We start from the raw sequence: 72,089 nt of genomic DNA, 5'->3' as shown, positions 1-72,089 counted from the left end.
GTTTTTACATCACAGTTTGTGATTAATGCATCGCACACAGTTTCGTCAAAGGGTCTCTGATCGTAGTGTCGCATTAGCAGCATCGTGCGGTAGTGATTGTAAGGGATGTCACTTTCATCTAATTTGATTACAGAATTTACCTCTGCCACCTTTGGTGATGGTGTGTCAAGTCCATGTATTTCTTCAATAGGAGGTAAATTTTTGACATCTTCAGCTGTAATACCATTTTCCTTCATACATTTCTTTGCCTCTTGCATATCTTCAGGACTGATATATAAGATACCCCTCTTCTTTGGAGTGGGTTTAGGCGGTGGTTCGGGAAGAGTCCAATCATCATACTTTTTCAATATGTTATTCGATAATTCCTCAGCTTGTTCAACAGTTCGTTCCCTGAAAACACAACCAGCACAACTATCTAGGAAGTCCCTAGAGGCATCAGTTAGTCCATTATAGAAGATATCAAGTATTTCATTTTTTTTCTTAAGAAGATGATCAGGCAAAGCATTCAGCAATTTGAGAAGCCTCCCCCAAGCTTGTGGGAGACTCTCTTCTTCAATTTGCACAAAGTTAAATATTTCCTGTGAGGCAGCTTGTTTTTTTTATGAGCAGGAAAATATTTTCAGAGAAGTAGTAAATCATATCCTAGGGACTACGCACACAACCAGAAGCAAGAGTATTGTACCATATCTTAGCATCACCCTTCAATGAGAACGGAAATAACTTGAGAATATAATAGTAGCAAATTTTCTCATCATGAGCAAATAGGGTGGCTATATCATTCAACTTAGTAAGATGTGCCACAACAGTTTCAGTTTCATCACTACAAAAAAATACACTTCCGTGATGATACATGTTTCTCACAGTAGAATCAAGATAGTCATACCTGTGCATCCATGACGATTTTATGATAGAATCAAGATAGTCATACCTGTGCTGTCGTAGAAGTGTTACATGACATTACCAAAATTATCATCACGGAAGTGTCCACTTCCATGACGATAAATCGTGCGTCACAGAAGTGCTTTCGTCAAGGGTGACCGACACGTGGCATCCATCATAACGGGTCGCTGTTAAGCTATCGGGTTCCGGTTTGGATCCGATAACCCGTTAACAGCCCGGACCAATGGGGATTTTCCACGTGTAAAATTCTCAATGGCCAGAGGAACCACGTGTCATCTCACTGTTGGTACAGATGTCATCCACTCATTGGACAGAAGGTGCCTATGATTCGTCGACACGTAGCACGGCCCAACAGAGGCCCTTTCCAGTAAAAGGCCGGCCAGTTTGACTTGGTCAAAAGGTAGCGGGTCGGCCCACGGAAAGCCTGTTAATGGCATGTTCGCATGGGCCATCCAATATGATTCCAGCCCATTGTAACTTCCAGCCCATGTATGGCCCATGACGTCTTTCAGCCCATAGGATGCCCTTTGTAACTCTGGGCCCATTAAAGGCCCGAGATGAAACTGGCCCATAATGAACAGTGTATCGCTTTATACCCATTAACGGCCCATTATTCCGTCCGCCATTTCCAGCCAGTGTTAACTTTCGGCCTTCTAAGGGCACATTTATTCTTGGGCTCATTTCTAGAATTCGTTAGTTATGGTCCATTACTGGCATGTTCCGTTTGTGGGCCAAATTCAGCCTGTGGTTACAGTCGGCCCATTTGTGGCCCGCTAACCCGTTGGGCTGTTTTCATAGCGTTATTAATACGGCCTATTAACGGCCCGTTATGGTCCATGAATAGTACGGCCCATGTTTGGCGAAATGATTATACGGCCCATAGAAGGCCCATTGATCCTACGGCCCATAGAAGGCCCATGGATCATACGACCCGTAGAAGGCCCATGGATCCTACGGCTCGTAGAAGGCCTGTGGATCCTACGGCCTATAGGAGGCCCATGGTTACAATAGATCGTGTGTTGCCATGGTTATTGTGGCCTAGTTACCAAAAATAGGTTATTGTGGCCACTAGAAAAACGCGGAAAAAGAACTTCAGTGACTACAAGCAAACAACTAAATAAGACAATAAGGAAGTAAATAAGCAAGCAACCAATGCTAGGCTATTACGGCTATTACACATATTACATCCACTAGGCATCAAAGTTCGCCACCAGTGCATATATAGGGAACAAAGCAGCATATTACATACACTGACTGTCTAAATTGGCCACCAGTGCAAATAAACGCGGCAGCAAAACAAGTCCATAACTAAAACAACTTCAGAAGAGCTCAAGAAACGTTATCCTGGGTATCCACCATGCTGGCAATAAGCTTAGCAAGCTTATTAGCTTTGTCCTGTTTGGCGCTAAAATCCTCCAACGCTTGTTGTTGCACCAGAAACTATGCATCTGAATGCTCCAGGGACTTCCGCAGTCCTTCCGCTTCTTCTCTCAGCACAACTGATCGATGTCTTTCAGCTTGTAGTTGAGACTCAAGAAACCGAACTGATTCACACAGTGAGTTTGAATAGCTTGTGCCAGCGGTAGTGGCCAGTAACTCGAACACTAAACCAAGACAGGACTTTGGGGTTGTCTCTCTGTCTTCAAGATAGTTTTCCTTAGCTTCTTTATCAGCTTTGTTGGAGACCAACAAGGATGTCTCACTATCCTGAACCTTATCTGCATTACTTCCTTTACCATTGCTTAATAAGGCGCTCTTCCCCAATATTCTGTCAGCATTCTAAAAGAAGAAACAAGCAGACACATAACAGATTTAGCATGTCACTACTGCAGGATGATGCTAACGCGACACTACGATCAGAGACCCTTTGACGAAATTGTGTGCGATGCATTAATCACAAACGGGGATGTAAAAAACCATCAAAAAAGGTGCAAAACGTTTGCGATGAATGATACATCAAACACAGTTCAGATTTTAGTTGCGTGTGCGATCCAGGGCACACGGTTGACCCGTTCGAACTGTTTGCGATGAGGCAGAACAACCGAAACGGGCAGCCAGATCAATGTGTATGTGATATACGGCATATAGTTCGCTCCGATGAACTATTTGCTATTAGGGAGTACAACAGAAATGGTTAGCCAGATTAAGGTGTGTGTGATATAGGGCATACGATTCACTCGGACGAACTATTTTCAATTAGCGAACACAACAGAAACGGTTCAACTTAACAAGATGTGTGTGATACATGGCAAACAACCGACTCAACGGCGAGCAACCACGTGGTCAACCTTCTGCCATCAATAAATTTTGACCTTGTTTCTCGTCACATTGCAGATTACAACGCAATAAGTAATTGCAATTCTGTTCACACCTATCAAACTAATATGTGTTCACACTTAGCAACGGGCTATAAAAACTACCCACTCGAAAATGACTTCACAGTTCCTCTCCTCATCACCCACAAAACTGGTCTTTCCTGTCAAGTCGTTCTGCCATGACCGGTAGAAGGAGTTTAGGGTGGACATATAGCCAGGCAACAAAGACCAAGGCCGCGGAAGCACTAGAGAGGTCCCGCCGTGAAGCCACAGCCGCAACAGAGATGTCCCGACGCGCCGCGGAGCCCTCGAACGAGCTCTCACGGGCATGTGAGGGCTCTCACAAGAGCATTCACGGCGTCGGCCATCGCGACGAATCGGCGTTCCTGAAGTCCTTCGTCGGTGATGACGACATTCTCGCTGGCGTCACTACGCAGCAGGAGCTGGTCGACGGCTGATGAAGCTGCTCAAGATCAGCGATGCCTCGGTTGACAAGGCAACTGGCCTCGTCGAGCAACTCATGGGTGACAATGCGAAGCTCCTCAAGGCACTCGCCGAGAAGGAGGAGGAGGCCGCCGGCTGGAAGATGCTGCATCAGCAGAGCAGTGCCTCAGGGATGATGCTGACATTGGTCGTCGAGGAACTGATGGGTGACTTGAGGAAGCTCCGGATCGAGCGCGAGCAGGATGTGGAGGAATTCGTGGCTGCTTTCAAGCAAAGTCGTGAGGAATTGAAGGAGCTGGAGGATGTCGCCGCTCGGCGATCTATCGACGCGTAGAGACAGTAGCGACCCAGATCGTTGTGTACAATTTCCTTCTTCTCTTGCCCCCGTGTTTTCCGGGCTTTGCCGCATGTGGCATTTTAAATTATCTGGAATATGTAAGACAATTATTATCTGCGCCATTGTAAATTTGTCATCGTATTATCCATTGTCATTTTATTTGTGGTCGTATTATTCGTTGCCCTATGTGGCAATTTAAATTAGGGCGGAATACGAGTTGAAAACACGAACAAAGCAAATGCTGCCATGGGATCACAAGCAAACACCCTCTGTCTAGGTGCTTTACTTAACCCATTAATGGAGAAGTTGTGAGCGAGGCGGCCGGCAGCTGGTGCATGGAGGTCAAAGAGCTCACTTCTCGGTGAGCATGGGTGGTCTTGCTGCTCGCATGTGTCCCGTCGAGCCTGCGACTGCGAGGTAGACAGGATGCACGCATCTCGTCGAGCCTGCGCGGCGGACTGCTCGCACGCGTCCCGTCGAGCCTGCACAGCGGACTTCTCGCGCTCATCCTATCTAATCAAATATCTGCACGCACGCCACCGAGCATGGTTAAATTTCGACGTGGTTAATATAATACAACCGTTTGCGATATTAACGTGTCTGCTTTTTGTTTCAAAAACAACTTCGTTGGCTACTAATGTGAGCGCCTCTTCTCAAACTGGACGATTTTTTTTACCACGGCATATATGTCCCATGTCATGAAACCATGCCAAGTTTCATGTTTTTCGGGTGAGTTTTGATTTACTGGGATTTAAAAACTGAGACTCTCAATGTTTCAGGACGACGACAAGTTTGTAATTCATTCCCATTCCTTAAATGAGACCTAAACATGCACCCAATAACACATGTACGATTTCCCACCCATTTTGCTTCACTGGAGCATGTGCTTGTAGTTCAAATTTGAATTATGGACTACATTAAATGCGTAGAAAACTTAGTAATTATTAATATATATACAATGGCCAAACAAACCCTGAACAGTTTCAAATTTCAGCCTGACACTCCTGTTATTCTATGTTGCCTGTAGAAAAAAAAATTCAAGGCGAGAATTCGCCCACAAGAGGGGCATGTTTCCCTACCGGAACCATGAGGATTGCGACAGGCTCCGGTTTGTAAGAGGCTTGTAATATAGCTTCGCCCAAATTGGACAATTATATGTACCATGTAGTGACACCATGCCAAGTTTCATGATTTCCTGGTGAGTTTGGATTTACAGAGATTTAAAAACCGAGATTCGTAATGTTTGTGGCCAAGCCAGGACAGCGAGATGGTTGAATTCGTTCCCATTCGTTCCATGGGACCTAAACATGCACCCCAAGGAAACATGTACGTTTTTTCTAGCCATTCTGGTGCATTGGAGCATGTATTTGTAGTTCGGATATGAATTATGGACATTAAATGCCTAGAAAACTCAATTAATGAATAAAAAAGGTCAAACGAACCCTGAATAATTTCAAAGTTCAACGCGAATCTCCCATTGTTCCGTGTCGCTTGTAGAAGAAAATACGAGGCTAGAAGAGGGAGTGATTGTCTTTTGGCCCACAAGGGGACACGTTTCCCTATCAAAACCACGAGGGTTCTTGCGACAGGCTCCGGTTTGTAAGAGGTTTGTAATAAAGCTTGGCCCAAATTGGCAATGTTTTTACCACGACATATATGTGCCATGACATGACACCATGCCACCTTTCATGACTTTCTGGTTAGTTTTGGATTTATGGGGACTTAAAAACCGAGATTCGAAATGTTTGAGGACGAGCCAGGACACCGGTACGGTTGTAATTTGTTCCCATTCCTGGCATGGGACCTAAACATGCACCCAAGCACAGATGTATAATTTGTGTAGCCATTTTGGTGAACTGGAGCATGTATTTGTAGTTCAGATTTGAATTATGGACATTAAATGCCTAGGAAACTCAATTAGAGTATAAAAAGGCCAAACGAACCTTGAATAAGTTTAAATTTCAGCACGGATATCCTGTCGTTCCATGTTGCCCGTAGAAGAAAATACAAGGCGAAAAGAGGCAGTGATTACGTTTCGCCCACAAGGGGGACACGTTTCCCTATCAGAACCACGAGGCTTCTTTGAGAGAAGCTCCGGTTTGTAAGAGGCTTGTAATAAAACTTGCGCCACAATGGACGAAAAAATTCCTCGACATATAAGTGCCATGTCGTGACACCATGCCAGGTTTCACGATTTTCGGCTTAGTTTTGGATTTACGGGGATTTAAAAACCGAGATTCTTCTCACGAAATGTTTTCAAATAGCACACGGTTCACTCATGAAAGCCGATATTAAATGAAAACTTCATGGAAACCATATTTTAAAGTTTCATAAAAATCTGAAGAAAAAAATGTGGGATGTTAAGAAGGTGATGTTTTATTGCGGCACAAAATATGAAGTTGAAAAACATTACGAGATGTGAGCTATGAAAAAGACAAATTCAGCCCTAAATAGTGACATTACTATTCGGCACTATTCAACGCTGATTTTGTCTTTTTCATAGCTCACATCTCGTAATGTGTTTCAACTTCAAATTTTTTGTGGCAATAAAACATCATCCTCTTAACATCCTGCATTTTTTCAAAAAAATTTGAAACTTCAAAACATCTTTTTCTCGTGGTTTTCACCGGTTACCACCAAATGTTGGCTTCCGTATGATATTCTCCCCCTGCTGCGTGCACGATCTAAGTGGTGTGTTCTGATTGGCCAGAACCCAAACCCCACGGATCGTACGTGTGCACCGTTGGATGCTCCCAGATCAAACGGCAACCCTGCGCCCTTTCGACAGCACATGCGGTACATGGGTAAGCACTGTGCGCATGCGTCGTCCTAGCTCACCTTCCTTCTCTACTAGGTTTTCAAAACAGGCTACCGTTTCTCGCCACTCCTCTCATCGGTTTCCCGCCTCTTCTCCCATCGTTTTCCCGCTACCAGTGTCAACGCTCATTGAAGGCTAGCCTAGTCGAATAGAACGCAGAAGTTAAGCGTGCTCGGGCTAGTGTAGTCCAAGGATGGGTGACCCGGTGGGAAGTTGCATATCTCAAGCTTCATTTAAATGCCATGACACGGTCATTATAGAGATATATTATATCTCTATAGTGACCTATCATGGCAATTATGTAAACCTTGGGATCCTTGTTTTGCTAATTTGTAGACTATGTTTTTACGGGTTATTTTTTGCTCTAAAAAATTAAAGAATGATTGACTTGACCTGTCATGGCGATTATATAAACCGACTATGTTTTTATGGGTTATTTTTCCTCTAAAAAATTAAACAATGATTGACTTGACCTGTCATGGCGATTATATAAACCTTTTTGAGGTTGCATGCAGGGTATAGGGGGCAGGGTGTTCTTCACGAGCATGTCTCCCTTGTGCGGCTTATAGACGCGGCACATATCTGTGCACTCCCCGAGGTATATATACTATCCTTTACCTACAATTAGGGGGGCCCACACAATCTATCCCTTTGACCCAACAACGAGAAGGGTTTGACCATGATGGTTTCCTATGGATACTAGTAAGGTACACGTGCATTGCATGCATGAGATTTGTTAACCAAATTATGAATAAATACCACACTATAGCATGTAAGCTTTGAGTCATATATGCATGATGTAGATGTTCATTTAATTCTTATAGTTCATCTCATCCAAAATCAATTAGTTTTATAAAAAAATCTATTTTAAGATTCATGGAATTGTGCATTGTAAAGGTCTAAACAAAAAATGACAATTCATTTAGAAAAAAAATGTTTGGGCAATTAAGATATGGAAGATTCTAGAGAACAAAGGAGAAGTGCTTGTGTTTTGAGGTTTGTACATTATGCTTAAGTTCAACCATGGAGTCTTCTAGATTGTACATGTGGCAGAATCTGGTGGAATGTAGATGATATCCAACGGCCAGTAGTGTTCGGATTGGCCATCTCTGTACCGTCGGATTGGCTTCATCCAATGACCAACTTTCAAAGTTATTCGCACACTATATAGGTGTATAGATGTATAGATATATATATATATATGTGTGTGTGTGTGTGTGTCCCATGCTAGAGCAAATAAAGTTTGAGCGCATGCATGGGACGACCCCCCCCCCCCCCCCGCCGTTGCCTCGAAGTTGGGAAACTGATATTGTACGTATTGAACCAGGCTTGGAGTCGGGTACGGTGTTCGGTTTGTAATGTAGTTGGTTGCCCATCGAAGTTGTGCATTTGGGATTTAAACACATCACACACCACCGTACCCATACATATTTTCGGGCCGCGTGCAGCGTATACGGGGTCTTCTGATCGACCACGTCTCCCTTGTGCGGTTTTTTGTGACGACAGGCATATCTGTGGGCTCCCCGAGTGTATATATATATCATCCCTTTGACCGATAATGAGGGGTATGTGTTGGCCATGAATGGATTCCTCCTAGTTCGTGTTAGGGCCGGTCACCGTCACATGTCGCTCAACCAAAGCTCGAGCTCATGCGTTGTCGGGATTCCCTCCCACATGCTCGGATTGCTGGGTTCGACCTACATCAAACGCTATGTATCTCATCCTTAACTACCTTGCCTTCATTGTTGTTGTCTGTATCGAGAGGTAGGCACCACATCTAAATTGTACATTATTCTATATTGAAAACACACACCACCCCTTCCCAACGTACATCATTTTGGGCCGCATGCAAGAGGTGTTGGTTTTGTGGTCCCTCTCGTGCGATTTTTATGATGGTTCAATCTATTGGCCCAAGCGGTTTATCGACAACAACAACTATCGTTTGACCAAATGATAGATTCATTGGTCCGTCTTATGGTAGGTCATGGAGACATGCATGTATGACAAAAGTATCGATCATTACGTGCATCCGCCCCGCTGACACGAACTGGGAGGTGGTGGGCCAAGCATCCTAGCTAGGTACGACATTATGTCATTATATATATACATATATATATATATCCAAGGGTGCTTTCGGGTTTGCGAGGCAGGTGCCACTAGATTTATGCATTGTGTATTTAAAGTTTTAAACATCCCCAATATTCCTACATATATTTGGCCACCTCCAGGTGGTTCTTGACTTCTGGCCCCTCTCATCGATCTTCGACGACGCGCCCAACCATGGGCCTGCGCAGTCAAAGTTGTGCATTGGAATTTTGAACATCACAGACCACCCTTTTCACTCATATATATTTGGGCCACATGCTGGTGTGGCTGTCTTCTGACCCTCTCTAACGTTATTTTTTGCTGCAAAGACTCTGATGACGCTTAACGGACACGGGTATAATATCTTAACCGTGTGTGATACAAGTACGTTGTGAATCACCACGCCTGCACAAGCGCGAGCAAAGGTGGAGGTACTGGCTCAACCGTGTGCGATGCAAGTGCGCTGTAAAATCACCACGACCGCGCAAGCGCGAGCAAAGGGTGGAGGTACTGGCTTAACCGTGTGCGATGCAAGTGCGCTGTAAAACCACCACATGTGCAAGCAAAAGGCGGGTAAGTTTATTAGGAAATTAGGACGAACCGTGTGCGATAGGCCAGCTAGCTAGAAATATAAAAACAAACTACCCACCTTAAGCGTTGCAAAAATCGACGGTTCCGCGCCACTTTTCCTTATTATCGTACACGCATATTGTTATTGGACCGTGCGCGATCTTGGGCACTCCCGCCCCGCATAAATTCCTTTACCCAAATTTTAGTAGCCGTCATACTTCAACCGTCGCCCACACTCCTCTAGCACAGACCTTATAGTAAAATTGCAGTAGCCGAGGCATTTGAACCGTCGCCCTCCCTCGTCCACCACCATCTCCACCCACCATTACTAAAATTTTCAGTAGTCGTGGTGTATCCTCAAACACCAACCCCCCCCTCCACAGTCCCCCACCCGCCCCCTCCCCCCCTCGAACCCTAGCTCACGGCCGTCGGCACCGCCGCCAACCCCTGCTAGTCTGCCCGTTCCTCCTAGCTTAGATAATAAAGTTCAGGTTACCCAGCGATTCCCATACTGTTGCCCCACTCCCCTGAGTTTTTAGATGAGGCCTGCGGTGTCCCTCCCCGCTAGATCCACATCCCCTGCTCCAGAATGTCGCAGCCTAAGCTCGACCACGTATCCCGGGGAGCCCGACGAGCGTTCTGCCAAGAAGAGGTTTATCATGGCCTCTCCGGCAGACGTTGGCGAGGTGGCCGCCGTTCGCCCCGACCTGTCGATCCCGGAGAAACACGTCACTGCGGAAGCCGACGAAGACGTTGACTACATTGCCATGCCGAAGGCTTCATGTCAGCGGGCTAGCGTATTACTGTATCTCAGGAAAGGTGGCTATGACATCAAGCTCGTCCACAGCGACGGCTTCACGCGGGCCATGTCACAGGTTAAGTGGTCCATCCCCAACCCCTCTGGTTCAACCGTTGTCGATCTCTTCGATGGCCCTGCCGCTGATCTCCTCCGCCAAGCGGTCAAGGATTTGCGAGCTTTATACGCCATCAAGCTAACACATTCTACGGCGGCGGCTTGGGATCCTCAATTGCCAAGCCAGATCTCATCGACCACGACCACAACCACAAGGAGGGCACCCACGAAGGTTCTTCCAAGGTGAAACAGCCCATCTGTGACATCAGAGAGCGCACCATGGGTCTGTGCTCTTCCAACTAGAAGGATCCCGTCCATGAAATGTGGCTATGTGAGGCAGCATTCTATCAGCAAATCATACCTTTTCTAGCTTGCCAACCCGTACCCTTTGTTGTAGTAGCATTTGTCGTGCGGTGCTTTAACTGTGTCGTGTTTAATTATTTCAGTTATGCAAAAATGTATTGTTCAATAGGGCTATGTGATGTTTAAGTATGAATCGTCCACCTCAGTTTCAGGAATGGCTATATTTGGTTATTTATAGTGAGTAGATGCCTTGTTTATCTATATTTGGTGGTTAGGTAGTTGGAGTGAGCATTTTTTCAGCTATCGAGCAGATGCCTTGTTTATATGTATTTGGTTCTTAGTTTGGTTGCAATGAGCATTTGTCCAGTTATCAAGCAGATGCCTTGTTTATCTGTATTTGGTTGTTAGGTTGCTTTTTTAGCATTTGTCCAGTTATCAAGCAGATGCCTTGTTTATCTGTATTTGGTTGTTAGGTTGCTTTTTTTAGCATTTGTCTAGTTATCAAGCAGATGCCTTGTTTATCTTTATCTTCTTGTTAGGTTGGTTGCAGTGAGCATTTGTCCAGTTTTCAAGCATATGCCCTATTTAGCTGTATTTGCTTGTTAGGTTGGTTGCAGTGAGACTCTGTCCAGTTTTCAATGGATATATTTGGTTGTTATACTGGTCATTTATGCCTTGTTTATTTCAGTCATTCACAATGTGTTGTTCATTATGTGCAAGTCGGAACTGTGCCGCTCGACTACATCAATACCAGTTTGAACGGCTATATTTGGTTCCAGTTATTCCTGGTGTAGTTAACACATGCCCTTTATTTCAGTTTTACACATTTATCAAGTGTGATGTTTAAGCATTACCTACGCTCTATTCATTTTCATCAATACCAGTTTGAATTTCATTATTTGATGGCTGTTAAGCCTACTGTCGGTAACATTGCCTTCCATTTTATATCTGCTTTAACAGCATGCTGAAACCGACACATTCAAGCTATGATTTGGAGATGATGTTGTTTACCTTTGCAATATTTGTTTGATGTTAAGGTTGTTGTACTTATCATGCCTTTCCACTACTTATGCAGGACAACAACGGGGGTGGCCACCATTTTCCGCCGAGGTTAGCTTCATCCCTCGGCTTGTACTCCCCCCGTCATTCCATAATGTAGTGCATATAGATCCAGGCCTGGACACTTGTTAGCTTCCAATATTGACTTGTTGCTTGTAGGTACATATGCCCTTGGCAAGGATCCACGCATCGACCCTTTTTGCGTATGGGGCAATGAGATATTCATTAACAAGCATCAAGTGAGGAAACTGATAAGGATTATTAGCAAAAAGATACGAATGGTGGCAAGCAAATTATTTTTTTATGCTCTATCCAACACAACAGTGAGCTGTAGGATGGTAACTACAAACTCTGCAGCCTTCTCTTTTGCTGCCCATAATGAGTTGTTAGACAACAATGTCTGAATCTTTTTCGTTCCCAGTGGTTTCCGAAGCAGTTCACTCAAGATTACCTTGCAAAGTACATGATTGGTGGACATGCAATGAAGGTTAAAGTATTTCATCCAGACTACAATGAGCATCGAGAAGTCGTAATGAAGACAGTGAAGGATGGACGGGCTGCCATCACAAGGGGTTGGCCTAGAGTCGTGCGCGCATTACGCATGGAGGAGGGCACAATATGGGCATTCCGCATCACCTTCTCCAGCAACCAGAATGTCTTTCGCCTCTTTCTTTACAGTCTTTAGTACAACTGTGGTTCATCATTCTTTATTTGGTTCTTCTGTAGTTCTTCAGTATATGTACCTATGCATCAAATTATGTATTCGTGGTTGAACCTATATTTGTAATAAACATGGTTGGATATGAAATAAGTGATTGCCTACTTTCAAATTCAAAACATGTGATTTTTAAATTAGGTATTACACTGCACACGGTTTGCGAAAGTGAACATTTATAGGATCCACTACATGTGCGATCAATCTCCACTTCACACACTACATCCTCTTGAAAACTGTTTGCGTTAGGCCACCTTGCGCAAACGTTTACCACATAAAAGCTGTGTGTGATGGACAGGCTTTGCCACACAGTTTCTTCTACGCACCGTCTGTGATGCATTCAATAACGCAAACGATAAAATTGTTAATATCATGTACAATGGCAACGCTATTACAAACGATTTAATGGGAAAATTGTGTGTGATGTACCTGTGAACGGAAACGCTTTCCTTGGAGCGACTGTGTGGGATGTACATACAAACGGAAACGTTTAGCGGGGACTGACTGTGTAGGATGTACTTGCGACCGGAAAAACTTTCGCATGTATAATTGTATTTTTTTTATATCTACTATACGTATTTCCGTATTTGAGCGCTCGCCGATCGCACACGACCTCATTTTGCCGAGCGTGTGTGCCAGGAGGGCATATCCCCGACAATTTCTGGGTCGTGTGGGAAGGACCCCCTATCGCCGTCACTCACTAGGCGACGGTTCCAAATGCCGTCGCGGAAAGGGGTTTAAAACCATTTGTATAGCACCGACGCGTACTAGTGTATACTAGTATATGAAACTCATTTCGGTGAACCAGTTCATTAGTAAGGTGGACAAGATTAAACTACCAAGTCTTCTATTGCCAAGTAGTACATTATAAAAGCATCAAACAAACATATATATATATATATGTCCTATGGTCACTGCATTGTCTTGCCAAATCAAAATAGAGACACGGCTCAAATCATATCAGTTCAAGAGAAAGCAGCACTAAAGAATACAAAGCGTGGGAAACTACACGGCACAACAAGATTCCGGATGGGTACCACGAGTCTACATGTACAACAACAATATTGGCTCTATTGTGATGCTAGTAATGTGCATGATATGAGAAGTCAACTGTATACACAATTGAAATTGAAATCAACAGAGTTTTTTATAAGAGCAAACCTATTAAAGAAACATGCATAAACATACCTGTTGTGCCATTGGAGTTTCGATTGGATCCTTCAATTTAAAAATAAGTTTGTATGAGTAAATACAGTGGTACAAGAGCAAAGCAGTATGCACCATAGCAATGGGATCTTAAATGAGAATAGTTGTTCTTCAGGTTTAAGCACTTGTTCTACATGAACAGAGTACAGTAAGACGCAAGCATATACTCCCTCCGTTCCAAAATACTTGACTTCCATTTGTCCAAAAATGAATGTACCTATATACTAAAACATGTCTAGATACATTTATATTTTGACAAATGGAAGGCATGTATTGTGGAACGGAGGGAGTAGTACTTAAAATAAAAAATGAGCTCATAGACCTTACCACATTCTTGGTTCAGGACTAGTACAGAACAAGGCGTTCCCAGTGATCGTCCAGTAAATGTGTCTCAGGAGAACGTAAAGGAATTTGATGAGTTCTTTGCCAGTGAAGTACGTTTTCTTCAGGTAATTCCGATACTACCACCAAGCATTCTTGAAGATAGCAGAGGTATTAGCACATGTTACCTCATCCTGAGTTTCCAATCGGTCCTTCTCTATAGAGAAAAATGGGAAATTTTGCTGTATTATAACCATCATGGAGGTAGAATGTATGGGACAAAGCAAAGTAATTGCCATGAATAACATTACTTACACATAACTCCTGGATAAACACCTGCAACTGGCATTTTCCTTCATCTTCAGTATAATATTTCCATGATGGGAAGATACGCACATAGGATTTAACAACATCAAAAGCGATAGATGCTAAACTACGAATGGATGGTTGTGGTTCCTCCACAGGAATAGGTGTACTAACTGGTGGAGTTGGGGTTCGCCGTGGTACTACTAGCGCTTTGGGCACTGGAGTTGCCTTACTAACTACTCTTGTTTGGGAGCTCTATGGTGGAGACGGTGTTGTGTCAACAGGAACTGGGTTACTATCTGCTGGGATTGGGGTTAGATTGGGTGAAGCTGGTTCACTGTCCATCGCAGTAGGGGTACAATCTGCGAGAGCCTGGGTTATGTGTGGTAGGGCTAGTTCTCATGCATGTACAACCGGGGTGCTATCTCCACCAAGAGGTAGCACTGTTTTATTTGAAGACCGTGTTTTTACTCCGCTAGATACTGCCATCACCCTCTCCAATTCAAATGGCTGATAAACAGGAAACATAGTTGAATGTACATTGTATGAGAGACAGATGCAATAGATAGTGTGGAAAAAGAGGCATGAAATAGTTGACATGTATATTGTTTAACTAAAACGGATAACATGACATAATTTCCCATATATGATGTCTATCTAAACTGGATGGCATAGCATGACATAATTCAAAGATATGATGACTAACTAAGCAGGATGGCATGAGATAATTATATGATGTCTTTAGTAAACAGGTTCTCATGACATAATTCACATACATGTTATCTAAGTAATCAGGATCGCATGATTTAATTGACATATGTGATTTATATGCTAAGCAGAGGGCATTCGCATATATGATGTCTGAACTAAGAACATGGTGTTGAATATTGTGTATATGATGTCTAAACTATGCAATGCAAGACACCATATGCATGATATGAGCAGTATAACCGTGCCAAGTTAGAGCATACACCTCGGTGGGGGAATAAGACTGGTCATCTGTCTCTGAATCCATCTCTGAGGAGCTATCTGGGCCCAGCAAGAGATCTGCTTCGACAGGTAGTACTGTCTGCTCTAAAGGCCTTGTTTTCACTCCAGATTTTTTCCTCACCCACTCAAATGGCTGATTCACAGGAAGACCAATTTAATGTACAAACATTGTCGACAAATGGAAATGTAATGAAGAAAAGGATGGGCAAGATATTATTCAAATATATGATGCCTGGTTAAACAAGATGGCATTGCATATTTCCCATATATTATGGCTGGCTAAAAGAGATGAGACTGCATAATTCCCATATATGATATAGAAACTAAACAGGTGGCATTACAGAACATGTCTAAACTAAGCAGATGACATATATGATGTCGAAAGTAGGCACTACAAGGCAACATATGCATGATATGACTAACATCATCACGCCAAGTTAGAGCAAACACCTTGGGGGGTAAATAGGAGTGGTCAGCTGCGTCTGAATTCGCCTCAGAACAGATATCTTCCTCTGGAATACAATCTGGAGAGGGGGAGGGTTTGCCATTGAACCCGCCATGGAGCGATGTCTGCATGACATTGTATTGCCGCGCAAAACTCTTCTCTTTTCCTCTACATGTTCAGCATGACTCTGTACAATATCTGACATGCATACGAAAAAATATAGTGAGATTATGTAAGGAGAGCATGCAGAAATCTAGACTGATGGTAACAACCAGTGGATGGATCTAAAAATAATGATAGCAGGCTGATGACTACTTTAATTTAATAAAAAGACAGATGATGATTGCTTTACTATTTGTTTCCCACCCAAGATGAACAACATAGGCATACCCTAGGTGAACCAGATATTAGACAGAGATACTATTCATTGCTGCCTCGATATGTGCCCCAGAACTAATTTTAAAACTCAAGGTTGAACATTTATTTGGACCGGACTTGGAGTCTAAGAGGTGAACGGGAAGATAAAGTATCAGGTAATATTAAGCAACGCGTGACATAAGCAGAAACAAAAGAGTGCGACCTCTCTTGTGGACCCGTGTATTCCTCAGGTTCATCTATTGAGTCGATGATGGTGACACCGTTGCGGTGGGTGCCGGTGGCAGGGAAGGAGATCTGAGGAGGCGAAAGACGGTCAGGAGTCGTGATGTCTGGTTTGGTGGATGCTTTTGTCGATGGAGCAGCTCAGGTGAGGTGGACGACCTCGCGGCAGGAGCAGGACAAACCACACAAAGTTTTCTTCGACACCTACCTGTAACTGAAGTAATTCTGTAAGGGCTCCTTTGGCTTGCAGGATTCTAAAAATGCAGGGATAGGAAAAACACCGGAATAGGATAGGAATGCACGTGGGAAACAGAGCATTTGTAAACACAGGATTTCTGTCAAATTGGGTGTTTGGTTCAGAGGAATTGGAAGAGCAGAGGAATGCAAAGAAACATGGCCAAATTAAAGTGAAACCATATGAAAGAGTGTACAGTTAGAATGTTATTCTGCCACTAATGCACATGGTCTTGTTTTCATGCATAGGACTTTGAAAAGTAGGTCCAGGTGGATGTTTTGCTCCATTCCTTTCAACAAAATGCATGAATAATTGAATAGTATAGTGCCATAGGAAAAATTTCTATTGCTATGTTTTTCCTTCAGTTTTTCCTTTGAACCAAAATAGCCCTAATGGATCAACCTGAATGTAGAGTAATAAGTGATGCGACAAGTGCACAACCTCTTTGCCGTAGCCATGTCGACCTCGGCATCATTGGGTTGGCCGCTGAAGAAGTTGAGGAAGAGGTGGCAGTCGGAGGTGTGGAGGAAGATCTGAGGAATCTGTAGACGGCGTCCAGGGCACTGCTCTGTTGTGATGGATGGTTTCGTCGTTGTTGCAGCTCCGGCGAGCCGTCAGGCGTCAAGGCTGAACCAGTACAAGACAGACATCGTTAATCTCAAGTGGGATTCTAATAGCATCTCCAGTAGATGATGTAAAATACATTACCAAAAAGTGATAGATGTAAAATTTACATCACCAAAAAACATCTGACTACAACAGATGAGGTAAAAACTGTTAACTCTGAACTTAACTGTCGTAACTGAAATTTACTTTGGAATCTGAATGTTACTGTCGAAACTGAACGCAATGGTAGCAGAGAGGCACTTCACATGTAGTTTTGGGACGGTCTGCAGTTCATCTTCAACACCCCCTGAGCCGCCAGCCACCACTGGCCGAACCGCCGACACCCGCCGCCCGTGGCCGGTAGCGCTCCCGCGCCACCTCGCCGCCCCGCCCACCCCGAAACCACTCCCCATCGCCGGTCCGCCGCCGCCCCGGCCAGCCCTCTAGCCCCCCCTGAGCGGAGCTTTTTCTCTGGCGATCCCCACGCCACTGCCCCACCACCGCGCCCCCCCACCACCGGCAACCGCCGCCCCCACCCTGAACCCTAAGATAGATAGTGGGGTACCTCTCCAGCGAGCCCCCCTCCCCGCTGCGACTGGTTCTTCCTTAACTCCGGCGAGCCCCCCCCCCCTAAAAATTGACTGAAGTGTAGCTAAATCAAAGCAGAGCAGCAGCGCGAGCGAGGGGGAGAGCAGAGCAGCAGCGCGAGCGAGCGAGCGAGAGCCGGAGCAACAGCAGCAGCAGCACGAGCGAGCGAGCGAGAGCCAAAGCAGCAGCAGCAGATCCGGCTGGTATGGACGCTGCCGAAGGGGCCTCGCACTGGGGGAGAGCCACCATGGAGATGTCGCCCGCGACGCCGGCTTCAAGGTAGCCGCGCCATGGGGGTGCGGGATGGAGCACCGCCGGTGCCGGGAGGTCGAGTTAAGGAGAAGGTGCGATGCGATGAGTGTACAACATCTTTGGTGGCGCCGAGTAGGCCTCGGCTTCGTCTGAGGAGTCGGTGAGGATGCTACGGTTCCGGTGGAGCAGGTTAAGGCGGCGCTGTGGGGATGGAGCAGTCGCGATTGACGAGGCGATCGTCGGAGCAGCTCCTTGGAGGTGGAGGACGGGGCAGCTGAACCGGCGGGACGACGAGATGGACGACGGATCCTCATCCGGGGAGGTGGATGAGGGACGTCGAGCTGTTGCGGTGGACGACGCCGTCGAGGAAGAGGCTCCGGCTGGGCAGCGATGAGGTGGCGAACGGAGGAGGGTGGGGTTTCGCGGCTGGAGCTAAGAGGTTATGGCGGCCTGAGATTTTGAATGGCGAAAAGGAGGCGATGGGAGGGGGAACCATGACTTAGGGACGCGCTTGTCCAAAATGTAGGGTGTGTTACAAAAGTACCCACATCAATTTGAACTAGCGGCTCTTTCGGCTCAGGGTTAGAAGGGGGATTTCGCCTGTCGGATTTGGCAGCTGGAGGGAGTTTTCACGTGCGTTGTAATTTCGGGATAGCAAGGCGTGGGTTGTGAAGGCATGAGTTTTGGGAGCACGATATCTGAATTTTCGGGATATAGCAAGGCGCGGGTTGAATTTTAGGGACAAGCCTAACGTGTAATATTGTATTTGTACATACCAAATCAATTCGCACTTCCCTCAACGAAAAAAACAAAAAAATATAACTATTCAAACCACACAAAGAGAGAGCCTTGTCCCGTTTTACTATACAAATGATATTCAAAGCTATGAATCCATGTTGTGTCCAATTAATTTTTCGTTGGCTGTATAATGCATGTAACCTACTCATACCAACATTTTAGTGCATTCCAAATGTCTATACTACCGCTGCAATTCAAACTAAATTTGAATTCGTTTCTCTATTCGAATAAGAATCTACAATCATGATTGTTGCCAACTTAAACCATCATTCGTGTATTACCTTAACAACACACCACATGATTACTATAGAGATAGATATGAACTATGTGTACTATATGAACTCGAATTCAATTTTTTGAATACACTTGATGTTGATTCCAAAAAATAGTACATTTGATGTACTAACTAGATATTCATAATCTAAACCATGTTCCATACGTACACCATGTTTATCACACAAATATAGTGCCCCACGCCCTACATTATGACAAGTATTTAGCCCCGAGCTGCAAAAGCCACACATTATCACAAATTATAATTTATATGTAGTATAACTGATGCGGAGCATCCTATGGTCATCCCCATGGACCTACAATCGTCTCACCAAGTGCCAAGCGGACCTATGACACGAGTTAGAGCTAGAGCTCTAGAGACCGAGGTGACTTCTTTCCTTAGTGATATCACATATGATCCACTCGAGACATGGCTACTACCTAAGTCTGGAATGTTGTGCATGATTAGGTACCAAGAGGACCCTCCCGAAGATGCACGTGAAGACGGACAAGTCCCCAAGTTCATGGATGAAGAGAACCAACGGAAGGAGTCAAGAGCGGCTTCCAGGCCCCGGACATCCGGCCATGACCCCGGACATCCGGCCCCTGGAGCATCGTCCACAACAGCCGCCCAGCCGCCAAGCACCTACAGGCCCCGGACATCCGGCCCTAGCCCGGACATCCAGCCCCCCAGAAATCCGACCCGAAGCCCGCAAATCTGGCACCCTCTATCCAGAGAGCACAGAGGCCGACCCCGCCAAACCGGACATCTGGCCCGTCCCGAGCCCCCGTACATCCAGCCCATCGCCCGGACATCCGGACTCTGCCTATCCAGAGAGTGTCAAGGCTAGCCCCGACCGCCCGGACATCCGGTGCCAGCCCGGTCATCCGGCACCTCGTGAAGGCCTGGACATCCGGCCCGACGCCCGGACATCTGGCCTCCCCTGTCTGCGCACAGTGTAAGGGCCCGAGGCCCATGTACCCCTTCGCCCACCTAGACTATATATACTCCTCCTCCCTGTTTCTAGGGTTAGCGTTGTGATAGCTCATATGTGAGATAGAGCCTCACTCATCCATCCAGATCTGCTCCTCCGAGAGAGACCGTCACCTCTTCGGAGAAGATCCACTTGGATTCAAGACCCCTTACGGGAAGACCTTCAAGACCTCCTCACAGAGAAGAACCAGTTACCCTATGTATCGTACTTTGTTGGATTCGGATCGTGTATCTCTTTGTGTTTCAAGGATCTAGCATGTGTGACTTATTCTTGTTGGTTTGAGTGTTTCTCTTGTGTTTCCCCTCATGATTTCCCCTCGTGTTCTTCGTGTTCATCACGGGATCCGCTCCTTTCGTGAAAGATCGGCCCTCTAGGGTTCCACCCTACATCAATAACATGTTCATAACCACACCATGCGTATCACCGTTATATATATTCACGCATTCGTCTATTTAAAACACTATGATAAATTCTTCAGATATCCGAATTCATTTTTTATAATGAATTATGATCTCTATTCATCTTTTACACCCACACAATCCTCTTATCTTTGTAGCTAGCGCTAACTTTCCCTCGTGCATGCACACGCCCGCCTCCCTCTCACCCTCCCTCAGCATTCTCCAGCTCCATCGCGCAAATTCGTCTTTTCACTTTAGGTCGTTCACCCACGGTGTGTGTAGGCCCCCCAACTCCTTCTTTACGGCACACACCGATCGATATGCCTCTCTAGGCAGTTGTGCCTACCACAAACACAAGCTTTCCCTCTTCTCTTCTCACCATCCATGCCTCACTCCCGCCCCTCTTTTCATTGATCTCGTACTCGCACACTCCTCCCCCTCGATATAGTATGCCTCTCGCACCACCTCCTAGCTGCATCCCTCTCTCTATATCCTTCTCTCCGGGCCTTATTTGCTTCTAACACATACATGCATGTATACCGATCGATCTCCCTACATATACCTAGGTCGACTTTAACTATTTTTCCCCACCCATCGATCGATGTACCTCACAAGTTATGTCTCTCCTTTCTCCGACAAAGGACGATTGATCTTCCCATGTAGTTACGTCTGCTTACCACAGCCATATCGCCCCCTCATCATTCGTGCATGCCTCCTGACCCTTCTCTCACACGCACGTGCACAGACAGGCAGGCATCCCCTCTCTTATTGATATTGCAGGCGTGCCCTCCGTTTGTCTAGCAAGCCTCTCCCACCATTTTTTAGAAGCAACTCCACCACCAACCCCTCCGACACTCTAGCTTTGTCTCTCTCCCAACCTTATTCCTCTCCTACACATATGCATGGATGCCGATCGATCTCCCTCAATACATAAGGTAGGTCTCTCTCCTCCTCCCCACATATACCAGCCATTGTACCTCTATAGTTAGGCCTCCCCCACCCCCACCCCCACACACACACACCGATAGTCGAGCGCTGTAGGTAGGTATCCATGCCATAGAGACAAACTGCATCTGTCCCCTCTCACGTTCCAGTAGGCCAGCCACCCTATATCTTTGACGTGGACACACACAAATTCGATGGCACTCTTTATCGATCGCGCGCGCGCACACACACACATCATCCCTCTCTTCAATTCTATGGATACCTCACGCCGATGATACCTCCACTCTCTTCTCGTGGATCACCCCCTCTATATATATGATATATCCAGGCCTCTATTTCACACACATTGTATATGTTACATTTTTTGATTGAAATATCATCGACACATATTCCCTGTCTATCTCTCACGCCACCCACCCCCCCCCCCCCGCCCGCCAAAAGAAGCACTCACGAACCCACGCACTATATCTCTCTATGTTTGTATCTCTCTCACACAACCCCACATAGGTGGTGTACGTACACGAAGAGAATAGGTGCACGTACTCACGCTTCGTGTCCAGCCACACCCGCGCGGGTACACGGTGGAGCTCATTTCTGTACGAAATGGCAGCCCATGTGCTAATTGAGCGTGTGTAGTGGTTGTTTACCTACGGAGGTCGTGTACCACGCGTGCATGAAACAAAGTTCGACTTGATGCGTTGGCGCATTATTTTTAAATAAAGTTATATCGCTCAATGGAACGTACACAGAATATAAAACGATTTTTATGGAGAAAAAGGTAGTCCACTCCACTATATACAATGGAGCTTGCCTGCCAGGGTTTGTCTCTCTTTAGAGTATCTCACATAAGGCAGCGGTGGCCTCTCTCTCTCTCTCTCACCGTTGTTCATTGATTCGGCCGCATCCCGTCCGCCGGCGGAAAGGGAGGATGTGCATCGTTTCTCCGTTCAACGGCGTGGAGGCAGCACGTCCCGATCTGCGGTAACCGTTGTTCTCTCTGACCAAGCTCCGACGCGGTAGGGCCTACGCCACTTGCTCGCTGCCGCAGTATGGGCAGATCCCGCCCGCCGCTGCTCTCCTAGTTACATCCCGACGACCCCCGGGTATCCCCTCCGGCCTTGCTCCACTGCCCACCTTCCCATGTCGCTGCATGTGGAAAATCTTGCATGTGGACCTTCCATAGTTCTTTGCCCAAAACGTAGATCGTCCGGTGTACTTTCCATATTGCAATCTCGTCCTCACACCGTCTTAGACAAACACAACCGTGTTGTTATCTTCCCTTAGGAAAAGGAATATGCTTCTTTTTTGTCATCGTATGTGTCATCAACTGTTATTGGCCAGTAATTGTTTCCTTTCTACCTCTTTTTTCCAAGCAGGGCTATCCATTTCACCTTGTTGCTATTGTGACCTCTTGGTAAACTGCACAAATCTCTTTTTTCTTAAGAGTGTTTTGTGCAGTTGTACTAAAATGTCACACGGGCAATGTCTCTACATTTCAGCGCGACTGCACAAAGGGAGATTGGTTTTGCTCTATCCTCCTCATCCAACTCTGAGCCTAATCTTCTCCAACTATTTGCTTAATCTTCTCCAACTAGTTAGTCTTAAGAGAGACTGCAAAGGTGACCGGCTTCTATTTGTGTGTTTATTGTTTCATCAACAATCCTCTGTTATTGTAATCACACTTAATATCTTTGGAACAGGGATGCTCAGCTCTATTTTAGTGGAACTGCACAAAATGATCGGAATGTTGCATGCTCCAGACAGCTACTTTTTTCCAACATGCCTTATTCATTTAGACAGAGCTGGGGGGAAGTTGCTGCCATTGAAAGCATGGATCAATTTTAATTTAATACATTCTCACAACTTTGTCTTCGGTTGTGATGTAAATATTAGCTCTAGTTTGCTAATCATTGAGATGCATTAGCAAGGAAGTTAGTTTCTTATTTTTTTGAAAGAGCATGGATGGCGAGACACACGAAACAAAAGTTGAAAGCTCAGAGCATTGTACAATTTCATGTCGCTGGAAAATTATTTGTATAGTACGTCAATTATGTAAACAAATGTTGGAAGCTTGATAGCATTGCCAGAAGCCTCTTCAGCATCCGAGTCCATGTGCCATGCACAAAATTATACTCCCTCCGTTCCTAAATATTTGTCTTTTTAGAAATTTCAAATGGACATATTTTAGAGTGTAGATTCACTCATTTTGCTTTGTATGTAGTCACTCGTTGAAATCTGTAGAAAGACAAATATTTAAGAACGGAGAGAGTAGTGCACAACCGCATGGGAGACTCAGCCCGGTCGTTGCGCCGCACTAATAGTGAGTAATGAGCAGTCAAATCATAAGCCCCACCTTTCCCACTGTAAGTTGCTCGGAAGAAGCAACCATCAATACGCTCTTCTTTGAATCCGCTCATACTACTCCCTCCGTCATTGTTTATAGAACGCGCTTCAACAATCTCTGGGACCAAGGCGACTAGCGGTCGGCCTGAAAAATAGCATTGGTAGTTATAGCACGGCGTCTATTACTAGAGGAAATAATGCGTACACACATGCATCCAATGCTTCCACCCCGGGTACACACATGCATGCACTTACTCCACTCCGCGTACACACCTAGTACATCGAGAGAAAATTGTGGACTTGATTGTGGTTACCACGCCCTAATTAATTGAGCATTAAACCAAACGCGTCTAAAGTCTCTCTGGTGGTGGTAATGCATGGAGAGAAATGCATGAGAATGAAGCATGCCCTATAAACTGTGACGGAGGGAGGAGTAGTATGAAGGTGCAAAACCAAGTACACGTATGGCCAGTCGGTCAACGCACTTCCTCTTGGCATAATCACTGACATGTGGGACCGGAGTGTGAGCAACCCGATCTCAATTGACGGCAAAATGGCCAACCCGCCGTTCCTTGAGAGAGACGAGGAGCGAGAACACACAGACGGGCTCGCACGGAGGCCAAGATATATTCGAGCATGGTTGATCGATATCATCATTACATGTTCGATGTTTTTTAATAGTACTATTGGGCTGCCGTTTTCCGCACTTCTCCCGAATAAATGTGTACTTTATCAGATATTAAAATAAAGTAAGAGTACAGACGCTCCACCATGCAGTTGCTAGTACTTGTATAGTAGTAGTAGTAGTACTCGTACTACTAAACCTTGCACTTGGCTCTTCGCCTCTTCGTGAAGTCGAACAATGATGGTACTACAGTGTATGCCTCTGGCAATCTGACACCGAATGAACTGCTGCACGTCCACCGCCTCGGCGAGGGTAGGTTGCATTAGTCAAAAGCTTCTCCTCATCCTGCGAGCCACCAGGCTTGAGGTAGAGGAGAGGGCGTAAGCAAGCTTCACCTTGTCCTGCAAGCTTCTACTCATTTTGCGAGTTAACAGGACACACCAAAAAGTAGTGCTAGTCCATACTCCCTCCTTTCCGGTTAATATGGCTTAATCTTTTTTGCAGGTAAATGAGAGAGCTTTATTCATATATAAGCATTCTTAGGACTATCAGCCAAGAGACTGGTCACTAGGAAGTGAGGTACCCTGCAAAAAAGAAGAAGGAAGCGAGGTGTTTCATCAAGCCAGCTCTCGGTCACATTCAAAGTGCAGCAAGCACGGTTCGCACAAAGATGCGCCGCGAGGTTTGCTGACCTGTTTACATGTTGAATAACAAAAAAAGAGAAAATATTACCGAGCGCTCCTATTTGTAACAGGATAGGATCCATAATTAAGCGAGAATTATGGCGAGTGTTCCATGCAATCAACTTCCATTATCACATGCGAGAACCCTCGAAGAGAACCAAATGTGTTGAAGATTGCTTTATCACAGATTAAAGTAAAATAAGAGTGCAGACGCTCCACCATCCTGTTCCTAGTAGTACATACCTCTATTAGTAGTACTAGTAGTAAACTTTGCGCTTGGTTGTTCGCCTCTTCGGGAAGTCGAACAATAATGGTACTAGTACAGTGTATGCTTCTGGCAATCTGACTCCGAATTAACTGTTGCACGTCCACCGCCTGAGAGAGGGCGAGCTTGCATTAGTCAAATGTTTCTCCTTGTCCTGCGAGCCACCGCGCACAAGCTTCTCCTGTCCTGCAAGCTTCTCCTCGTTCGGCAAGTTGACGGGAAATAGCAAAGTAATTCTAGCCCATACTGCCTCCTTTCCGGTTAATATGGCTTAATTTGAAACGAGATAAATACATTGTCTGTCACTATATATTAGTAAAAATAGATCAGTGGACTTCATAATACACTCATTGCGCTCAATATATACATTTTCCAGTGTTTATACGATCACTAGCAGCTCACCCTGGTTGAGTATGTGTGTGCATGCACGTGTAGGTTGAGCACTTGAGCGTGACCGTGTGTGTTCCGTCGTGTGCTCGGACATGCATGCATTAGGGCGTCGCACGCGTTTTTGCGTCCATGTGTACGTGTGACTGTTGCACGCATGCACGAGGTTGTAGTCCCTCACATTCACATGTTCATAAGTCAATGCTTTGTCAAAACGTTGCATGCAAGGTTCAATCATTCGTTGTTCATGCATGCATTCCAGATATTAATACGTTGGTAAAGACAATTTCTTGAGGAAAATGAGCCCATGAATTGAGTACAAAGGGGACCAATAAGCCAGGACTAAGGGAGTACTAGTAGTGAACTGGAAGGAGGGAGTAGGTACTAGTAGTACTACGTAACAACGTGCAGTAAAAAAATTCCTCTATGCGCATCTTGTCTACATGTCATGCAAGAAAATAGAGATAAGTACAAGTGAGACTCGGGAATGGTCATACACGTAGGGGGAGTATGTGTAGGGGGCACTCAGGAGTAATCAAATCACACAGTAAGTTAGTTGGAATAAGCAACCATCATTTCACTCTTCAATAACACGTACGCAATATAAAATGGTTGATATGGAGAGAAAAAGAAAATTGCTCCACTATATATACACTAGTATGTACGCACGTGCAATGCACGTCTTAATAACATTGTCCCTATGATTCTTGTAAAAGAAAAAAGAGGTATATAATACTTTGCAATGAAATGTACACAGAAATGAAGTAATAGAAACTTGATATATGATGCAACTCCCCTCGCCTAGTGGCACCCAGAAATTTCCGAAGAAAAAAATTGAAGATGTACGTGGACCCCACAAATTGTTTACTTTTGTTTCTCCTCCCTCCTCCCAGACCAGACCATACATATCTCATACTTGGGTCTCTCACACATGCAAAATGGCAGAGAAAGCAGGAGGTGTGAAGCGATGGTTCTAGAATCCAGCAGAAGCAGCTGCGTGCTACTGTTCACTTCGAATCCTTCAAGTCTCAATCGTTAGATTTTGGAGACCAATGGTTAGGATTGATGCTCTAGCTACAATTCAAAAATCGTACACTATATAGTAGTATTGACTAGCAGGAGCCTAAGCTATAAGCCTGCTTGCTTGGGTTGCTCTCTTGACAAGCATAGAACGACGGTGGCCACACCACTGGTCACAGATCCGGCCTGATCCCGCCGCTGGGGGGAAGGGGACGATGTTCTGCGTAGACGCGGTCGACAGCGGCAAGGGAGAAAACCGACTGTCGGTGCGTCCCCGCGGTATGTGCTGATGCCGCCTCCCAACCGCCCTTCTAGCTACAGCCTGACGTCTCAGGTACAACTTCCTTTTGGAGCCAGCTTGCTCCACTGCCGCAGCTCCCCACGTAGCTCCATCTCCCTGTGGATCTTTCTCTACTTCTATCGGCTTCTATTTGTGATGAGTTTATGTCTCATGAACTAGTGCCAGTACTATTATTCTAATCACACTTCTTCAATATCTTTGCCAACAGGGATGCTCAGCTTGATTTTAGTGGAACTGCACAAAAGCATCGTATGATCTGAGGGTGCCACCCTTCTTTCCTTCGACGGGTTCTACCTAGCCAGGAAATTAAATCATGTTTAGGGTTTACGGCGTAGAGACCCCATGAGTAGTTTTTTTTGTACACACTCTCACAACTTTTGTCTTTAGTTGTGAAGTAAATATTGGCTATGATCCGTGAATCATTGAGATGCATCAGCATGCGTGTTAGTTTTCCTTTGTATTAGATGGAATGTTGTAAGGGGGCAACCTTGGAGTAGGAATGAAAACGGAGTGGAAAGTTTCCGTTTTTCCAAAGAAAAAATGGGAACGGAGAGAAACCAATGTTTCGTTTCGTTGGATCGCGCCATTGAGCAAAACCAACATTTAAATCATGTATGTCGCGTTTGTGTCTCACCTTCCTCCATGGCTCCACCCCACACGGTCGCTCGGCATGCCACTCACCGCAAACCGAGCATACGATAATTTTCCCGCCTGCTTGTCGATGGATTGTGTCATGGAGTACTAGTACTACTGGAAGAGATTGACGAGGAGGGGGAGGACAGCTAGCTATAGCACGGACTCCCAAGAACTTTTTACATGCATGTTGTGGCCGGCTATTGCAACCTTTGAACGCGGAGCAGTCGCATGCACCGGGAAGCAGCGCGGGCGACATTCTCTCGGCCGGCGCGCCGCTTCAATGCCGGCGCCAGTGAGAGGTCGCGTCCGCTCTACCCGGGCATGAATGCGGCACTGACCGTTTCGGGCGGGAAGCACGCGCAGGTGATGAAGAGGATTCGGGTTGGTCAGGAGCGGGCGTGGCAGCGGTCCGAACGCCCGCAAACAAGAGATGTTGTACGTAAATATTGTTGCGTATATAATTAACAACGTAAATAATGTGCCAGTTGGACAAATATGATTGGAGATGGAGATGGAATTTTACGTAAACAAGGATATGCATGTCTATGTCTATGTGTGTGTGCGCGACGACTCTCGCGACTACTCGTACACACCATCGATGTCTCGTTCTCTCTACACACACAAACTTAGTACCGCCTCATTTTGTTCCTAGGACAGGAATATCATAGGAGTGGCAAACAATATGAAGTGAGATAAATGCAGTACGACGTACAAGAAGAAATGTACACGCACTCACTCTGCCTCCGAGATACCCGTGAGTACATGATGGAGCGCATTTGTACACGAAGAGGCGGCTTACGTACGTAATAATTTGACCCTTTAATTTGTTCACTTAATAATGGAGGGTCGGGGACCACACGTGAGGATACAAACTACGACCTGGAAGCGGGGGCGTGTTTTAATCGAGTTTTCTTTCTTGGTACATTAAAAAAATTGTCCACCAGTTTTTGTTTCTTTTTTCTTGGAACACGTGTATTCTATTTAAAACCACTGCTATGGAGAGATTTTTTACTCCATTGTATATATAGCCTATTGTTTGATAGGGTTTCTCGTGTCTCGCTCTCTCACCCTCTCCATATCTAAACAAGATGACAGTGTCCACTCTATCTCTCTCCTCACCGGTGGTCACAGGTCCGGCCGAATCTCGTCCATTGCGGGAGGTGAGGAGGTGCAGCGTTGACGTTGTCGCCATCGGCGATGGAGGAAGCCGATGCGCACCGTCCTCTCTGAGCCGGCGCTGGCACGGACGAAGGTCCTCCGCTCCCTTGTTCGTTGTCGCCGTGTGGGCAGATCCCGCCCACCTACCTAAGCGACATCTCGCCCACCTGAGGTACAACTTCATTTGGATTTCATGCTTCATTGTACTGGTCTAGCTCCCCAGGTCGCTGCATGCGGGTTTTCTTCTATGCCACTACTCCCCATCTCCCCATGTACAATAGCTAGGGTTCGTCAGCTCCCCATGCACTCAGCCGAATCTGAATCTTCGTCAGCAAAGATGGATGGAGGCAATTACAGACTATGACTGCGGTATTTCATATACCCCTGGTAAGGCTAATGTTATGGCCGATGCTTTGAGCCGCAAGTCTTATTGCAACAACCTCATGGTTCAGCAAGCTCAACCCCTTCTTTATGAGAAACTTTGCAAGATGAACCTCCATATGGTTCCACAGGGTTCTCTTAACACCCTTGTCTTGGAACCAACTCTCGAGAGAGCTATCAAATCTGCGCAAGCAAAAGACGCTGAAGTTGATCAGATGAAAAGGGAACTTGCTTTTGAGAAAGCCAGAGATTTCTCGATTGCTGAAGATGGAACATTGTACTTCAGAGATCGCCTTGTGGTACCCAGGTTTGAACTTATGACACATAAGGTTATGAAGGAGGCACATGATACAGCACTGTCTATTCATCCGGGTAGTACCAAGATGTATCCCGACATTCGTCAACGGACTGGTGGTCTAAAATGAAGTAAGACATTGCTCGTTATGTTGATGAATGTGACATTTGCCGTTGCGTCAAGGCAGAACATCAAAAACCTGCTGGACTCCTGCAACCGCTTCCTATCCCTGTATGGAAATGGGACAAGGTTCAAATGGATCTCATCACTGGCCTTCCCAAATCACAAAAGAATCAGGATGCTATTCTTGTTGTTGTCGACCAATTGTCCAAAGTTGCACACTTTCTTCCAGTCAAGGAGATGATCACTGCTAGTCAGTCAGCAGACTTGTATATGTCCAGAATTGTGTCATTCCACGATATTCCGAAGGAGATCAGTTCAGACCGTGGCATCCTTTTCACCTCAAATTTTTGGGAAATTTTCCAAGAAGCTATGGGAACTCAAATAACCTGGAGCACAGCTTATCACCCCCAGTCCCAAGGTCAAGTTGAACGAGTTAACCAAGTGCTTGAAGATATGCTACGCCCTTATGTCATCTCATTTGGCAAGAAGTGGGAAGAATCTCTCCCGTATGCTGAATTCTCATACAATAACAGCTACCAAGCTAGCTTGAAGATGGCCCCCTTCGAGGTACTATATGGACGTAAGTGTCGAACCCCTCTGAATTGGTCAGAAACTGGGGAACGGCCACTCATTGGTCCGGATATTATCTAACATGCTGAAGAGCAAGTCAGTATTGTCCGGCAAAATCTCAAGGCGGCCCAGTCCCGCCAGAAGAGCAACTATGATCATAAACACTCGGGATCGATCTATCAACCTGGTGAACAAGCTTATCTGTGTGTCGCTCCTTCGAAGGGCACTCGTCGCTTTGGGGTCAAGGGAAAGTTAGCTCCTCGCCATATTGGACCCTTCCGCATTCTCACCAGACATGAATATGTGGCTTACAAATTGGAAATGTCGCCGCAGTTTTCTCATATCCACGATGTCTTCCATGTGTCGCAACTTCGTCATTGCTTCAAGGATCCACACCGTGCAGTGGATCATGAAATGCTCGAATTGCAAGAAGACCTTTCTTATAAGGAGCATCCGATCCGCATCCTTGATCAAGCTGAACGTCGAACCCGTCAGAAGGTAACCAAGTTCCTTAAAGTGCAGTGGTCCAATCATACTGAGGATGAAGCCACATGGGAACGTGAAAATCGCCTATGGGAAGAATACCCTGATATTTTCCCTTCTACCTCTTAATTCTCGAAACGAGAATTTCTTTTAGAGGAGAATTATAACACCCCCATGTATTATGCTACAGTGATCCTTCATGATTATGCTAATTCACCTTGCTTTGCAGTGCTTGATAATATTGGATTCATATCTCATTTCAAATCCCACCAGTGAAATCAATTCAAATTTCAAGTGAAATTTGAAGTTGCACAAAAGTTGCTGCAAAATAGTTCATCATTTAGCAAATATTCCATAAAAATTATTTGTTAAGGAAAACAACATCACTTATTCGCTTAATTGGGCTCTAGCAATTAAAACAGTGCCAAATCAGCATATTTAGATGCTTTTCCAATTTGTAAAAAAATTCAAACAAATCCATATCCCCCACCAAACTTTTTGTGGCAGTACCAAATAATGTAATGTATTTATGTGGCAAGTTTCACATTTTACAAAAAACATTTGCTATTGAAAGAAAATGATAAACATAAAGAAAAAAAGAAAACAGAAAAGAAAACATTGTGCAGAGGAGGAGGCAGTGGCCATGACATGTCGTTCATCCACGCGCCCTGACCGCTCCTGTCGCCGTGTCGACCATCCGATGGAACCCCGAGATGCATAAGAACCTCCACGTCGCGGTTGACGAACCTTAATCCCCATTCCCCCCCTCGTTCACTCTCTGTTTGGACTTAGAGCTCGCCCGACCTAGTGGTTGCCATGGTCGTCGTCGTAGCCGCGGCCACCATGTGCCTCGCCGCCTGAGAATATGTCCAGGAGGACCGCCATCGTCGAATTCATCCATCCCGGGCATCAAATCAAGCGGGGCCGCCTCGTACGCTCGCCATCGAGCTCATTTCCATCGCGTACATCGTCGTCATTCGTCGTCGATTGTCGCCCCTCCGGTCCGTACCTGGCCTCCTCGAGCTCACCTTCGGCACTGCAGTGAGATCCTCCTCCATCCCCCCTCGATTTGTTGCCGTCCCCGAGCTCACCCGAGCTCGCGTGTAAGCGTACGTACGTACGTACGTCCGTGCGTACTGCTGCCGCTCCCGTTGTTGCTGCTTAGCGCTGCTGCTCGCCGCGCTGATACTGCTAGGTGCCGCAGCTCGCTGATGTTGTTTGCCCGTGCTGCGCTAGCTGCTGCCGTTGCGTACTGCCGCTACTGGCCATGGCCGTGTGTGGTGTGTGGTGTGTGTTGTGTGCATACATGTGCTACTGACATGTGGACCCTACTGATAATTAAAATTCTAAATTAAATTAAAAATAGCTAAGCCTATGACATGCAGGACCCACTGCACTGTTCATCGTTGACTGGGCTCTTGATTTTGACCTTGTCCCACCTATCAGTCAAACAGCCACATTGGTTGTGTACACACCCTGAGTACACTTAGCATTTAGTCATTTATTTTTGAAATAACAATATTCCAGAAATTGTTTAAAACTTTGATAATTCATATAAAATAAACCGTAGCTCAGATGAAAATAATTTATATATGAAAATCGTTCAAAAAATAAGACGAATCCGAATATGCCATCCCCATACCTGTCACATGTCTCCAACACGGCAAACATGGAACCTTCCCCTCCGGATCGTTTGTCCGATAATTGTCTAAAGCCCGAAAAATATTCCCAGATATTTTCCCGCTCTGTCTGTAACGTGTAGCACTGCGTTAGATCACCCCTAGCACAACATATTGCCATGTCGTGCATTGTGCTGCATTTATTTGCTTTATATTTATTGTTTCTTCCCCCTCTTCTCTCCGGTAGACCCCGAGACCGACGTGGCCCCTGAGTACAACTACACCGCAGACGACCAGCCCCTTTCAGCAGAGCTTTCACGCAAGCAAAGCCCCCTTGATCATTCCTATATCCTCCATCCTTTCTCTTCCTTGCTTGTATTAGACTTTGGTACTATATTTGATTGCTCCTAATCTGATGCATAGCCTGCTTTTGTAACATGTTGTTGATACTTTACCTGTTGTCCTATATGCTTAGTATAGGTTGGTTAGTGATCCATCAGAGGCCCTACACCCTTGTATGTGTTGCGAGGCTTTACTACAAGAAGATTCGACCAATGTGATCGATGTGCAGAGACGAACACAGGACCGCACACCCCCTTAGTTGTACGACTCTGCAGAGCTACTATCGAGTGCCGAGGGTGATACCTCCTACCTCACTCCTGATGATATCTCTGTAGCGTAGCTAGTCGGTTGTGAGTTACCGAGGGTGATTCCTCTTTAACCACCTCTGATGATGCATCTGTCATGCAGCCCATCAACCGTGAACCCATCGAGGGTGATTCCTCCAAGTTCACCTTGACGGTTACATCGAGTAGGAATCCAACGAGGGTGATTACACAGGTTCCCCCTTGATGACATGGACACACGGTTACCCTGTCTTTTACCTCAGTCCCTTTTTGAAGTCGGTTTGACCCCGAGGGGTACCCTGGAGAGATGTGAAGTCGGGTTGACAGTGAGGGTACCCGCGAGATAACTACGCGGCACGGCCGGGCAGGCAGACCGCCCCAGGAGAGGGATGGACCTAACCCTTGTCGTAAGTCCGCGAGACGAGGCGACAGGAGCACTGATCATCACCACAAGCTGCCAACACACTAACGGTTTGGATATGTGATTTGAGTAGGCCTCTGGCCTTTTCGCATTGACCACCACGTGGGAATAAGTATGGGCACTCGGCGTCGTACGATTCTCTGGAAAGCTCTGTCAGACGTCCAGATTAGCATTGTGGGCCTGTCGGGCCAGTGCTATCCAGGATGAGGTGCTGCTCGTCCCAGTTCGTCGCATAACGACCCGGAGTGCAAAGGGCGATGGGCCCAAGACTCCTGAGAACTTAGGATGTAGACCAGTGGGGGCCTCTCTGCGAAGCCTAGGTAGGTCCACGGCGTGTCGATCAGCCGAGGCCGGACATGACCAGGAAAAGTGTGTCCGGCCAGAGTTACTCGAGTGTGTTGGGTAAGTTGGTGCACCCCTGCAGGGAAGTATATCTATTCGAATAGTCGTGTCTACGATAACGAACGCTCGGAGTTGTATCCCGATCTACTACAACTAGAACTGGATACTGGTGTTACTAAACTGATATGATGGCTCCGGGATCACTTCCTCGTGGGGTAGACGAGGAAGGATATCTGGGTGTTGCTATTATATACTTGTTACTATATGATATGTTACTCTACTCTCTTCTATTGCTGCAAGACGCTACAAGAGGCTAGTCTTCGTTAGGCTAGGTCGTCCCTTCTATTCTGGCATTTCTGCAGTTTAGTCCACAGGTATAGCTCCTTTCCTTTGATACCGATGCATACTTACCATAGATATGATGTAAGTCTTGCAGGTACTTTGGATGAGTGCTCACGGTTGCTTTGCTACCCATTTTTTCCCATACCTGATTGATGTGATCAGATGACGGAGCCTCGAAGTCAGCTGACCCCGTAGATGACTACCACTACACTGACGGAGCTTACTACTACATGAAGACTGACGACCAGGAGTAGTTCGGAGGCTCCCAGGCAGGAGCCATGTGCCTTTTCAATCTAGATGGTGTTGTTTTGATCAGCCTTCTTAAGGCAAACTTCTCTAATTATGTCTGTACTCAGATATTGTTGATTCCACTGACTCTTGTGTATTCAAGCCCTCGAGGCCCCTGGCTTGTAATATAAAGCTTGTATTATTTTATTTTGTGTCTTGAGTTGTGTTGTCATATCTTCTTGTGAGTCCCTGGGCTTGATCATGTGCATTTGCGTGTATGATTAGTGCATGGTCGAATCACGGGCGTCACAAAGACTTTGCGCCTAGCAAAGCTTTGGATGAATATGAATTCAGGTATTTTCTGATCTGGGTGCGTGTTATTGGTGTACCCATGGGGAGCATGAGCAGAGAAACTGGAGAACAAATTGGGAACATAATTGGAAAAACTCTTGAAGTAGATGTTGACAATAACGGTTTGGCAATAGGAAAATTTCTAAGAAATAAAGTTAGAATGGATATTAGGAACCGATCATGAGGTTTCTATCTGTTTTGTGTGGACAAAGATGAAATGAGGGATTAGCAAATGTAGAGGAGATAGAAGAAGATGAGGACTCAAAGGAAAATAAGAACAAGGATAAGGAAAGGATTATAGCCTTCAAATATGTGCATCTTCCAGATTTTTGCTTTCATTGTGGAATCATTGGTCACATCGACAAGTCTTGCATACTGAAGCCAGAAAGAGGGGAAGAACAACAATTTGGAAACTGGCTTCGTGCCGACAGTATGAAAAGGAACTACAGTGAAGATGGTAGATTCAGAAGCTCTAGTGGAACAAGTGATTTCTAGAAAACAAACAGCTATGGAAGTAAGGGGAGTAAACAGGGCAGTGATGACCCTTCTTGGAGGAAAAGCCACTCTGGAAAGGGAGAAGAGAAAGTATATGAGAAAAGATGGGATAAGGAGGTAACCATCCCCTCAGAGAGGATGCCGGAGAACGAAGTAAACACAAAAGAGAATTAATTCAAATGATACCAAGAAGGCATGTGAGGGAGTTCAAAAGCTAGTAGTTGATGAAGAGAAGTCCCAAAAGATAGGTAAAGGAGTATTTGTAGAAGAAATAAAGCTTAATGAAGAAAATAAACAAGGACCAAAGACCTCATAGGAGTTGATGACCCTAAAGGGTGGACCCTTGAAGCCGTAGCAGTTGCACCAAGAAACGCCAGGTGGGAACAAGAACTTTGATGGATCAACCATCCAAGATATAAAAGGTAAAAAACTCACCTTTAAACGATATGTAAGATCAACTGGTGGGAAGGTAAGATCAATTGGAGAAGTATGTGCAAAGAAAAGGAGTATGAATAATATGGAAATTAATGTTGAATTTGAAAATGTCAAGAAGTCGAAGATAGAAACTTATGCATTGGTGAGCCAGGCTGGTAGCAGCAATAAGAAAATGGAAATTAATGCAATGGTGAGTAAGGCTGGGAGTACCAACAAGGATGGTGTTGTCGAACAATGCAAAGAAACCAATGTTGAGACCGCTGGGCTGCAGGGATAGCCCGGTGAGTCCAAATGAAGCTTGTCGCTTGGAACTGTCGGGGATTGGGTAATGGCCCGACAGTTCATGGGCTTCAGGACCTCCATAAGCAGGAGGACCCAAATGTGTTATTCCTTTCAAAAACAAAAATAATGGGTAGGAGAATCTATAGGTTCAAGTGGATGCTAGGTTTGTCACGTATTCTGGCCAGGGATTGTGATGGCAAGAGTGGAGGAATTGCCCTGTTCTGGAAGAAAGATGCAGATATAAGGCTGCACAACTTCTCTAAATACCATATAGATGTGGAGATAGTGGGAAAAGATGGTTCCAAGTGGAGGTTTACCAAAATTTATGGAGAACCAGCCATTGAAAAGAGGGGCGTAACCTGGAAGTTGTTGCAAATGTTGAACCAACAAATGAACTTGCCATGGCTCTGTATGGGAGATTTTAATGAGATATTGTATGGACACGAGAAAAGAGGTGAACCCCCCCCCCCCCAACCCCAGGCTCAAATGGATAATTTGAGAAGGGTTGTTGAAGAATGTGGACTCAGAGACCTAGGCTTTAGAGGTGACGAATTCACATGGAGGAATAATAGCTGGGACCCAAGAAGATACGTAAAGGAAGGGCTAGATCGTGCCTTGGGATCCAGGTCTTGGTGCACTAGATTCCCATCGTACAAATTTATTAATGGAGATCAGAGGCATTCATATCACAGACCGGTGATGGTAGTGATTGGAGAGCAAACAAAAAATGCTTCAGACCTTTCGTTGGAGCCAAGTTTTTTAGGTTCGAAGCTAAATGGCTCGAAGAGGATGAATGAGGAAACATTGTGAAAAGGGCATGGAATAGCTCAGGTGTGGAGGTAGGAGGCTGCTTAATGGATGGCTTGAAGAAGGTGGCATCTGAACTAAAAGGATGGGATTCAAATGTGCTAGGAAATCTGCAAAAGAAGATCAGTGAGAAGAAACAAGAACTGGAAAATATCAGGAGTGAAATTAATCCTAGCACTGCGGATCGTGAGCATGTGAACAAAGAGAAATTAAATAAGTTGGAGAACCAGCTGGACATTTTTTGGAAACAATGTGCTCATGTAAAATGGCTCTATTTGGGGGATCGAAATACTGCATACTTCCACTCTTTTGCTTCAGAGAGGACAAGGAAAAATAAAATAGAGAAATAACAGAAAGAAGATGGATCATGGGTCAAATATGGCGAACAGCTAAAGGAGCATGTAGCAAGCTTATTTTCCAATCTGCTTTCGTCTGAAGCTGGATATAACATAGACGAAGTTTTGAGAGTTGTTCCTACTATAGTAAGTAGAGACATGAATGAAATCTTATGTGCGGAATAGTCACAAGAAGAGGTCAAAAGGCACTTGATGATATTGGGGATCTGAAAGCGCCAGGGTCGTATTCTATAAACACTTTTGGGAGACAGTGGGTGAACAAGTAACAAAAAAGCGTTGAATGTACTAAAAGGAGGAACCATGCCCAAAGGGTGGAACAACACCCTAGTGGTACTTATTCCCAAAACCATGATGCTGAAGAACCTGAAGGAGCTAAGACCAATAAGCCTATGTAATGTGGCCTAAAAGTGGTGGCTAAGGTACTCACTAACAGGCTAAAATTGATTCTACCTCATATTATTTATCACAACCAGAGTGCATTTGTACCTAGTCGCATTATATTAGATAATATACTGCTTGCATATGAATTAACACACTACTTGCAGAACAAAAGAAAGGGGGCCAATGGATATGCGGCACTCAAACTTGATATGAGTAAAGCATATGATCGCGTCGAATGGGACTTTCTTGAAGGTATATTCTTAAAGTTGGGGTTCAGAAGGAATTGGGTGAAATTAATAATGATGTCTGTCTCAACTGTAAGATACCAAATTAAGGTTAACAATTATGTTACAGATACTATTCTACCTCAGCGCGGATTAAGGCAGGGGGATCCTTTATCCCCTACCTATTTCTCATATGTGCAGAAGGATTCTCAGCAATGCTTCATTAAGAGGAGAATAGCAGCAGACTAAGAGGTATACAAATCTGCTACCAGTGTCAGCCACTTACTTTTTGCTGATGACTCTCTTTTGCTCATTAAAGTAGAGCAATGTAATGATGCTGAAGTCCAACATATACTTGAAGTTTACGAGAAGTGTTCATGCCAAGTCATCATCAGGGACAAGTCATCAATAATGTTTAGCAAAAATACCAAACAAACAAACAGAGAAAGAGTGAAGACGCTATTGAACATAAAGAAGGAAGGGCACTCAGGGAAGTATCTTGGCTTGCCGGTCTACATTGGCCAATCTAAGAAAAAGGCCTTTGCCTACCTAAAAGATAGAATTTGGAGACGAATTCATGGATAGAAGGAGGAAATGTTGTCCCAGGCAGGTAAAGAAGTTCTGATCAAAGGCGTGGCCCAAGCAATCCCGGTATACACTATGGCTTGTTTTGACCTCACCAAAAGTTTATGCGATCAATTTAAGCTCTATGATATGCAAGTAATGGTGGATTCAGATGGATAAGGAAAACAAGGCACATTGGGTTAGCTAGGAGACTATGACTTGTCCAAAAAGGAAAGGTGGCTTGGGATTTAGGAATCTTCATCATTTCGACATTGTAATGCTAGTAAGGCAGGCATGGAGACTGCTGCATAATCTGAGTACCCTTTGCGCCAGGTCCTATCATCGAAGTACTATCCAAATGGTCAAATTCTGGACGCAAAACCAACCAGAGGTATGTCTTATGCCTGGAGAAGCATCTTGAAAGGAATTAGTCTTTTGGAGAAGGGAATAATATGGAGAGTAGGGAATGGATAGAATATCAATATCTGGAATGACCCTTGGATCCCAAGAGGAACAACAAGAAGAGTAATCTCAAGGAAAGGGAGGAATGTAATCACGAGGGTAGAAGAGCTTATTGATCCAATAACAAATACCTGGGATGTGCAATTATTGAACCAGGCCCTAGGGGAAGAAGATGTGCAAGCCATTTTGCAAATCCCAATCTATGATGGGCTCGATGACTTCCCTGCATGGCATTATGAAAAGAAGGGTGTGTTCTCAGTCAAATCTGCTTATGGAGTGGCAAGGGATTATGAAGCTCAAGAATCGATTAGGGGTGTTCCTGCATGCTCCACAATCAATAATGATGACAAAGGTTTTCAATGGAAGAAACCATGGTCAATCTCTCTCCCAAATAAAGTGTTGCACTTCTTATGGAGAGTGGCCACAAGTAGTCTGCCTATGCGCATGAAACTAAGGAAAAGGGGTATGGAGGTGGACACAAGATGCCCACTCTGTCACAGGCTAGATGAAGATGGAGGTCATGTCTTTATCAAATATAAATGTGTTAAACCAATCCGGAGACAACTACAGTTGGAAAGAATAAGAGAAGAACTTTCTACTTGCCCGAGTTTTATTTCTTTTCTTGAATCAATTCTCAATTTAGGTGAAGAGGAAAAGATAACAGTGTGTTGTTTACTCTGGATTTGGTGGGCCAAAAGGAATTATGCCAATGTCAGTGATAGAATAAGATCTTCAAAGGAGGTGGTCTCTTCTATTTCTGCACATGCATTGGAATACAAGTCTCTGAAACTGAAGAGGTCAGTTCATAAAGTCCCAGTTGTATCTAAATGGGTGTTTCCCATGGTTAACTGTGTTAAGATTAATACTGATGGGGCGTTATGTGAAGAATCCCATTCAGGAGGCTGGGGCTTTATTGTGAGAAATGATCGAGGTGTTCCTGTGGCTGCGGGACGCAACCATCTCCAGGGAGTAAGCTCTGCACTTTATGTTGAAGCTTTGGCGCTACTCAAAGCTTTGCACATGACCTCCGATATGGGATGCAGTTGGGTTCAACTGGAGGTGGACGCGACCAATCTGAAGCAAGCTATCACCTCCCACGATTATGATCTTTCGTCTCTAGGAGTCTTGTTTAAAGAAATAAAATCTTTGTTGTGTGTTGCTTATGATAGTGTTAAAATTTATGTATGTATGAGGTCTTGTAACTCTGTGGTGCATGAACTTGCCGCGCGTGGCGCTCTGCAAGGGGATGGCAACTGTGTTGTGTGGGTTGGCCATCTTCCTCACTTTGTACTGAACTTGTGTGCTGACGATGTATCCAGTGCCTCGGTTTAATGGAATGCCTTCAACAGTGTTCCTTTCAAAAAGGGATGGGGGTAGCGAAGGAGAAACGGTGTGTAGATGGTGAGAGAGAACATCAGAGGAAACCAAGTTAAGTTGGATATATATATATATATATATATATATATATAGATATATATATATATATATATATATATATATATATATAAACAGTATTCTGATAATGGGATGAGAATATTATTCTGATCACAACTAACCTGCGAGGCAGTAGTATGTTGAACTTCCCCCAGTGCTAGGTTGAACTTCCGCAAACATTGCTCAAACGGGGCTTTGCGATATACCGTTAGAAAGCTATGGACACGATTATCACGGCCCAAGTTAAATTTTTGGCAACATGTAAGCGGCTTAAGAGCAGTTTTGAAAACCGTTTTTTCTTCATACAAAAAACGTGAATCGTATTTTCGATCGCATTTCTAAACCGTTTATCCGAATGAGGCAAATAATATGGCCTTGGAAAGCTGCTTCAAAACCGCTCCTTCCATATGTTGAAAGGTTTCTCTAATTCTCTACGGATAAAGAGTAATTTCGAAAATCATAGAATTTCGCAGACCGAACAGCCGAGTTCATATTTTCGATGTAATTTCTAAACGGCTAATCCAATTGAGGCAAATAATATGGCGTTGGAAAGCTTATGAAAATGCGCTACTTTTTCATGTTAAACGTTTTTTCTAATTTTGAATAATTTAAAAGTAATTTAGAAAAAGATACAAGTTCCACCGAGTTTGTATTTTGGAGCTAATTTTTTAACCATGTGTCCAAATGCAGCAAATGATATGGCGTTGGAAAGCTTGATGAAATGTGAAACTTTTTGTTATATATTGTTTCTCCCAATTCCTTACGGTTTTAAGTCAATTTTGAAAATGGATAAAAACGTATTTTTGCCATAATTTCTAGAAACTTTATCGGAATGGGGCAAATAATATACCTTTCAAAAGCTACGGAAAATGCGAAACTTTTTCATGTTGATGGTTTTCTCTGATTCCTAGCCGTTTTCAATTAATTTCGAAAACAGTGAGATCATTTGTTCTGCCTTTATCGCGAAACAGATTCTTTGAAAATGCACCGCGTGAAGAACTTCAACTTCTCGGCATGTCTACTTGAACTTCACTCTATTTTTCACGTGCTTTTTTCGCTCGTAGCTCTCCATACACTCACCGAAATTGAGCAACTGATATACCTATGCAAAGCTGCTTTAAACACGCAACTTTCCTGTGTTCATCATTTTTTATATTCGCGACAATTTTAAAAGTTTTTCATCTGAAATTCATTTAGTGTAGTTGGTGAACTTCCTGCTGTTTTCACGTTGAACTTCTGTGACATATTTTTGACGTGCTGTTTTTTGCACTGTGTGAAGTAGTTGAACTTGTAGGGCATGTCTGTTTGAACTTCACTCTGTTTCACTTTATTGTATTTTTCTTATATGAAATACGCACCATGTAGTATGTGAACTTCCGGTTGTTATCACTCTGAACTTCTCTCTGGTTTGGGAGAATTATTTTAAAATTCAAAAAACAACATATTCTTTATGTATTTTGGACATCTAAATACACGGTCAACCTCTCTCACAAGAATTTTTTGAACTTTTACTCGCCGAGCACTTGAACTTCTAGCAACCATTTTTTCATTTATGAGTTGTTTTTAAAAGTGCAAAAAATGGCGTTGTGTTTTTATTTTTTTTAACAGGTAAATCCTAGGTTTTAATAAACTCCTAACTTCTCTGTTACTTCAATTTGAACTTCACCTTTTTATATTTTTGAGTAAAGAATTGTATTCGATTTTTATACGAAAAAAATCGAACATGGAAATACAAGGTGAACCTCTCTCGCAAGAATTTTTTAACTTCTTCGGACACAGCACTTGAACTTCTTTCAACAAGCCTTTTAAGCTTTTATTTTTCTATACTTTTATTCTCACCTGAAATGCATTCCTTGCAGTACTTGAACTTCTCGTTGTGTTCACTATGAACTTGTGTTTCATTTTCGTGTATACGTCGAATTACACACAATTAAAGGTCGGACGCCATTTTTTACCATTTTAAAACATGTAATTGGAGGTCGAACGTCTCGTAATATAAATTCTGACCCGTGCATGGGGGTGCACGCGAACTTCTTGCAACAAATCTGAGTTTTTTATATACTTCGAACTTTTATGTTATTTTAATTTGAACTTCTTAGCCTTATTCTTAGAAATAAATATGTTTTTAAATAAGCATCAAACTTTTTTTTTAATCGAACTTCATGGTTTTATTTTTCTTTAGAGACGGTAATAATTTGAGTTTATCATATACATCGAACTACTCCTCTATTTTAATTTGAACTTCGTCATTTTTATTGTTTACTAACAATGAAAATCTGAGTTTCTTTATAAATATCGAACTTCCCTATTTTGTAATTTGGACTTCTTGGTTTATTTCTTTTAGCATCAAAATATCCTAGTTTTGTCATAAATATTGGACCCCTCCACATTTTTTAAAATTTTGATTTATGTGTAAAAACATAGACACAAACGAGAGAGAGAATTATGTGTGCATAAAGTGGGTAGCAATTTCCAACTTTCCCTCGTCGAGCACTTGAACTTCTAGCAAGATATGTTTTTCATTATTATGACTTGGTTTTAAAAATGCCAAAATGGAATTGGTTTTTGTTTTTGTTTTTCGAACATGTAAATCTTAGGTTTTAATAAACTCCAAACTTCCATTTGAACTCGAGACTTGACACTGAAGAACACAACAAACAGAGAGTAGGACAGGAGAGATGGAGCTCGGGACTTGTGTTCTACCTGAACTTGTATTTTGGTTCTATCTGAACTTCTAAAGATTTTTGAACTCGTTTTATGTTCCTAACAAACGTCCTTTTTTTATGAGACGTAGCTGTTGAACTTCCTCATTTTTACAACGCACACGGGAATAGGAGCACACAAACACAACCCTGGGCACATTGTGCTTGAGAATTTCCATCCCTGGGCACATGGTGCTTGAGAAGGACACTGTATGGCGAGGAGAAATTTTCCAACCCGTGTCCCTCTACCCCCAAGTTGATATTTTTTTGGCAAACTATGTGTTCTTTTTACCACTCATTACCTACTAGTTTTATCTCAAAAATTAGCTGGTCAATTATGCACATGCTTGCGAATTCGCATACATGCCGATTAGAGCAACAACAAAATTACACCAAAAAGACCATTTTTCACTATGAAAAAAGCTCCATCTGTTCATACCGAAGTCTTCACATGTATTACAGAAAAAACAACTCGAAAAAAGCTCCATTTTCTTATGTACCCTGTTGAACACAATGTAAGAGAAGCAAAGAATTCACCTAAAAGCTGAGACAAAATGCACCATACAAGTGCAGAATCAACAGTTAAGAAGAAGCTGCTCCCCCTTTGTTCACACAAGCGAAATTGCACAGCCTGACGCGGCAAACTTGAACAACCTGGGAGTTGCTCACCTATACTTCTTTCGTCATGAGTGGTTGTTGAACTCCTTGGGTAATCGTACATGAACTTCGCACAAACCAATATGTTCATAACAGGAAAAACATCACACATGTACCAATAAGCAAGATGGAGAACAAAATTCCTATGCATATATATCGTACAAATAATAGCCGAAGTATTTTTGAATCAAAGGCCTACCAGAGATTTCCAAACAACAAAATGGAAGAGGGAAAAGGGGAGGCAAAAGAGATACTAGAAGATTTCTGCACGTATCGCCGTCGACGTCCGACGTGAACCAAATATCTGAAACCCAGAACACTGTAGGTGATCTGGACTGGAAATTATGGCCTCGGGCACGTCACTAAGAGCTCGGGCAGAGGTGACAGCGCCGGACGGATCAGTGGAGGGCTTCTACTGCTCCATGTGATAGAGTTCAATCAACCAAGAGGGAAGGAGGAAGCAGGAGGAGGAGGAAGGTCAGTACGCGTTTGGACACAAGGTCACCTGGGGACATGAACAAGGCAGGTGGACGGCGGGGGAGACGTGGTGTGCTGCAGAGGACAGAGCCAAGCGGAGGCAGGGGTTCGGCAGCGGGGGCAGCGTCTCTGCGTGCAGGTGTCGAGAGGCAGGGCGATTTTTGGGTTGGTGGAGGTGAACCACGCGGAGTGGTGGGGGCGAGGAGGGTGGTGGCCGTCGCCGTCGCGACGCATCAAAGGGAAGGCAGGTGGAGGCGCGTGAAGACCGGGGGACGGGGGATGGAGGTGCGTCGGGGCCGGGGTGGGCGGTGGTGGAGGCGCATCGGGGCAGGGATGGGCGGCGGCGGATGCGCATCGGGGCAGGGATGGGCGGCGACAGATACGCGTCTGGGCCGGGTAGGCGGCGGCGGAAGCGCGCCGGGCCGTGGTCCAGGGGCGGGAGGCAGCGGCGGAGGAATCTGGGGAGTGGGCGTGGCGCACCGGGGAAGATGGCAGCGGCGGCGCGTGGGAGCCGACCTGGACCCAGCCGTGGGGAGGTGCGCCGGTCGTTGGGAGGAAGGGGGAGGCGCACAGCGGAGGGGATGGCTGCGGCTGGGAATCGGGGAGAGTGGGAAGAGGTGGGGAACGTGGTTTGGGGGTAGGACAGGGCTATTTTGTAGTACTAGTAGGTGTGCACGTGCAACGCACCATAGCACAATAGAAAAAAATACATTCATATGAGCCAACAAAAAACATCACATGTAAATTTCTAGAAAATACTTTGATAAGATTTACAAACCTTCCTAGTTGCATATTGCAATGCATAGAAAACATCTAATTGTTGTAACAAATGATTGGGCATCCAAAAATCTAATAGCCTGAATGAGCTGTAATCATCTGAAGCATCAGATAAAATTATATTCATGTGGACAAAATTGATTATACAAGTACAATGTTTCATTTCATCGCAAAAAAGTACAATATTCCATTCATGATATCCTTAAGTATGCACACCCCAATAGAATCATGTATATCCACATTACATTGCAAAAACAAGTATTTTTTGTATTACGTCTTGAAGGAAGTACACTCATATTCAGGCGCAAACAAACATATGGGAGGCCCAAAACCGCATCTCCCATCATCCATGAACAACTCTAACAAAAGCAGGTTCCCTCATCCTCACTAACTCTCTGATCGTTCCCTAAAAAAACTAACTCTGGTCTTGAATGTGGTCTCATGCCAATGTACAAGCTCCAAGGCTTACAAATATGTCACATCTTTTGAATGGCACGCATAAAAATCAAGAATTCCATTGTCCGCGCTCATTAAGTCTAGTATTTTCTCTTTTTTGCCATGAAAACTTCAGGAACTTGAGGCGTCCAATTTCTACTTTTTCAGTGTTAGCTTGCCACAATGTGTATGCTACAACAGAAAATTAGCTGAAAATCTAATCATCTACAACTTCAAAAATACAAATGATTAGAATATTTGGCAGAGGCATGAATTGTGTAGTAGTGAGACTTCCTGCCATAATAATTAGAAGTACAAAGGAGGAGCAAACATCATTAATGAAAGAGCTTAAAAGAAACCTGCGAGTTTTATGGCACATATCAACACTGACACCCTTAAAATGTTCATCACAACAAGAATAATTAAAAAGATCAGGAATGCAAATTACGGGTTTCGAATTTACATCCTAAAAAGGTATAATAAATTCTTGTCAACTGTAACTGGTAGCATCCACGATAGTAGAAACTGGAATCTCAAAACTGATATGCATACAGGCTCAGAATTATTATATAGTTCATAGAAGAATACATGTTTTCTAATTTACGTAGCATTGTTGTTCCTCGTTCCCACGGTAAATCTGTACCCCCGGACCAAAATCAAGCTACCAAAGCTAGCAACCCTTTTCCAAGCTCTATGAGCATGAGAAGGGTAAAAATAGAAGGACATGACTTTGGTAACTTATGTGAGAAGATGTGCTACTAATATTTACAGCCTTGTACGTACCTCCATATTGGAGGGAAAGTACAGAAATGTGATTGCACTGATATGCAGTATAACTCACCAAGTTACCATCTGAGCACTACTCGGTGAATGATACTTCAATATGTGTTTTAGGTTACTGACACATTCTTCATCTCCAGAATTTTCGAAGTTCCGAAATTAATTATCAAGATCTGAAGTCATATAGCCATTTCCCGCAGAAAGAACAAACTCATGATGGCACAAACACGCAAGATGAAACCAGTAAAATCTTGGCACTATATAATCTCATGAATTAAGAGAAAAATATTGAGTTACCAAATATTTTCAGAAAAAAAAGCAATCCAGCAGAAGAGAGGCGGCAGGAAGTTGTTCATATTGATTGATAGCACTCCATATGCTTTCAACAGTAAAGGAGAAAGTAGAACCGGAAAAAGTTAATGAGAAGTTTGATGACATCTCTCTTTTTGGATGTTGCACATGTATATATATTGACCATGAAGTCATAGCTGGTAAGAGAGATTCAGTTTTGTCAACTATTGAACCTACATACCACAAACATTTGATATGAACGTTAATAAAAAAATATGGAGAATATTAGAATGTAGATATGGAAAACCCCTATGCAGCAAGCCACAAATTTGTAGGCGTCAAATTTAAATGCTCTCTTGTTTAGTACAGGAGATACAATTGCAGACCTACAAAGTGAGAGTTGGAAAATTAACAATAGGTAGGTCATCTATACCAGGTTGTCGCCAATAGACGATTGCCCAAGCTTGTTGGTTTGCCTTTTTCCTTCACAAGCTCCACATAATCACCTGTCGAAAGAACAAGTTCACATCTTGATAATTAAACATCACTTCATGACCATCCGTTCACTTATTAGATTTAAAAAGATATATACAGATGAGTATTAGATCAATACTCTGCTACAACAACTGAATTGGCATAAGCGTCGTCAAATCAGGATAGTTGCGGCTGTTTGATATTGACTAACAATTTTTCATTGAAGTTTTCATACTGTTTCTTATCCAAGACATGATGTATACAAGTATTTTTCATATCTGTTACTCATCTATACGCCTTTTAGTCTCTTTCTCAAAAAAAATTGTAGCTGATGCAATGGAGAACACAGATTAGGTTGCATGACAATACATAAGTTTGATAGTTATTTGTGAAAAGGTACAAAAAAATTAGAATAGGTGGAGTGCTTAAGTATCAACACCACTGCTAAGACAGTAGCATCCTTCCCTCTGGTTCCTTCACTATAACAGAGATCCATTTCATGAGCTGCAAAATTTCAAGACATTTAGGAGTTCATATATACTTTCCGTCAGGAACTGTTAAGGGTCAAATTTACATAATAACCAATATCCTTTAATGAAACAAAGAAATCTGGCATACCCCAAAAGACCAAACCAAGTAAAGCATTTAGGGATGTGTTTGTTTGAGGAATGGTAATGCAAACGCAAATGTAATCAGATCAAGTTGTTAGCGTCAACAGAATGGGAAAGAAAAAGAAACCTGTTTGTTTCAACCAATGCATAGACAATCTAGTCAACATTCCAACATTTATCAATTCATAGTACCCGATGCAGAAAAATACTCACAAATCTTTTACTAAAAAAATTCATACGACCCAGTAATTAATCTTGTAATAAAATCTAGGAACACAAGAGATTGAAATTACCGTCATGCATTAGTTAGATTTGGACAAATTTTACAGCAAAGCAGTTATACGGAAATCCACATGGGTTATCCAATCAATTATATAGAACTCGACAAGGGTTATCCACATGAGGAAGGAGCTCAAGGTGGGGATTTGGGTAGAGCCGGGGGTGAATAGGCATGGGATCTGTTTACGCGGTATTTACTTACCTTGCATGGTTAACAAACACATCTAACATTTTGTGATAATGTAGTAATCACATAACGGATTCTGAACCAACAAGTCGCATATAGGAGTATAAAGAACACATCAGCAGGTACACCATTCTACCCATTTTCTTCTCAATGTCGCTTCTTTTAGATGGCGGGTTGACATGTGAGGATGACCAAGGTACCGAGGATGACAACTCTATGATCGTAATTCGTAACCACATAAAGCAACATCAACTCGAGCAGGGCTGTCTCTCCACCTGTATAGAAACAATGATTAAGAATAGAAGACGCATAGGCGGATTTGTATTACCTGGTTCTGGTTGATGACGGGTCCAGCTGCTACCCATGCGGCGTCAATCTAGGATATGAACATTGTTGTAGCAGCCGTGGAGACCGTGCGAAGCTGGTGAATGGAGAGGAGGGTTGGGGAGGCTGCAACCGGCACGGGGAGCGATGGGGACAGCGAGGCGGCAGCATCGCAGGGCCACATGGAGAGGAGGCTGGGGGATGTGAGGCGCGGATAGAGCACGGGGACGGGCAGAATCCTAGTCGGGTCGGGCAGAATAGAGCACGGGGACGGAGTGGTTGTACGGGAAGGAGCTAGTTTACCGCGATGCGCCGCCCGCTGCGTCCCGCACTGCCGCCGCTACTCGACGGAGGAGAGTGATCCCGCCGCCGCCGCCGCCGACGCAGGTCGATCCTGATGCGCCTCACGCCGCCACCGCTCGACGGAGGAGAGGGACACCGGCGCCGCCGACGCAGGCCGAGCCTGCCGCATCCCGCGTCGCTGACGCCGCTCGAGGGAGAGCGAACCCGGCGCCGCCGACGCAGGTCGAGCTTCGCCCGGCGGCCTCCTGTAGCGGCGGCGAGGAGGAGAGAGGAGGCCAGGAGGGAGGGGTGGGGAACGATGGAGACGGGCGGAATCTATCCGCGAGTTGCGGGCGGGGGACACGAAGCGTGAAGAGGATTGGCAGACCACGACGTCTGCTGGGCAGAACTTTTCATCTGAGACGTCGATCTGGTTGATACATCATTAGCGTAATATAGACTGTAGGATGTGTTTAAGTTGACTTAATCGGAGGGTCTTGATTACTTCGTGTATAATTTGTTGGGTGGCTTTAGAGGGGTTTATGTTTGCTCTTTTAATAGTAGTATAGATATAGATAACAGAATAATGTTCTGTTAATCGTCGCCTCTTATAGGGCCCGATGGCCCGACTACCCCAGCCCGGTGAACCCCACTTCCCACCCTCGATCCCCACTCCCACATCCCACGGCCGCCACGGCCCTCGCCGCCGGCGCGTGTCCCACCACCACCATCTCCCACGGGCGCCAAGTTCCCTGCTGCAGGCGCGCGCGCCACCGCCACCCCCTCCCACAGGAGCAATGGTTCCTGCCGCCGGCGCACGCGCCACCGCCACCGCCACCACCTCCCGCAGGCGCCATGGTCCCTGCCGCCGGCGCGGCGCCACCGTCACCACCTCCCACAGCCGTCGCGGACCCCGCCGCCGGTGCGCGCCCCGCCATCTCCACCTCCCACAGCCTCCATGGCCCCGTCGTCGGGGCGCGCCCCGCCACAACCACCGCCGTTGGACGCCGTCGCCGTGCCCCAGTGCCTCCGAGACCTCGTCCGACATGACCGTTGCATCCCTGAACTGCCAAGCGCCGCCCACCGCCCGGCTTCTTCCCCTGACCATCGCCGGCCTCCTGCCCCGGGCAAACCCCTTCTCTTCCTTCCGGGCGCAACCGCGATCTCCTTCTCAGTTCAAAACGAGCTCTAGCCGATGTCCAAGTCGATTCCCATTCGTGGGACAAGTCCGACTACCTGTGGTACACGACCTAGAGATTGACGTACAGGCCGATTAACTGACCATCTCTGTCTCCATGAAACCATTCGTTGATATTTTCTAATCTCTTACCTTTACCCTGAATATGCAGCGGAGCGAGCAATTCCTCAAGTCCGGCCAGTGGCTGCAGCTCACCATCAACTCCGCCGGCCACTCGCTGTAGGTGTTCGTCAACGGCCAATCCTTCGGTATCGTCTGAAACTCTCAATCTTTTGTCTTAACTGCATCCTGCTGAATGTTATCCTACCACTTACTGATGAGCATCGAATCCTTTTGTCCATGTCCATCTTATCATTGTGGTGGTGGTTGAGTACATCTATGTAAGTTTTGTATGTTCAGAGACCGGAAACCAGTAAGTTTAGACAAAATTTAAACTGTCAAAACATGAGTTTTTGTATAGTTTAGAACATTGGACCGTGGCTGCCCATTTAAGTAACAAGACCATCATGGATGACAACAGGCCTACAACAACTATGGTTTTAGTCAAAGTGTTTAAGAAACGTGCAGTACTACTTTGTATCCTTCACTCTTTGTCAGGGGGAGGTGACTAAAGCTCCAGATTGCAATTTTGACTAGACTATCCGGATTTCATTTAGTGTTTAAAATTAAATACTTTCTTGTCTAGTCATAGTAGTACTGATAAATATCAAGTTGGCGTTGTGCTCGTCCATAGGCCTGCCTTTTCTCCCTCCCTTTGGTTCGAGGAGCAGCAACTGCTGGCCTGCAGTGCCGCCATCTGTAGACAGGGGAGATGGCCATAATCCCCTTGTGGTAATTATGCAGGTGCGGAACCTCCCTAGCGCAACGACAGCCTCCTCCGTCCAAGTTGAACTCTGGGCGCCGTCCGAGTAGAGCACTGCGCCTCGTCCAAGTTCCCATCTAATGTGAACATTCAATTTTGTCATGCTGAATAATATACCGCTGAGTGCTGTCAACAGGCAGTTACTTCTTCCTTTGATGCTGCACATGTGAACTGAAAACTGTAGAAATGAGAGTTTAGTATGTTTTGGAGAACTTCATTTCCCAAGTGGAAACTTTGATCTGTACCAGTAAGTACATGATTAATATTTTAGGATATGTGTGGTTCCAGTAAGTACATGAGTACTATTTAGCATGTTTGATTGCTTCTGAATAATGAAAATGTGCGTGTACTGATGCATTTCAAAAATTGTGATGTGTGTTCTTAGGAAAAAACATTTTCAGGTTATTGGTGCCGCTGGATAACTGGTTCTCCATGACATAAAATTGAAAACAGACAAAAAAATCTCAAGTAATGTAATCTGTAGCAAAACACACGATTTTTTTTATCGAAATGTTGTAACTAGAGGACTATAACCACTACAGGATGCCAAAAAAATATCATACTGCACAAGTAGTGTTCCATTTATCTTTCTCTCATGTCTGCCCTTTTGATCTTATAGGAATTGAGGCTTCGCCAAGGAACAAGACTGGTAACTAGCGCAAAGGAGACTATGTCGAGAGGTGGCACTGCTAGACTTGCTGATGTGTAGTTATGGCATAAAAAGGATGAAAAAAATGGTGTCTTGTATGATTCCATAAGATGTACGTAGCAAATCTTCCCATGTGGATCAGTACAACTTATGTACGGCCTTGAGTTCACAAATCTTATAGTAATCTTTGTAGTACTCTTCGTAACACTTTGTAAAGCAAGAGTAGCCCTTTTTTGTGAGCAACAATTCAAAGGAATCTGTTGTATCAGTTCTTATGATAGATAGAAGAAAGTTCACTAGCCAAAAGGTTAGAGAAGTCTACCTTATAAGTTGCAATCTTAAATATAATGATCAGTTTGAATTAAAAAATCGGTTTGCATTAAAAAAATGATCAGATCAAATTAAAAACAATGATCAGTTTGAATTAAAAACAATGATCAATTTGAATAAAAAAAATAAATGATCAGTTCGAAAAAGAAACAATTATCAGTTTGAATTAAAAACAAGAAAGAAAAAACCGTTCCCAATAAATAGAAATGCGGAAATTCAAAAAACCCACGAAAACTCATATGTTAAAAGTTCAAGTCGCAAAACGAGAGAAGTACAAAACACCGTTGCAAAAAAAAGAGTTAAAAATAAACACACAAAACATTTCCTTTTTGAAAAAAATATCATTCAGTTCAACGATATAAACCATATAAGTTCAAGGACGATGATAACATAAACCGTTGGAAAGTTATGAGGATAACCGTGCAAAAAAAGCACAGTAAAGTCCAATCTGTGAAAATACCTCGGTACAAAAAAACACATAGTATGAGTACTCTGTTTTTCAGACACAAAAACAACACGACGAGTCTCACCGTATTCAAAATTAATATTAAAAGATTATGAATTTGAGAAAACTTTCAACATGACTAAGTTTCACATTTTTGATAGCTCTCCAACGGTATATTATTTGCCCCACTTAGACAAACTTTAAAAAAACGCGTTCAAAATAAAATTTGACCGTATTCAAATTCGAGTTTAAACCGTAAGGAATTAGAAAAACATTTCTATACGAAAAAGTTGCGCATTTTTCATAGCTTTCCAACGCCGTTTCATTGCGTCAATCCGACAAACCGTTTGCAAAAAACGCGAAAATACGTTTCGCCCAGAATTTCACCATTTTTCAAATTACTTTTAAATTTTATAGAATTTGAAAAAACAATAGATATATGGAAGAAGTGGATTTTCACCAGCTTTCCAATGCCATCTTATTTGCTCAATTCCGAGGAACCGTTTGAAAAGTCAGTCCAAAATACGATTCGTGTTTTGGGTTTTAAAAAACGGTTTTTTTCAAAACTGCTCTTAAACTGTGATGATTTTGCAAAAACTTCCTTTATATTTGCTATATAGATGTCAAGAGCTTTTCAATAATATATTACACATTCAATTCCGACGAAAATACGATCAGTTCGGTGAGATGAAAATCCACGGTGCGCCCTTGATCCCGAAACCCACCGGACCGATTAAAAAACACCACTCCCCACCCGCTGCCCCGATTCCCACCTCCTCCCTCGATCCACTCCCCCGAATGCCAGATCTCGCCGCCGCCTCCTCCCCAAACCGCCGCCGGGGCCGCCTCCTCCCCCAACCTCTGCTTCCCCGAGCCCCTCATCCCGCCGACGCCCTCTGATCCCGCCGCGCCGCGCCCTCACCATGCCCCACGCCGCGCGCGCCTTCCCAGGAACACCCCGCCGCCACGAGCCCTCCCGAGAACCCCCCCCCCCCCCCCCCCCGCCCCCCCCGCCTGCACCCTCCCTGGAACCACCGCAGCCCGCCCTCCCCTGACCCCCGCGCCACCATGCCGCCACCAGGATCCAATCGTCGACGAGCGGCTGTCTGCGAGCCTCCTCCCAGTCGCAATCGAGGCCAGACGCCTCGATGCCGTCGTACGCCATCTGTTGCCCGGCAGACACGCACCATCCCAGAGCCGTCGTGCCTTCTTGCGCCTCGTCTGGTACGCCGTCTTGCCTCCCCTGCCACCTAAGCTGCCCCGGCGTCGCCCAGCTCCTCCTCCGACGATGACCCCCCGGCCACGCGAGCCTCCTCGCTGCTCTGCCCCGGCCATGGGTACCTCCCCGTCCACTCTCCGGCGACGCAAACCACCTCCGCCCGCCGTAGCAGAGGGCAGGCCGCCGTTCGTGGTTTCTGCTCCCCTCCGCCACTATGTGAGAGAGTTCACCGATTCAGCGCGACCTTCCCTTTGCTCCAGCGCGGCCTGCCCTTCCCTCTGGTGCGACCTGCCCTCTGCTACGACGAGCACCCCTCTAGCGCGCCTGCACTCTGCTCCGTTGGTGCCTCCCTTCTCTCTCCACTATGATGGCAGTGCGGGTAGACAGTCTCTGAAGCTCAACTGTATTTTTAAGTTCAGCTGTATCACTGTTTCACTCCATTAGAAAATTCATGTTATGCTCTACTCATGGCATTGGAGCATGCTGCAAACTTTCGTTTAGTTCTGAAACTCTAATTCTGTTAGTTTAGTCCTTGTATTGTTCTTGCAGGCACAAATTTGAAGAGCCAAAGAAAATGGAAAAAAAGAATGCATTAGTATAGCTATTCAGCAGAAAATCGTCAAAGAGATGTTGCTTCGATGGGTTTTTGTGTGCTTGTATTTGAAAGAATACGTCAAAGAAAATTCAGCTGCTTGTGTACGTATGTGGATGTGGATAACGTGGGAACAATGTTCTGTCCACCATCTGTTTTTGCTAATGAGTTTGTTTGACTTCCATTTTATATGTTTGAAAACTAATAATGATGAAAACAGGAAAACTCTGTAACAAAAAAGTATTTGAAAAAGGAGTTCTGTGGCACGTGCAGAATTAGATCAAAGAAAAAGGAAGATAACACCGAAAGTGTGTGTGTGTGTGTGTTGTGTGTTTGTGTGTGTGTGTGATGCAGATAGAGTACTTTGGTGGGCACGTACTGAAGTTCAATTGTATCTGCAGGTGCAAAAAACTTACGCTTTTGGTCCATTGCTTTTGGTTTCATAGGTTGGTTTCTTCCAAGTTTATCTTCAAAATGCATCAATGTTTTTGGTACAATTTTCTGATGTTACATATTGATTTAGAACTAAAAAGGGCATGCTTTTTTAATAATCTAGAAGTTCAACGACTTCCACATAGAAAGTTCAAAAGACATTGCTTTTGGGGTACAATCCATCCCGCCTAGAAGATGCACATAGAATAAAAATCATTCATCACGCAGCAGTACAGAGATACAGTTTATTTTGTTGTGGTCGCTCACTCCCTTTTCTAGAAAAAACCTAGAGGTTCAAATTTAAAAGACGAAAAATTTCAATGTTTGTTACAAAACCAAAAGACGGTCAAATAAAAAACCAAAAGAATCTCAAAACAATTTTATAAGAAAGGGATTTTCTCCCTTTAAAAAAACTACACGTTCAAATTTAAAAAACGGAGCGGCTTGATCTTTATTAAAAACTATGTTTTTTTGTTACTAAAAGAAATAAAACCAGGAAGTCCAAATTTTAAAAAGGAGCAATTCGATGTTTATACGAAATTCAGATTTTCCTTATTATTAGATAATGAAAACAAAGAAGTTCAAAACTAAAAAAACAAGAAGTTCAAATTTGAAAAATAGTGGAGTTCAAAATTCATAAAAAAGGATTTTCACCATTCCTAACAAATACTAGAAGTTCAAATTTAAATAATGGACAGGTTCAATAATTATTACAAAAGTAGGATTTTTTTTGTTACTAAAGGAAATAAACCAAAATTCCAAATTACCTAAAGAAAGCAATTCGATATTTATAAAAAAGCTATTTTTCCTTGTTATTAAAGAATAAAATAAGAAGTTCAAATCAAAAACAACAGAGTAGTTCGATCTATACGAAAAACTAAAATTCTTTCCATTGCTACGAAAAATAAATGTATAAAGTACAATTTGAAAAAAAATTATACTTTTTTGAAAACCATATTTCCTCTAAGAATAAAACTGAGAAGTTTAAATTAAAATAACCAAGAAGTTCGACACTTATAAAAAATCAGATTTTTATAAACCGATAAAGAACGAACAAGTTCGAATTAAATTGACATACCAATTCAAAAAACTTTATCAAAAGAATAATTTTCCCTGTTTCCAAAAATATCTAGAGGTTTAAATTAAAATAATGGAGCGGTTGAAGGTTTACTAAAAAGTCGGATTTTTAACCGCTACTAAAGAATAATAAATAACAAAGTCCAAATAGAATTTCCCATTTAAAAAAACTAGAACTTCAAATTTAAACAACGAAGAGGTTCGATGTTTATTCCAAAGTTAGGATTTTCCCCGTTACTAAAGAACAAACGAAGAAGTTCAATTTAGAAAAATAGAGCAGCTCAAAAATTTGTAGAGAAAATGGTTTTCCCGGTTTCTACAAAAACCTAGAGGTTCAAATTTAAATAATGGAGAAGTTCAATGTTTATTATACCAAAGAAGGTCAAATTGAAAAAACCGAGCTGTCAAAAAGTTAATAAAAACATAGTTTCCCTCTTCTAAAAATAAGACATAGAAGTTCAACTTTAAATAATTGAGCAGTTCGATATTTGTTACATAACTAGCACTTTTCCTATCACTAACGAATAACGCCAAGAAGTCCAAAAAAATATGAAGCTGTTTGATGTTTACAAAAACTCAGATTTTCCCCAATACTAAGGAATTAAGTCAGGAAGTTCAATTTCACAAAATGGAGTAGTTCATTATATATAAAAAATTCAGGTTTTCACGTTACTAAAGAATAAAACCAAGAAGTTCAATTGGGAAAAGCGGAGCAGTTTGATATTTATTTGAAAATCAGATTTTTCTAGTTACTAAAGAATAAAACCAATAACTTCAATTTCAAATAACGAAGAAGTTCGATGTTTCTAACAAAACTTCAATTTTCACATTTCTAAAGATACACAAAGAAGTTCAAATAAAAAAAGTTAGAGCGGTTCGATGTCCATAAAAACTTAGGTTTTTTCTGTTAGTAAAGCCAAACAAAGAGCAGTTCAAATTGTTAACTCCCCGAAGTTCATGTACTGCATGGTGTGCATTTCGTATGAGAAAAAAGAAAAAAAAGCCAAAGTCTAAATATTTAGTTGCTCGAAGTTCAAGTGACCTGCCCGGGAAAGTTCAAAATAGGATTTTCCCCATTACTAACAAATAAAATTAAGAAGTTCAAATTTATTAAATGGTGAAGTTCGATGTCTATAAAAAATGCAGAATTTTCTCATAATTTTTCCCGTTACTAATGAAAAAACCAAGAAGTGCAGTTCGAAAATATCCAAGAAGTTGTACGATTTTTATTACAAAATTAGGATATATTTTTTCCATTACAAATGAATAACACCAAGAAGTCCAAATTGAAAAAACCAAGAAGTTCGATCTTAAAAAATACAGTAGTTCAATGTATATGAAAAACTCACATTTCCTCGATACTAAATAATAAACCAAGAAGTTCAATTTCAAAAAATGGAGCAGTTCAATATTTATCACAAAAAATTAAAATTTTCCCATTGCTAACGCATAAACCAAGAAGTTCAGTTCGAAATAATGAAGAAGTTGTATAATGTTTATTACAAAACTAACATTTTTTCTGTATAAAAATCAAATACAATTCTTTACTCAAAATATAAAAAGGTGAAGTTCAAATTGAAATAATAGAGAAGTTTTAGAGTTTATTAAAACCTAGGATTCACCTGTTCAAAAAATGAAAAACACAACGCCATTTTTTGCACTTTTAAAAACAACGCATAAACGAAAAAAATGGTTGCTAGAAGTTCAAGTGCTCGATGAGTAAAAGTTCAAACAATTCTTGTGAGAGAGGTCCACGGTGTATTTAGATGTCCAAAATACAAATATGTTGTTTTTTGTGTTTTAAAATAATTCTCACAAACCAGAGAGAAGTTCAAAGTGATAACAACCGGAAGTTCACGTAGTACATGGTGTGTATTTCATATAAGAAAAAAAATACTAATAAAGTGAAACAGAGTGAAGTTCAAACAAATATGCCCCAGAAGTTCAACTACTTAACGCAGTGCAAAAAATAGCACGTCAAAAACATAATAAAGTTCAAACAGACATGCCCGAGAAGTTCAACTAGTTCACCCAATGCATTTCCATTCACGATGAAGGCAGAAATCATGATCTCGTCATTTTCTAATTTACTTCAAAACGGCAGGAATATCATTTGTATAAGTTCAAGTCCTTGGTCGGAGAAAGTTAAAAAAATTATTGTGAGAGAGGTTTGTATAAGTTCAAGTTCTGTATCACTGACAAAATGGATGAAAAAATTACAAACGAAAATATGTCATAGAAGTTCAACATGAAAACAGCAGGAATATCATTTGTATAAGTTCAAGTTCTTCACACGGTGCATTTTCGAAGAATCTGTTTCGCAATAAAGGCAGAACGCATGATCTCGCCATTTTCGAAATTACTTGAAAACGGATAGGATTTAGAGAAAACCATCAACATGAGAAAGTTTCGCATTTTTCCTAGCTTTTCAACGGTATATTATTTGCCCCATTCCGATAAATTTTGTAGAAATTACGGTAAAAATAATTTTTTAGCCATTTTCAAAACTGACATAAAATTGTAAAATATATACCAAAAAGTTTCGCATTTCCTCAAGCTTTCCAACGCCATATCATTTACTGCATTCGGACGGACCGTTAAAAAATTAACTCAAAAATACGAACTCGGTGGAAATTGTTCCGTTTTCTAAATTACTCTTAAATCGTTCAAAATTAGAAAAAACTTACAACACGAAAAAGTAGTGCATTTTCATAAGCTTTCCAACGCCATATCGTTTGCCTCAATTGGATTAGCCATTTAGAAATGGCATCGAAAATACGAACTCGGCTATTCGGTTCATGAAATTTTACGATTTTCCAAGTTACTCTTTAACCATGGGGAATTAGAGAAAACATTCAACATGTGGAAGGAGCGGTTTTGCAGAAGCTTTCCAATGCCATATTATTTGCCTCATTCCGATAAACGATTTAGAAATGCGATCGAATATACGATTCACGTTTTTTGTATGAAGAAAAAACGGTTTTCAAAACTGCTCTTAAACCGCTTACATTTTGCCAAAATTTTAACTTGGGTCATGATACTGGTGTCCATAGCTTTCCAACGGTATGTTGCAAGCCCCATTTGGGCAATGTTGACGGAAGTTCAACCTAGCACACGGGGAAGTTCAGGTCGAACAACCCAGGCAGTAAAATTGCAAAAAACGCCAACGAGCGAGATTCCTATTTAAAACGAGCATTTAGTCACTAAAAACCGTTTGCAGAGTACACTTACATCACATAGAACACGAATGACTAGAAAAATTAGCGCGGGGAGACACGGTTGCGAAGATAGCTCGAAGGCCGGGTTCCTATAGAGGGAAGTTCACGCGTGTAACTCAGGAAGTTCATGTTGTGATCAGAATAATATTCTGATCCCGTGATCAGAATAGTGTTTATGTGTGTGTGCCTATATATATATGTAGGGTGGGTCTATATTGATAACACCCCTTAAGACCCTTATTCTGCACATCCCACCTTATTCTGCTAACATCCCGATGACCCGAACCGAACCCCGCTAAAAAGTCAACCGAGCTGCGTGGTAAAAAATCCCACCACTTCTACCCAACGAGGCCACGAACGCTCCCACCCCCTCTCCCCACACTGCTCCCACGACCGCACCTACCTCCCGACCCCCTCCGCAATCTTCCTCCCGTCACCAACCTCCCACCACGCCGCCCAGGATCCCCACCACCGACCACCGCGCCGCGCACCACGCACCCCTCTCCGCTGGCCGCAGCGCTAGCCATCCCGCCCCGCGCCACGCATCCCCTCGTCTCCCTTCCCAACGCCACACAACGGCGTGGATCCCACGCCTCCCATCCCGACCTCCCTCCCCACAAGGCCCCGGCCGCCCCTCCCTAGACCACCGCCGCCACCCCTCCACAGCCAGCCGCCGTGCCGCCCCTACATACGTCGGCGCCGCTCTGCCCCTCCCCCGGCCGCCACCGCGCCCCTACCCGCGGCGGCTGGATCCAGCTATCCTGACCTCGGCAACCTCCTGCTGCGACGCGGTGGCCGGATCCACCACGCGCCTCCTAAATCCAGCGCCGCCGGACCCACCCGCCCGACGACTGGATCTGCCACGACCTCGTCGTCCTTCGACAGTCCAGCGCTGCCCCGCTCCCCTCTCGGTTCACCAGTGGAGGCAGCCACGTATGTGGGTGTCAAGCTAGTGCGGTTCGCCGGCGACGCATGGCGTGGTGCAGTCCAGAAGAGTTTTATCATCCTTTTTTCTGGATTTTGGATGTGCAACTCAGCAGCTACTCCTCCATCCACCTCCCCTCTTCCATTCCCTGACAGGAGGACGATGACTACACGATGAGGCGCACGAGCCTGCTGTCTCTGGCCAAGGCGAGGATGGCCACATGGCGATGTGCATATTGACCTAGAGTCCATCTGCTGCGTGAAGTTTGGTGCTCCCCTTCTTTTTTTGGACTTGTGCCATGCAGTCTTCTGCTTGTGGTGCTTGCTATGCACTACAGTATAATTTGCAGTGAAAATGTTTGTATTTCTTTCACAATAGATGTAGTTCTTGGTAAATCCCTTTGTGGTTCAGTTTGCGAGAAGGAGAAAAAGGAAAAAATTGCATCAATATTGCAGTGCGATTTTGGTCGCACGGCGGTGCATTTTCGGTGGTTATGCAGTGCGGGGTGTGCACGCATGTAGTCCGGTCGCATCAGTTTTCTTGCAAATGCAGCACAATTGTTCGTTAGTGTGCCCCGACACAGCATTGTGAATTTCTGTTGCAGTTCACTCTGCATAATATTTGTGCTTGAATCCAGTGGCGTGGCCCTGTGTGAAAGTTGGTGTGGTTTGCTGTCGTGTGTGCTGTAGTTTTGTGTTTTTCTAGTGGTGCAATGTTGTATTAGTGGAAGTGTGGCTGGTAGACTCAGAGGGACCCCACTGGAGGTTCACTTATTTTTCCGATGCAACTTGTTTTCTTTGCGGGGCGATTGAAACAAGTAGTTCACTCCATTTGTGTAGTAGCTCATTACCCCTCTGTATGAAGTGCAATTTGTTTCGTATGTTTCAAAATTCATTCGACTAGATCAACACTTGCAGTGCATTTGGTCCTTGGATGTGGTTCACTTTTGAGAGCGATGCCGTTCACTTGCACCCAACATGAAAAGTGCGAAAATTTTAGTGAAACAATAAGATAATAATGCGGTTCACTTCGATATATGTCGCGGTTCACTTGCCCTCACCTTTGAGGTACACTTGTTCATAAAAATAAAATAAAATAAAGACAACAAAAACTCGTGTGAGAAAAATTTACGTTCGACAAAAGAATTCATGAAGTTCACTTGACCGTCTGATGCAGTGCGGTTTTTAGTCTAAAGAAGTGTGGTTTGCTACCTCGTTTTAGAAAATTTATGTCCCACAAAAAAGAAATCATGCAGTGCACTTGTCCGTCTGATAAAGTGCGGGTTTTAGTCTAAAGAAGTGCGGTTTCCTACCTCATTTGGGAAAATTTACGTCCCACAAAAAAGAAATCATGCAGTGCACTTGTTGGTCTGATGAAGTGCGGTTTTTGGTCTGAAATCAGTGCGGTTTTCTGTCTGATGCAGTACATACGACGATTTTGGGTCGCGAAAAAACAGAGTTTCCGCATTTCGTTAAAATCAGAATTGCTCTTAAACCGTCAGGAATCAAAGAGAGTGTTTTACATGAAAAAGTTGCACCTCGTCGATATATTTCCAATGGCGGATAATTCGAATCATTTCGACAAACGGTTTGCAAAAGTTCGCGAAAAACGGTCGCTGCCTCCCGTCGTCAGCCGCACAATTTTCAAAATTAACTAAAAACCGTAAGGAATCTCAAAACCATTTCAATATATGAAAGTTGCACCTCGTCCGTAGCTTTCCAACAGCATATCACACATGTCGTTTCGACAAACGGTTCAAAAACTGGAGCAAAAACAGTACGAAAATTGCAAAAAAAACAGAATTCCGTGATTTACTAAATTTAAAACTGCTCTTAAACCGTAACGAATTAGAGAAAATAATGGATATGCAAAAGATGCGCCTCGACGATATCTTTCCAACGGTGTATCATTTGCTTCATTCCGACAAGGGGTTTAGAAAAAATCGTGAAAATACACTCGCTGCCACTCATCATCCGCCGCACCGTTTTTTAAACTGCTCTTAAACCGCGAGGAATCTCAAAAGTGTTCAACATGGCAAAGTTGCGCCTAATCCATAGCTTTCCAACGGTATATTATATGCCTCGTTCCGATGAACGGTTAAAAAACTAGAGCGAAAACAGTATCGGGAAAACACTGCGTGCAGTTTTTTTCGACAAGAAGTTCACTAGTCTGTATTGCAGTGCCCTTGCTACAGAAAGTGCAGTGCTCCCGCGTTGAGCGTGCAGTGCGGAAGTGTTATCAAAATAACTACTCTGCTAATATTAGCATAATAGACCGGCTGTATATATATATATATGGGTGAGGAATAGTTATTCCTCACCCCAGCCATCTCCCACGGCCACACCTTTCAAAGGTAAGAAAACAGAAGCACTTTAGGTAAGATTACATCCTAAAGAAGGAACCGGTCTCCATTCCGTAAAAAGGAGCGACGTAATATTACCTTCTGCATGACAATAATTTACACCATGCATGTGAGAACCTGTATGGCACATCAAAATAGCCATATAAAAAATAAATGTTGTTGATATAATTTTACAGTGAGTACGGAAGCGCACCTGACCTTTTTTTGTACGATAAGACTACGTTCCTATAAATTGGTCTACGGTGTAATTCATGTCTGCATTTTCTTCTAAAATATTTTTCACGACAGTTATTCACACGATCATCTCGTTTTTTTGGCGAGGTCTAGATAATATTTTTGCTTTAGAACACACACACACACACACACAAAATGATTCCTGAGCGTTGTTAACTTTACTGCAAAAAAAAGATTAGCAAATTAAATGAATTTTTTATGGTACGAAATAACCTTGAGAATGCCAGATCCAAAATGTTAAACTGTATTCCAAAATTTTGATTTGCCTCATGTAGTTCGATAATCACCTTGAAACAATTTCTAATTAATTATCTCTGTATGGCAAAACAGGCACAAGTCCGGAAAAATGGAGGCAAAAGCTTTGTTTGTTCTTGGGAAGTACGTCAACACTACAGCGATGCTCACAATCCAAAAGCCCATAACCGATGCTTAGCGCTGATTGAGATGACAACATTAATATCTGAAGAACCGAACATTAAAAGGACATATGTATCATCAAGAACATGGTACAATCACCAGCCTCAAGGAACGGATGGTAGCCCGATGGCCGTAAAATAATGCTATGTAATGGAAAAATAATCAACATGTCTGTAAGGGCATATTTATCCCTAAGGTGTTTTGGTGATTGATAACAATGCTTTTGCGGACTAATCGTGTGCCTTGAGTATTTCAGACGTTTTTGTCACTAGGCACAAGACGGTTCGGTGCCCCTCAAAGACTAGTGAAGACGACGTTTTTTTACGTTTCTTTTCGGTGGATTTGAGTCGTAGGAAAGCCGTACTATTAAGAGGGGGTCCGCTTTGGAAAGGTTCGGGTGGAATCATCATGTACACGTTTTCTTCCTCTGCACCGCCTTTCCCCTTGCGCTTTGGAGCATCCTCCGTTTTCCCTCATTTATATGCAAAGAGAAGGATTCCTAGTGTTGCTGTTTTGGGGCATGCGGTAGTACTGCTCTTCGAAGCGGTAGTATCGCAGGCCCGTGCGATAGTGCCGCAAGCCCTTGCGGTAGTACCGTAGGCGCCCACGGTAGTACCGCTCCCAAGGAGCTGTAGTACCGTGGCCTCAGTCCGGACTCAGCCGCTTGTGCGGCTGTAGGGACGGATGTAATTTTTTACATCCGCGCCCTACGCGGTAGTACCGCCCCACGCGCGCGGTAGTACCGTGAATCCTGGTCTGGCACAGCAACATGAGCGGAAGTAGGGGCGGATGTAATTTTTTACATCCGCTCCCTGCGCGATAGTACCGTGTCGGATTTTTGCATTGGTTGTTTTTCAGCGGAAGTTGGCATGGATGTATTTTTATTCATCTGCGCCCTTCCCAGGCTAGTCCTATCCTGCCTTGCGGTAGTACCGCAAGGGGGAGCGATAGTACCGCACCAGCGGCAGTACCGCCCTCAGCCTTTGCGCTTCAGGCCTGGGCTAGCTCCTGCAGTAGCAGCGGTAGTACCGCGGTCCGTCGCGGTAGTACCGTGAGGCATTGCGGTAGTACCGCTTGTCTGGAGCGGTAGTACCGCAGGTCGCGGGCTGGTTAAGTGGATAACGGTTGGATTTGTCTCTCCACTATATAAGGGGTGTCTTCTTCCTCTAGTTGACCACCTCTTCCAACCCTAAGCTCCATTGTTGCTCCAAGCTCCATTTTCGCCCGATCTCTCTCCCTAGTCAATCAAACTTGTTGATTTTCTAGGGATTGGTTGAGAAGGCCCCGATCTACACTTCCACCAAGAGAAATTTGATTCCCCCCACTAATCCCTTGCGGATCTTGTTACTCTTGGGTGTTTGAACACCCTAGACGGTTGAGTTCACCGCGGAGCCATAGTCCATTGTGGTGAAGCTTCGTGGTGTCGTTGGGAGCCTCCAATTAAGTTGTGGAGATTGCCCCAACCTTGTTTGTAAAGGTTCGGTCGCCGCCTCCAAGGGCACCAATAGTGGAATCACGGCATCTCGCATTGTGTGAGGGCGTGAGGAGAATACGGTGGCCCCAGTGGCTTCTTGGGGAGCATTGTGCCTCCACACCGCTCCAACGGAGACGTACTTCTCCTCAAAAGGAAGGAACTTCGGTAACACATCCTCGTCTTCACCGGCTCCACTCTTGGTTATCTCGTGCCTTTACTTGTGAAAACTTATTTGTGTTATATCCCTTGCTTGTTGTGTGCTTGTTGTTGTTGCATCATATAGGTTGCTCACCTAGTTGCATATCTAGACAACCTACTTCGATGCAAAGCTTAAATTGGTAAAGAAAAGCTAAAAATTGTTAGTTGCCTATTCACCCCCCCTCTAGTCAACTATATCGATCCTTTCAATTGGTATCAGAGCCTCGTCTCTTTATTAAGGACTTTGTCGTCCGAAGAGTATGGTTGACACCGTAGACGGTGTGGAGGAGCACTCCGGTGCGAATCCGGTCTCGTCTACGGGCGATGGGGGAACCTCGGTCTCTCGTGAGGAATTCAATGTGGCTTTGGACACATTGAAAATCTCCATGACGACCGAGGTTGAAAGCATGTTTAATAAATTCATTGAAGGGCTCAAACTATCTACCACACCGTTGAAAGTGGGTGATCCCACTAACAAGGTGACGGATGCTAACTCCGACAAGGTGGAAGCTACTATTGAAAAGGCCCCTTCTTCTAGTGGTAAGAATGGCACCGGCATCTTTGCCCATGTGGAACCTCCACTTGTTTATGGTGGATTGATTCCTTCTACTCATTTGAATCATGCCGGTCGCCCCCCTAAGATTGTGAAAAATGAGGACTTTGATTCTTGGGTCTATCGGTTTAAGCGTCATTTAAATCATGTGAGTACTAATCTTTGGAGAATCATTGAAGAAGGTTTCTCTCCACATGACCGATGCAACTTCACTCCTAGAGAAGCCGCGGATAATCAATTCAATGAGAATGCTCTCTTCATCATCCAAGATGCAATTCCACCCGAAGATCTTCCTCACCTCCGGCCCTACGCCATGGCCAAAGATGCATGGCATCAAATTGTTTCTCTCTACCGGGGAAGCGCAAGCATTCAACGCTCCAACTATGAAGTGGTGCAAGATGAAGCCGACAAGTTTGCAATGAAAGAGGATGAAGAACCTCGTGAGCTTTATCGGAGAGTAACCAAACTCGCGGTTTCACTCCGAGATCATGGAAGCAAGGACACGGATGACAATTGGATCAAGCGCAAATTCCTCAAGGCAATGATGCCTTACCACAAGGCCATGTCCTCCGTCATTCGTCAAAGGCCGGACTTCCACACTTTGTCCTCAAGTGAAGTGTTGGATGAGTTTGTGGCTATGGGCATCTTGGACAAGACCGCCGACAATGCGGTACTACGCTCTCAAAGGGCAAAGAAGCCCAACCTTGCATTGAAGGCCAAGGTTTGTGTTGAAGAAGAAGAAGAAGAGGAGGAAGAAGAGGAAAGCAACCCCGAAGATACAAAGTATGCTTATCATGAACACATGGCTCTTGCTTCAAGGCAATTTTGGAGCAAGAAGAACACAAGGCCCAACTTCAACAAGAGCAACTCAAGTGGCACGAAGGTCAAGCAACGAGTGAGGACTTGCTATAATTGTGGCAATGTGAGCCATTTTGTTGCGGAATTCCCTTATGAAAAAAGGGAAGACAATGGTGGCAAGCTCATCCGAATGGACAAGGCCAAGTCTTTCTCTAACAAGAGAAACTTCACCAAGAAAACTCCTCCCAAGGCGTTGGTGGTACAAGAAGAGTACAATGAGGATGATGATGATCATGCAGATGGTGAGTCGGTTGCCATGGCCTCCGTTGCCATTGCAACAACTCCACGGGCTTCTCTCTTCGACTCACCTAATCAGAACATCACCGCCAAGTGCCTCATGGCTAAAGCCACCAACAAGGTAACCCCCAACATCAAAACTACCATCATTAATAATCCCTCTTTGACGGATTGCATTGATGAACATGAGGGGTCTAGTGTGGAGGAGAATGAGTTTGAGTCTTTTATGAACAAACTCAAAGGTAAATCCAAGAAGCACTTCGTTGCTCTCTTGGAACAACTTGGTGAAGCCAATGACATGATCGAGGCTCACGAAGATACCATCTCTAAGATGGAGGAGCATAGTCGTGACTATGCCGATGAGATTTTGGATCTTTCCAATGCTCTTGAAGAAGAGCGTGGTCTTCGTTTGGCTCTTGAGGAGTCACACAATGATGATCATGGTAAATTAAAGAAAGATCTTGATCATGCTCTTGTTGTAGCTCGTGTGCTAAATTCCGAGAAGGCCAAACTTGGGGTTGATCTTGCTAGACTCAAGGAGGAATTTGATATACTTGAGAAGGCTCACAAGGCCTTGAAAGGTGTTCTTGCTAGCCTCAAGGAGTCTCATGATCAACTCCAAGTGAAGCTAACCAAGGAGAAAGCAACCTTTCCTCATATGGTGTTAATTGATAATGCAAATGCTACTAACCCTTGTTGTGAGCATGTGCATCTTGTTGAGGAGAATGCTAAGTTGAAGGAGCAACTTGAGAAAGGCCTTGTGTCGTGCATTCAAGGTGAGAAGAACCTCAACGACCTTTTGAGCAATCAAAAGGAAGTTGTGGCCAAGGAAGGGATTGGGTTCGCACCCATGCCCAAGAACAAGAAGAAGAATGACAAGACCAAACGACCTCCCCCTCTCAAGCAAACCTTTGTGAAGGAGGGAGAGGGTGGTTCTAAGGAGAAGAAGAACAATGTGAAGGCTGGTGGTTTCAAGAAGGCAATGCCACCCCTTCCAACAAAGCCGGCAACTTTAACCCTTCTTATGTATTATGCTGTGCTAGTGATGGGCATGTTTATGCCAAATTTGTTGGTTCTCCTCATGAGTATATTGAATGGTCTATTTGGGTTCCTAAGACCCTTGTCACTAACATCAAAGAACCCATTACAAAATGGGTACCTAAAACCAAGCATTGATCTCTTGTAGGTGTTTGCTTCCGGTGGGGGATCATGGTTGCTCGATAGTGGAGCCACTAATCATATGACCGGAAGCAAGGACTTGGTGGTGGACGTTCACAAGATTCCATCTATGCCCACTAATGTCGAGTGGGGTGATGCCTCGTCCTCTAAGGTATTGGGGCTTGGCAAGGTTGTCATCTCTCATGATCTCATGATCGAGAATGTCATGCTTGTTGAGTCCCTCGCATATAATTTACTTTCCGTTCGTCAACTTGCACTCATGGGCTTTGCCACTTTCTTTGATATTGATACCATGGCCCTCTTGTGGAGCAAGACTCTTAAAGTAGCCTTTGTTGGGCATGTCGAGAATGGTCTATATGTGATTAACTTTTTGGAGCGACCCACTAAGACTGCGACATGCCTAATGGCTAAAGTTGACGTGGGATGGCTTTGGCATCGCCGTTTAGCCCATGTCAATATGAGATCTCTACAAAGTCTTCTCAAGGGGGACCATGTCCGTGGACTAACGAATGTTAGTTTTGCTAAAGATCGTGCTTGCAGTGCTTGTATCGAAGGAAAGCTCCATGAAAAGGCTCACCCTCCCATGACTGTCATCTACTCGAAGAGGCCTTTGGAGCTCCTTCACTTGGATCTCTTTGGGCCTCCATCCTTTGATAGTCTTGGGGGTAGAAAGTATTGCTTGGTGATTGTGGATGACTATTCAAGATACACTTCGGTATATTTCTTCAAGAGGAAGAGCGAGACCCAACAAACCGTCATTGACTTTGCAAATGAAGCCCAACGTCAACACAATGCAAAGATCTTGACTATAAGAAGTGACAACGGCACCGAGTTCAAGAACTACACCTTGGATGAGTTTCTTAGTGATGATGGGATCAAGCATCAATATTCCGCACCATACACCCATCAACAAAATGGTGTAGCGGAGAGGAAGAACCGGACGTTGATGGATGCGGCAAGGACCATGATGGCGGAGTTCAAGTCTCCATACAACTTTTGGGCCGAAGCCATCAACACCGCGTGTCATGCATCAAATCGGCTCTATCTCCGCAAAGGCTTGAACAAGACTCCCTATGAGATACTCACCGGTAACAAGCCCAACCTCAAGTACTTCCGGGTGTTCGGGTGCAAGTGTTTCATTCTCAAGAAAGGTGTTCGTTTGTCTAAATTTGAGGCTAGAGCTTATGAGGGCATATTTGTTGGTTATGCTACAAACTCTCATGCTTACCGTGTCCTCAATAAGTCCACGGGTCTTATTGAGGAGACGTGTAACGTGGAGTTTGATGAGAATAACGGCTCCCAAGTGGAGCAAAGTGGCACTTGTGATGTAGGTGATGAAATTCCTCTCCAAGCCATAAGAAGAATGGGAGTTGGTTTTATCCTACCCATTGAGGAACCCCTTGTGGCCGAAGGAGAAGGACAATGCTCCACTCAAGTGGAGCCATCACCAACCCAAGGCCCACACGCTTCTGAAGAACAAAGTGAAGGCCCTCAACCTCATGAGCAAGACCAAGGGCAAGATCAAGCTCAAGACGGTGTTAAAATATCAAGTGATGCCCAAGGTCAAGTTCTCTCCTCCGAGCCAGTTCAAGATCAAGAACAAGCTCAAGACGGCGCTCAAGATGATCAAGTGACCGCTCCTCGACTCACCCCCGAGGAGGAATTGGAGCGTCGTGCCGCCAAGATTGCTTCCAAGCTCTCCACCAAGGGTCATCTCATGAAGAATGTGCTTGGAAGCATCCAAAAGGGGGTAATCACTCGTAGACAATTGGCAAACTATTGTGAACATCACGCGTTTGTCTCTTGTGTTGAACCCCAAAAGGTATATGAGGCGCTCGAAGATCCGGATTGGCTTAATGCCATGCATGAAGAACTCAACAACTTCGAGTACAACAAGGTGTGGAGATTGGTGCCAAGGCCAACGGGGAACCACAATGTCATTGGAACCAAGTGGATATTCAAGAACAAGCAAGATGCTCATGGGACCATCGTTCGCAACAAGGCAAGATTGGTGGCACAAGGTTACTCCCAAGTCGAGGGCATCGACTACGGTGAAACCTTTGCTCCCATTGCTTGCCTTGAATCCATTCGTTTGTTGATTGCTTATGCTTCTCATCACAACTTTAAGTTGCAACAAATGGATGTGAAAAGTGCTTTTCTTAATGGTCCTATTAATGAGTTGGCATATGTCAAGCAACCCCCCAGGTTCGAGGATCCCTACTTTCCCGATCATGTGTATCAACTCGATAAGGCACTATATGGCCTTAAACAAGCCCCACGTGCGTGGTATGACCACCTTACCGAGTTGTTACAAAACCGTGGATTTGAAGTCGGGCTAATCGACCCCACTCTTTTTACTAAGAAGGTCAAAGGGAGTTGTTTGTGTGCCAACTATATGTTGATGATATTATCTTTGGTTCCCCTAACAAAGCTTCCAATGAGGAATTTGCCACTCTCATGACCTCAAAGTTCAAGATGTCTTCCATGGGAGAGTTGAAGTTCTTTCTCGGGTTCGAAGTGAAGCAAAGAAGAGAAGGAACCTTCATCAACCAAGCCAAATACACTCAAGACATGCTCAAGAGATTCAAGCTAAGTGACGTCAAGCCGGCTTCCACTCCAATGCCCACCAAGTGCCAACTTGACATTGATCCCAATGGTAAAGCGGTGGATCAAAAGGTATATCGCTCCATGATTGGCTCCTTGCTTTACCTTTGTGCATCTAGACCGGATATCATGTTGAGTGTGGGAATTTGTACACGGTTTCAAGCCGCACCTAAGGAAAGCCACTTTGTGGCGGTCAAGCGAATCTTTCGATATTTGGCTCATACTTCAAACTTTGGCCTATGGTACCCAAGAGGAGCAAACTTCAAGCTTGTAGGATATCCGGACTCCGATTGGGCGGGAGACAAAGTGGATAGGAAGTCCACTTCCGGAGGGTGCCAATTTCTTGGGTGCTCTTTGGTGAGTTGGTCTTCCAAGAAGCAAAGTTGTGTGTCTCTCTCGTCCACCGAAGCGGAGTATGTGGCGGCCGGTAGTTGTTGTGCACAACTCTTATGGATGAGGCAAACTTTAAAGGATTACAGTGTCATTTGTGACAAAGTGCCTCTTTGGTGTGACAATGAAAGTGCCATCAAGATTTCTCTCAACCTGGTGCAACACTTCAAGACGAAGCATATTGAGATTCGGTATCACTTCATCCGGGATCATATTAGGCGAGGGGAGATCGAGCTCAACTATGTCAACACCCATGACAACCTTGCAGATATTTTCACGAAGCCCTTGGATGAAGCAAGATTGCACGAGTTAGGGCATGAGCTAAATATCATTGATTCGAGAAATGTGACTTGAACCCTTGCACACCCCACCACACTCAACTTGTTGTCTAGTTTAGATGTAGGCATGGACATAGGTGGAGTGTTGTTCTCTCAATGAACTCTCCCTCCCCCCATTATGCATAAATTGATCAACTCTTTCACAACAGCCATTTTTGATGGTTCTTGTGCTTCAAAGACGAGTTTTTGTCATGGGCCCAAGGATAATTCTTCGCGGTGCCATACCAATTGACTCAAACATAGGTGGCTCCGGCCACCGCCCTCTCCTTGGAGAGGTTGTGTCTCGTGGTTGGTCCTTGTTGTCTCTTACCTTTCTTTCTTCGTGTTAAGCGTGTTCTTGTGGTGTCTCGTTCGCTTGAAGTTTCCTTGCGAAGACCCTTTCTCTTTCGTTTGGAACTTGCATCTTCTTGAGCTCACGGTACTACCGCGGCCTGCCACGGTACTACCGCATATGGAGCGCACGGTACTTCCGCACCCAGCGCGGCAGTAATTCTTTACTGCCGCCTGGGGGAGCGGTACTACCGCTTCGGTGCGGCACTTCCGCCCAAGCGGTACTACCGCGATGAGGTGCAGTACTACCGCGCTGCCGAGGGCGCGTGGGGGTTAAGACCCGGGTAGGGGGAGTTCCAACTCCCCCATACCCATTTGTCTGTTTCTCTCCCTGCCGCCTCTCTCTCTCCTGCTCAAGAACGGCGCCGGAGACCCTCGCCGGATCTCCGTCTCCGGCCGCTCTCCTCGGATTCCGACCGGTGGGATCGTTCCCCACCACTACCTCTTGCCATGGAACAAGGTTTATCCCCAAATCCCTCCCTTTCTTGTTCGTTCTTGTGCTTCTAGGCTTTTGGGGAGTTGCATGTTGTTCTTGAGATTTTAGGCCAAATCTATGCAAGAGTAGGATGTAGGAGAGTAGTGTTGCGTAGAAATGTTGTCCCGTGGTAGATTTGATCAACCGTAGTACCGCCTAGTTTTCGCGGTTGTTCTCAGATTCAATTGTTCGGATCTGACGCCGTGCGGTACTACCGCTGGTACGGTACTACCGCCCCTCAGGTGCGGTACTACCGCGCGAGCCGTGGTACTAGAGTCCTACTACCGCTCCGAGCCCCGGTACTATCGTGCCTCCACGCGGTACTACCGCGACTAGGAGCGGTACTAAAACTTTAGTACCGCGTGAACTAGCAGTACTACCGTTGTTGTCCAATCTTCTTCTTGGCAACTACCAAGTATGCTTTCTACTTGTTTCCCTTGTTTTGCTGAGGTCTTTGCATTGATCCTTCTCGCTTCTCATGCGTGTGTTGTGGTTTGTGCCTTAGGTGGTGGCTCCGGTGCTTCTGCTCGCCGTTCCAATCCTAGTCGTGACACTGGCTCCAAGCGTCTACGCAATCAAGACGAAGCTCCAGAGGGCTCCAATGCCCCCAAGCGCAATGTCAAGACCTCCGCTAGCAAGTACAAGGAACCCGCAAAGGGCATGGGCGAGATTCCCCTTGCTGAGTTTATCTCTCGCAGGCAGATCAACCCGTATGTGAATGCCCGTGCTGTCTTCAGAGGGAATGACTTGTTTTGGACCAAGCAGCAGACTCTCATATATCTAGATGTGATCAAGGCCAAGAAAAACACCTATATGGATGTGCACTGGATTGACATGCATCACATGAGGCAGGACAAATACCGTACTTACTTTGGTGAGGCTCTGGACCTGGTGGGGCAGTTTGGCATTGAACATGTGATCTCTTTTCACCTGGACTATGATCCTGAAATAATTGCCCAGTTCTTTGCCTCTGTTCACTTTCACACTGGGGAGGACCGAAGGATGACCTGGATGACCAATGGACGTCAGTTGTCTGCTACCTGGAAGGATCTCATGGATTTGCTCCACGTACCTGATGAGGGGCTCACCACGCCCGTTGGAGTTCGCCCTCATGCCAACCCCGAGTCAGCTAACAAGAACAAGCTCATGCCATATTATGTTGAGAAGTTGCTTCCCAGTGGCAAGAAGACGTGGGTGCTGAACCCCTTTTTGGACATCATG

The 72,089-nt window shown here is 44.4% G+C and overlaps 1 protein-coding gene and 1 long non-coding RNA gene across 4 annotated transcripts; one reads left to right on the top strand and one right to left on the bottom strand.

Annotated features, from left to right (window-relative positions):
* Positions 1–43,483: 43,483 nt before the first annotated feature.
* LOC123052794 (uncharacterized) lies at positions 43,484–48,806 on the bottom strand. Its single transcript, XR_006425077.1, has 2 exons — positions 48,294–48,806; positions 43,484–46,621 (listed from the first exon to the last, which is right to left on the bottom strand). It is a non-coding gene; the product is annotated as an uncharacterized lncRNA (long non-coding RNA).
* A 65-nt stretch (positions 48,807–48,871) lies between these two features.
* On the top strand, positions 48,872–51,254 carry LOC123052793 (uncharacterized protein DKFZp434B061). Of its 3 annotated transcripts, XR_006425076.1 has the most exons (4): positions 48,872–49,534; positions 49,622–49,718; positions 50,314–50,414; positions 50,952–51,254. XR_006425076.1 is itself a non-coding variant. In XM_044476131.1 (3 exons), the coding sequence occupies exons 1-2, from the start codon at positions 48,893–48,895 to the stop codon at positions 49,691–49,693; spliced, it is 693 nt and encodes a 230-aa protein (XP_044332066.1). In that variant the 5' UTR covers positions 48,872–48,892; the 3' UTR covers positions 49,694–49,718; positions 50,952–51,254. The 3 variants fall into 3 exon arrangements, 2 of the variants coding, with proteins under 2 accessions (XP_044332066.1, XP_044332065.1); XM_044476131.1 differs by lacking the exon at positions 50,314–50,414 and having other exon boundaries at positions 48,872–49,513; XM_044476130.1 differs by lacking the exon at positions 50,314–50,414 and having other exon boundaries at positions 48,879–49,534.
* The last annotated feature ends 20,835 nt before the right edge of the window (positions 51,255–72,089 follow it).

This window comes from Triticum aestivum, chromosome 2D (genome assembly GCF_018294505.1).
Source record: "Triticum aestivum cultivar Chinese Spring chromosome 2D, IWGSC CS RefSeq v2.1, whole genome shotgun sequence".
Lineage (NCBI taxonomy): Eukaryota > Viridiplantae > Streptophyta > Magnoliopsida > Poales > Poaceae > Triticum > Triticum aestivum.
This window is presented reverse-complemented; position numbering and strand designations above follow the sequence as displayed.

Coding starts and splice junctions, on each gene's coding strand:
- LOC123052793 (XM_044476130.1), top strand. CDS start 48,893: ATGGCCCGACTACCCCAGCCCGGTGAACCCCACTTCCCACCCTCGATC. Junction 49,535..49,621: donor TACACGACCTAGAGATTGAC/GTACAGGCCGAT, acceptor CTGAATATGCAG/CGGAGCGAGCAATTCCTCAA.